The following is a 67,756-nucleotide window of genomic DNA, read 5'->3' as shown; positions in this document are numbered from 1 at the left end:
GTGATGTAATAGATGGTATAAAGATAAGGTGAAAGGCGGGTTGTAAGTACGTTCAGACGTGATAATGTGACGATTTGTGATGTATTAAATGGCACAAAGATAAAGTGAAGAGCGGGTTGTAATATAGGTTAAAGCGTGGTAATGTGACGATCTGTGGTGTAAATATTTGGCATAAAGATAATGTGAAGAGCGGGTTGTAATATAGGTCCGGAAGGGGTAATGTGACGATTTGTGACGTAATAGATGGTATAAAGATAAAGCGAAGAACGGGTTGTTATATAAGCCCAGACGGGATACTGTGACAATTTGTGGTGTAATGTTTGGTGTAAAGATAATGTGAAGGCGTGTTGTAATATAGGTCCGGGCTGGGTAATGTGATAAATGGTATAAGATAAGGTAATGTCATTTGTGATGTATTAACTGGTATAAAGTTAAGGTGAAGAGTGGGTTGTAATATATGTTAAAGAGTGTGACGATCTGTGGTGTAATACTTGGTATAAAGATAAGTTGAAGAGTGTGTTGTAATATAGGTCCAGACGATATTAATATGACAATTTGTGGTGTAATATTTGGTGTAAAGATAATGTGAAGAGCGGTTGTAATATAGGTCTAGAAGGGGTAATGTGATGATTGGTGATGTATTAAATGGTATTAAAGTTAAGGTGAAGAGCAGGTTGTAATATAGGTTAAAGGGTGGTAATGTGACGATCTGTGGTGTAATATTTGGTATAAAGATAAGGTGAAGAGCGGGTCGTAATATAGGTCCAGGCGGGGTGATGTGACGATTTGTGATCTGATTATGGCATAAAGATAAGTGAAAAGCGGGTTGTAAAATAGGTCCGGGCGGGGTAATGTGGCGACTGGTGGTGTGATATAAGGTTTCAAGATAATGTGAAGAGCGGGTTGTAATAGGGACCTAGGCGTGGTAATTTGCAGTATTATCGTGGCTGTTCTCATTATTTTCATTTGAGTGGTTATCATATCAGTGCAATATGTTTCAAAACTCTTTAAGAGAAATATATCCATACATATTTAAACTCTTTTAATGAAATGCACATTTCGTATAACGCACAAAACAAGATAACTTTGATAAGGCTTGGTCTATTACATTCTTTTAAGCCATACAGGTATATACGCTGAATTATAGCTGTAGACAACAATACTTCTGTAGACAACAAGTATGCATTTAATCTACTGATATGCTAATTGTACGACCATTATGAAATGAGAAATGAAATTGAGATATCATAAAGCCAAATTCACAAGTTCCCGTGACCACTCAGGCAGGGAATTTCAGCACAACCTACAAAGTCTTTCGATGGTGAATTTGGATATCCTGGGATAAAAAAGAATCGTCTTACAGCAGCGTAAGCGCGCTTCATTTTTTTTCTCTCTATTGGTCCTGGAGGGACTGCTACAATGTGGACAGACAGTTCCATCAGAAACCGCAATACAAAGTAAGTCATCGCTTATCACTAAGTCGTTATTGGTCAAAAACATATTTTCCTTCCGTATATATATATGTCAGTAACTAGGTCGTTCCTGAAAAAGAAGGCTATATCTACAGTTTTGTCTGTGTCTTATAATAAATATCCAAGTCATCGAATCTTTGTTACATACATAATTAGTTAAGTATGTATTATTGGCCATGTCCATGGATCGAATGGCAATGTAATTAAATTGTGTCGTTTTTTATGATCGCATCATGAAAACTACGGATATCCCATTTTCACAACATGTAAATCACAAGAAACCCGATGAATGTTACCAAGCTGAGTCAATACCTTGTCTGGAGACACGAATCGATTTCTAGAAAACAATTCCCAGAAAAGCACCGAACAGGATGTGAATCTACCCAGAGAACAGTTCACAAATGGTCAGTAAGTCTAGATGAATTAATAGCTGTGTCGGCTCATGAAACTGGTCCCTACACGTTTGAGTATGACCTTGCCCGGAGGATGTCTTTATCACTCATACACCGGTAGGTAATACGTATAATTATACACAACTACATGCAATGTTTCATTTAGCAAAATAGATATTTGGTGATACTGTGAATGTTAAAAGCACTTGTACAAATTACTGAAGCCCGTAACATACGCTCACTTATGTACACAAACTTTCCAGGGAAATCTCCAAGTGCTCATCTGGAATTCACTGGCTACATCCGGTTGAATCAATGTCCACTTGAGGCTGTGTCATGGTGTACGTTCGACTGCTTTCCGTGGGGTTAAATGCCTTAGGGGACGACCGAGGGGACCTGAACTTGCTGACTTTGGACATGGAAATATATTCTGTGGAGAACTGTGCGGAAAGCATGGCGTGTCGTGTGGCCTCCTCCGATCTGCGCAAGCCGATCAGTCGGCTGAACTTCCGCCGGAAGTTCTCACTGAATACGCAATAAATGATGGGATTTGCTGCCGAGTTGATGTAAGCCAGTGTGGTGACGAATACCAGAAAGCTCCATGTCTCGTGGAATGGAGCAGGGGCAAACGTATTGTAGAGTAGCATGACCTGCAGGGGTGAGTAGCTGAGAAAGTAGACGAGGACGCAAGCGATGAGCATCTTGACAACCCCCTTCCGGGCCCGAATAGCCCGCGAACTCTTCTCCTCTACCTCGCCTTCGTCCCGCTTTAGCAGTTTGTTTCCGTGAAGCTTCTCAACGCCGACAAAAAGTCGCCGCCCAATCACCACGTAACACGATATCTGAATCACCATCGGGAAAAGATAGAAAAACAGGAGCTCCAGGTATTTGAATACGAGAAAGTAACGTATATGGTCGTCAGGGAAGATGATTGTACAGAAGACGACGGCGTTCTGCTTCTGGTGAGTGTTGATCTGGATGTATACAGCTGTTGGCAAGCCACAGAGACCGGCTAAAATCCATATCAACACGATACTTTGGAGAACCCGACGTTTTGTGCATAGTATGTGGGCTTTGATGGGGTACACGATGGCTATATACCTATAACAGTAGAAATAACATGTCGTTAACATGAAAAAATGCATTAAAACAAACATGAAAGGTATTATCTGATTTCAAATTAGATACTACTACAGCAAACTTACCATAAGTGAAGCCTAACCCGAAAACAAAAGACAGGACAACCAGTGTGGCGAAAACCACAATCAATGGCTAATTCCAGGCTCTGTGCAACACGCTACATGCAAATAAACGATGGGGCTTTACGTCGTACTGAACAATTTTTCGGTCATATGACGACGAGAGCTCATTACGTGCGTGTACATATATTGTGTCCTCTTGTGACAGAGCGAAGTATCATGCCGAAGACACCAGACATGACACCCTACCCATTCACATTATACTGACAATGGGCCAACCAGTCCTTTTTCCTTCTTCTAACCTCAGTGCTAAGCGCCAAGCAAAGAAGCAACAAGTGCCATTTTTAAAGTTTTTGGTATTCTTCCGACTTCGATTCTGGCGATCATTAACCATTAAGCCACCGAAGCGGTCTAGTGGGAGTAGGTAAACAGATCGAATTAAATTGCCAGCCTGTTTATGTAGTAATCAGTAGTTAATGCGCTATTCATGTCGCCTAATGTCTTCACATTTAGCATAAAAATCAATTATCTGGTGGAATACAATTTCTTGTCTCGCACATCGGATTATTGGGGTTTATATGCTTAAAACCTGTTCATCGCTTTATTCTTCTGCTACATTGCTTTACCTATTCATTTTTATCTTCTTACCAAGCGTACAACACCGAGAACAACTATTAAAGGTTGATCTGGAAATAATATGTTTTATTCTCACGAAAATGTTTGTGTTGGTGGGATCGATGACTCGATATTCACTGAATGACAAATCAACGATGACGCTAATGTACGTTGACACCAATAATACACCTGTAAGAGTTGATCATTTTGGCCAATAACTCATTTAGTGTCAGACTGATTTCAATACAATGATACTATTATAATGCAAGTAGTGGGGTTATCACTTTTTGGCACATCGCACGAGCCGGCTTTGGGCAACAGAAATGAGCTATTCTTGGTAGGGTTTTGTATTTTTTGCTGCAGGTTGCAGTAGCTGTGTAGCTGCAAAAATATTTCTTCTGTGAATACAGAGTATGTCAGTCAGTGTGATTTGATGAGAGTTTTGCGAAACAATTGGATATCGTCATCATTTCAGTATTTCTCAGTGTTACAGTTCAGATTTTACAAATCCCTCACGAGTCCAGACTTCGTGAGTTTGGATGCATCCTTAAATCAGGGGATTTATCTGGTATCTGGTGACAAGGGCGGGGGAGGGGAGTTTTAATGATTTATGGCTGGTTTTCTCTGCCTATAATCCTGTTTGCTGTCATAATAAACCCTTGAACCGTTTACAACCCATGAGATATTTGTAGATAAAACGATTCTAGAAATGTGTATGATTAAGGAATAGACACGTGTCATGATAATCGTCATAACATACCGATATCGTGGAGGCGTTTTGCCAGACGAACCCGCCAACCTGGGCCACACTTCCATTCCAACTATGTCACTAATTGTTCATGCACAAGACGATAACATGTACATTACTTCCTTCATCAGGTGCCCTAGTGTTGGCGATAAAGTGCTTGTCTTATTAAAGATATTAAACAGGAATGGTTGTATCGTATACAGATACAGGTATGCGAAATATTTTGTCTGCGATGTTCGACACCAATTAAAGCAGTACAAGTGATCATACATGTGTTCATACATTTGAACATACATTTGGTCACACCTTTGATCTTTTTTTTCGAATTGTAACTCTCGTGACTGCTCTATTCGAATTGGAGTTACGGGTTTGCAACTGATAATGATATGATAATATCAACATGATAATCCAGGACTGAGGATAATGGAGTGATATTAGTATGGGTACAGCGCTGTCCTTAAGAGGGACGGGCTGGTATCCAGTTGTATGCATGATAATACAGGACTGAAGATAATGGAGTGATATTAGTATGGGTACAGCGCTGTCGTTAAGAGGGACGGGCTGGTATCCATTTGTATGCATGATAATCCGGGACTGAGGATAATGGAGTGATATCAGTATGGGTACAGCGCTGTCGTTAAGAGGGACGGGCTGGTATCCATTTGTATGCATGATAATCCAGGACTGAGGATAATGGAGTGATATCAGTATGAGTACAGCGCTGTCGTTAAGAGGGACGGGCTGGTATCCAGTTGTATGCATGATAATCCAGTACTTAGGATAATGGAGTGATATTAGTATGAGTACAGCGCTGTCCTTAAGAGGGACGGGCTGGTATCCATTTGTATGCATGATAATCCAGGACTGAGGATAATGGAGTGATATCAGTATGGGTACAGCGCTGTCGTTAAGAGGGACGGGCTGGTATCCAGTTGTATGCATGATAATCCAGGACTGAGGATAATGGAGTGATATCAGTATGGGTACAGCGCTGTCGTTAAGAGGGACGGGCTGGTATCCAGTTGTATGCATGATCATCCAGGACTGAAGATAATGGAGTGATATTAATATGGGTACAGCGCTGTCGTTAAGAGGGACGGGCTGGTATCCAGTTGTATGTATGATCATCCAGGACTGAAGATAATGGAGTGATATTAGTATGAGTACAGCGCTGTCGTTAAGAGGGACGGGCTGGTATCCATTTGTATGCATGATAATCCAGGACTGAAGATAATGGAGTGATATTAGTATGAGTACAGCGCTGTCGTTAAGAGGGACGGGCTGGTATCCATTTGTATGCATGATCATCCAGGACTGAAGATAATGGAGTGATATTAGTATGGGTACAGCGCTGTCGTTAAGAGGGACGGGCTGGTATCCAGTTGTATGCATGATCATCCAGGACTGAAGATAATGGAGTGATATTAGTATGGGTACAGCGCTGTCGTTAAGAGGGACGGGCTGGTATCCAGTTGTATGCATGATCATCCAGGACTGAAGATAATGGAGTGATATTAGTATGGGTACAGCGCTGTCGTTAAGAGGGACGGGCTGGTATCCAGTTGTATGCATGATCATCCAGGACTGAAGATAATGGAGTGATATTAGTATGGGTACAGCGCTGTCGTTAAGAGGGACGGGCTGGTATCCAGTTGTATGCATGATCATCCAGGACTGAAGATAATGGAGTGATATTAGTATGGGTACAGCGCTGTCGTTAAGAGGGACGGGCTGGTATCCAGTTGTATGCATGATAATCCAGGACTGGAGATAATGGAGGAAGTTTAACTTTAGGATATTGAGGAATTGAAATTGGGTACACCTAACAAGTGTGAAGTTAAGTCTGCCACAACTTGGGAGTCGAAAATTGCTTCCTGGATTCGACCCCCAGATCTGTAATGAATACAGCCATAGATGAAATACTTTAATGCATGGATTGGTACATTTATACAGTATAATTTTCAACTCTTTTGTTCCTCATTTTTTTTATTATAACTATAGTTAAAAGATTGAGGCTGTGATTTGCAGGGAGATGATGTACCGGTAAGTTAAGTAAATCCCTAAGACGTGGATTAGGTTTTGGAGATGGCACCGATATTGCGGATTGGCTTATGACATGGAGATCATTATAACACCGTTATCCACAGGTTATAGCGACCCACCTCTCACCCCCAAGCTGTCGCTAAAGATAAGTTCTGGCTTTCACTTTCCACGACTGTCTTACATCTTCAACTGCCTTCACGTTGTTGCTGCCACTCAAGCCCCCCTGGATTCAACTCTTGAAACCAAAGCCCGAGGCGTGTGATGTTATTATCTAACTATTGGAGAGTCGTGTAATTCTGTGACAAAGCTTTACAAACAGCGCAGCAGCAATTGTCTCAGTGGAAATCAATCACACTCCGGCTGTGTACGTTGTAACTACTGGGCTGTGCGAACCCGTTCATACGGAGCACTATTGAAGGGTTTCGCCTGTAAGCCCTAAGGCTCCTTCCTAATACGCTAGGGCTAATCACGATAGCTGTACTTGTATTAAAAATCAATCTAGACCATGAAGCCAGGGGTTAAGGAACATTTAGTGGTTGCAGTTTGGGCTATGGAGTTGTAAATTTTGACCGTCTGAGGAACCGATACGGGCCCCATACTGCGAGTTGGTCAGTTTTGTTTTCCGCCTCGGATGGCTGTTACGGGCTGTTAGTGACTGAGCGACTATTGGCTGTTGACAGAGTGGCCGTTACGAATGACAGCTCTGGACTGACCTCATTAGAGTTAACGTCACGCGCGATCCGCTTAAGGAGATGAAACCATTTCTGTGTCCCCCGTGGTGAACCATCATCATCCAACCAAGAAAATAATCCTAACAGTCATTTTCTTTTCAATAACATTTACACTGAGAAAGAAAAATACAACCCACTCCGGATAGCGCTTTTGCACGCTCCTAAACTGTATCTGTATCTATATATGACGTGTCAAAGATTGCTCTTACACCTGCCTTGGGCTAAACTTCAGGAAAATGCCTCTCCGTCTTCAGGAAACGCCATCAATTTCCAACAAATCTCCATTAGCATTCAATACCTGACTTTGTTTAGCTGTTTTCATCCCACTGAATCAATGCTTGCGCTTCCTACAGTTTAAGATCGTTTTCCCACATTTTAAGAGGTTCGGGAACACCTTTAGCGATGAGTTTCCGGATGTCATAGTATAAATTAGGCTGAAGAGCTGTTCGCATTTAATAAAGCTCTCCAATTTCACGGCATCATATCGACCACTGTGCGATATTTGATGCTAACCTAGAGAACAGCGCAAACATTCACTACATTGAATTTTGTTTCTCATCTCCTCCGTGGATGTACGCCGGTTGAGAAGTGGACAAGGTGGGAGCGCACGTGCAGCAGGATAATTCCACCACCTGACAAACAATCTGTCATTTGCACACCTCGAACAGGTCTTTTACACGCCATTAATAATCACCCTAGGAATTTGGGTCAACCCTTTCGAAATGAACACAGTATTATATGAGAGTGAGGTCTATGGGTATACGAGCGTTCCAGGAGGTATATGTCAGTAGGAAACCTTTAGGTGTTTGTAACACAGCCATATGCTTTCCGTCCCAGGCCTGACGACGGCATCCATCATGTGCTTAATGAGCTCGCAAAAGTCATAAGCAGAAAGGTTTGCCAAGGACAGCATAACGATAAGTTACCTAAGTCAGGGACAGCTTGGACAGTCCACACCGTCACTATACACACCGGGAGACAGCCGTGACATTTTACAAGGACGCCCGTTCCTCCGTCTTTTACAGCCTAGCACATCTCCGCCTAACCAGTTCATCGATTAGACCCAAGAGACTGTGAAAACACTGACTAGTTATATTTACATAAACTGAATTAATTGGTGATTGGTAGAAGGGCTGTGTCTCCGTGTGAGCGGCTTGTCTAGCTTGGTAAGACTGATCACTCTGATCACAATAACAAGCAGTCTAACTGGCAAGGTGACAAAACACCAGAGCTGACAAGGTTCCCTAACGCAGTCGTACGGTCACGAAGCTTTTGATGCCAGGAGCAGCGGGGAAATTTTCTTGAACCAGTCAGGAGAATAGTCTTAATTCAGTTCTAACTCAAAACACCATCAAATCCGATTTAGTCTCCAAACTTTCTCAGCAACTCCAGACTGTAACTATGTTATGACAGACACAAGGAACATGAAATTAGATAAGAAGTCGTTTATTGGGCAGATCGCAAGAGAGCAGGCGTGGAGTAAATAACACAGAAACTAATATATGGACGTTTTATATTCAATAACAAGATTGGTGAACCTTATTATCTATTTTTCTTTGAAGTACGGTTTTGACCTTGTACTTTTGTATTGAAGTGTATGTGAAGGCTACAAATCTTCTCAAATGTTTTACATTGTTCCAGTCTTATTTCGGTGTATGGCATAGTTGCCCGGCTTTGTGGTATGAAATTCTCACATACCTCCTACCGTCGGAGCTTAAAGTATTGAGGCATGCCAGCCGTCATTTAAAATTATATCTGAACAAATTGTCTGACATAGGTAAGATATAAAACTTAACTCGGGCGTTCAGTTGGTTATATGCGTCATCTGACAGGCGCATGCGTGATCTCCTATGTTAGTTCGTTAGAACAGCACGATACACGTTTTTATTTTATGGACTATTTTAATCCTTGAAATCAATCTTTCATTCGTTGATGGTTTGACAGTTTGAAGCCACACACGTTTACATATGACATTTCTATCTTCGTGCTTTGAGTATTATTCCTTTCCTTATAATATATCGATTCAATGCTGCAATGCGCAAGACGGAGCGGTTGAAAATTACGGCTTGAGTCCCTGAAATATGACAGACGCATCATCTTCAACATTATCGATGTTCCGATCTCCGAACCAAAACAGCCTGTCGGTAGCTCAGATTACGGGATGCTGTGATTACCGCCACCTTATCTGTGTGTGTGAGATCCAATTACCGATTTATCTGTCCTGGATGTGCTCTTTTACCCATAGATACAAATGAGACATCCCAATGATTGTGTTCGAGTACAACTGGACGATCTTGTTTTGTCTCTGCTAAGGTAAACCAGCCAGAATTGTCCTGGGCTCAAAACATCGTCAGTTAGTTGGCATGTCAAAATGGGAGTGGATTTTGGCTAGCGGTGTATTATCGTCTGGTTTGATACCGTTTGAGGTGTATTATTGGACAGAACACCTCTTGACTTGTACCTTATCCGGGTATGTCCGGATGTAAAAGAAATCATTCTCATAAGATCGACATAAGCGTTGATAACGACAGCGGCTTTATGTGACCCTTAAGCTAGACGAAAGAAAGACACTGTACCGAGATACAAAAATCAAAAAAACAAAAAAAAAAACACAAAACAAAACAAAAAAAAAACAAGTGAAAAAAAAAACAGTAAACGGAATATTTATGGGGAGAGTAGAGAGGTGTGAAATAAAGTTTATAATGTATCTGATAAGATTGTGTCGCCTTTTTTACCTTGATTACCATGGTTTTAAGCTATCAAACAGCTTAAGCAGTTAAACACACGACAGCTGTGAAAATTATTATTTCAATCACGAACCGGAAAGGAGATAACAGTTTGAATAATACAGTTTTTGCTAGGATCTGCTCACAAGATTTGGTCGCAGATATTGGGATTCCATGCACAGATATGAGCAAGAGCGATGTGCGGAAACCAACGTGGTACCATGTTGTTTAGCATTGTGTGAAAAAGAACATTTGCTTGGCTGAGTAATTTGCATTACATATGAATGGGAGTGGTATTATTGTGGTTTACATTACAAAAGGGTAACACAGGGATCTATGAGGGTTAGCACGACGTGGGTGGTTTACATTGCGTTAGGGTGACATAGGGGTCTTACTGGAGGCTAGCATAACGTGGGTTGTTTACTTTACATTAGAGTGACATAAGGGTCTTAATGGAGGTTAGCATAACGTGGGTGGTTTACTTTACATTAGGGTGACATAAGGGTCTTAATGGAGGTTAGCATAACGTGGGTGGTTTACATTAGATTAGGGTGACATAGGGGTCTGAATGGAGATTAGCATAACGTGGGTGGTTTACATTACATTAGAGTGACATAAGGGTCTTGATGGAGGTTAGCATAACGTGGGTGGTTTACATTACATTAGAGTGACATAGGGGTCTGAATGGAGATTAGCATAACGTGGGTGGTTTACATTACATTAGAGTGACATAAGGGTCTTGATGGAGGTTAGCATAACGTGGGTGGTTTACATTACATTAGAGTGACATAGGGGTCTGAATGGAGATTAGCATAACGTGGGTGGTTTACATTACATTAGAGTGACATAGGGGTCTGAATGGAGATGAGCATAACGTGGGTGGTTTACATTAGATTAAGGTGACATAAGGGTCTGAATGGAGATGAGCATAACGTGGGTGGTTTACATTACATCAGAGTGACATAAGGGTCTTGATGGAGGTTAGCATAACGTGGGTGGTTTACATTACATTAGAGTGACATAGGGGTCTGAATGGAGATTAGCATAACGTGGGTGGTTTACATTAGATTAGGCTGACATAAGGGTCTTGATGGAGGTTAGCATAACGTGGGTGATTTACATTACATTACAGTGACATAGGGGTATTGATGGAGGTTAGCATAACGTGGGTGGTTTACATTAGATTAGGGTGACATAAGGGTCTTGATGGAGGTTAGCATAACGTGGGTGGTTTACATTGCGTTAGGGTGACATAGGGGTCTTACTGGAGATTAGCATAACGTGGGTGGTTTACATTAGATTAGGGTGACATAAGGGTCTTGATGGAGGTTAGCATAACGTGGGTGGTTTACATTACATTAGAGTGACATAGGGGTCTTACTGGAGGTTAGCCTAACGTGGGTGGTTTACATTAGATTAGGGTGACATAAGGGTCTTGATGGAGGTTAGCATAACGTGGGTGGTTTGCATTACATTAGAGTGACATAGGGGTCTTGATGGAGATTAGCATAACATGGTTGGTTTATATTAGATTAGGGTGACATAAGGGTCTTGATGGAGGTTAGCATAACGTGGGTGGTTTACATTACATTAGAGTGACATAGGGGTCTTACTGGAGGTTAGCATAACGTGGGTGGTTTACATTACATTAGGGTGACATAGGGGTCTGAATGGAGATTAGCATAGCGTGGGTGGTTTACGTTGCATTAGAGTGACATAAGGGTCTTGATGGAGATTAGCAGAACGTGGTTGGTTTACATTAGCTTAGGGTGACATAAGGGTCTTGATGGAGGTTGGCATAACGTGGGTGGTTTACATTACATTAGAGTGACATAGGGGTCTTGATGGAGATTAGCATAACGTGGGTGGTTTACATTAGATTAGGGTGACATAAGGGTCTTGATGGAGGTTAGCATAACGTGGGTGGTTTACATTACATTAGAGTGACATAAGGGTCTTGATGGAGATTAGCATAACGTGGTTGGTTTACATTAGATTAGGGTGACATAAGGGTCTTGATGGAGGTTAGCATAACGTGGGTGGTTTACATTACATTAGAGTGACATAGGGCTCTGAATGGAGATTAGCATAACGTGGGTGGTTTAAATTAGATTAGGGTGACATAAGGGTCTTGATGGAGGTTAGCATAACGTGGGTGATTTACATTACATTACAGTGACATAGGGGTCTTGATGGAGGTTAGCATAACGTGGGTGGTTTACATTAGATTAGGGTGACATAAGGGTCTTGATGGAGGTTAGCATAACGTGGGTGGTTTACATTACATTAAAGTGACATAGGGGTCTGAATGGAGATTAGCATAACGTGGGTGGTTTACATTAGATTAGGGTGACATAAGGGTCTTGATGGAGGTTAGCATAACGTGGTTGATTTACATTACATTACAGTGACATAGGGGTTTTGATGGAGGTTAGCATAACGTGGGTGGTTTACATTAGATTAGGGTGACATAAGGGTCTTGATGGAGGTTAGCATAACGTGGGTGGTTTACATTGCGTTAGGGTGACATAGGGGTCTGAATGGAGATTAGCATAACGTGGGTGGTTTACATGAGATTAGGGTGACATAAGGGTCTTGATGGAGGTTAGCATAACGTGGGTGGTTTACATTACATTATAGTGACATAGGGGTCTTACTGGAGGTTAGCATAACGTGGGTGGTTTACATTACATCAGAGTGACATAAGGGTCTTGATGGAGGTTAGCATAACGTGGGTGGTTTACATTACATTAGAGTGACATAGGGGTCTTACTGGAGGTTAGGATAACGTGAGTGGTTTACATTACATTAGAGTGACATAGTGGTTTGAATGGAGATTAGCATAACGTGGGTGGTTTACATTACATTAGAGTGACATAGGGGTCTGAATGGAGATTAGCATAGCGTGGGTGGTTTACGTTACATTAGAGTGACATAGGGGTCTGAATGGAGATTAGCATAGCGTGGGTGGTTTACATGAGATTAGGGTGACATAGGGGTCTGAATGGAGATTAGCATAACGTGGGTGGTTTACATTAGATTAGGGTGACATAAGGGTCTTGATGGAGGTTAGCATAACGTGGGTGGTTTACATTACATTAGAGTGACATAGGGGTCTTGATGGAGATTAACATAACGTGGTTGGTTTACATTAGATTAGGGTGACATAAGGGTCTTAATGGAGATTTGCATGACTTGAGGTGGTTTACATTAGATTAGGGTGACATAAGGGTCTGGATGGAGATTAGCATAACGTCGGTGGTGTACATTACATCAGGGTGACATAAGGGTCTTGATGGAGGTTAGCATAACGTGGGGGGGTTACATAACATTATGGTGATATACGGGTCTGGATGGGGTTAGCATAATGTGGGTGGTCTACATTACAGGAGGGTGATATAGGGGTTTTGATGGCGTTAGGATAACGTGGGTCGTTTGCATTACATTAGAGTGACATAGGGGTTTTAATGGGGTTAGCATAACGTGGGTGGTTTACATTACATGAGGGTAGCTTTATGGTGAGGTGGGTGAATGTGGGTGATCTGCTTTACATGGAAGGGACATTAAGGCTCTAATTGAAACTAACATAACCTATGCTAAATAATTTCGTAATATATCAATATTTATTTATTTCACTGGTTTTTCACGTCGTACGGAAGAATGTTTCACTTGTACGACTGGGGCCAGCATTACGGTGTGAGATAACTAGGCAGAGCTCGGTGGAAATTCACAATCATCCGCAAGTTTCTACATTACCTTCCCACGTACGACCAGAGAGGAAGCTAGCATGCACTATGTCAATATGTCTACAAAATCTGCGGCCTATGCCTATCGCAACATACTTCGAGGAATACCATAGCGTGAATACTGAAAAGGCCTGGCTGATACGGGCAATCTGATGGCCAATACACGTACATTCATGTTTGCACCCATTCTGATGTTATGTGAGTCGGGTCTCGTGAACAGATTACAACCAAGTGGAGTTACCGGTGATGGGGTGGGAAGGGGGCGGATTTGGGCCAATTTTTAATTCTAGCACAGCATGAAAATGCAATTTGTGCATGTAAACTCTGCTCAAAACTCTCACAACCGTCATTCAACCCCAGAGAGAACTGAGCTCAAGTACTGAACAGAACATCAGAAATGAATAGACTGCAATTTTGTCCAGGGGCCATGATTGTCTTGAGGTATTGAAGTGGCATTCATCTGGAGTACAGACCTGGGGAATGGAGAAAGCCAAGGCTACTCGGTTTTCTAATGTCCCTCACGCTGGATAGCCGCCGTCCTCCGACAAGTACCCCCTCCCTCCCTCCCATCCCACTTCGTCGTGGTTGTTTATCACTCAACAATCACTTATAATTCATTATTATCGCCTGTATCTCCCCAAGGTCGGGCAAACATTGTTCTGTGAATCCAATCCCTCCATGGCGCCCTTACTGAAAAACACGTACGCGTAATGTAATAAAGAGCTAAATGGTGTAATAGAGAACAATGACGACGTAAACAAGGACAATAAAAATATAATAAAGAACCAAAGTGGTTTACCCTGCCAAAAACTATATATTCTATAAAACGGGAATCGAAATATCTTAATTGTAGCCTTGAGCCTAGAGACTGTTTGAACTGCAACTAACCAATGTGAAATGCAACCGTTATGGTGACTGCTACTAGTTTGCCGGTTTTAACAGTCACAGAGGTTAATGCATTCATGTGAATGTCATTCCGAGGTGCCTTTGCTTTATCGGTTGTATAATATGACCAGATGGATGTACGAACTTCAGGGGGGCCTCCGTGGCTGAGGTGGTTACCGTACCAACGCGTCCCAATCACCAAGAGCCTCTCACCAACGCCATCGCTTTGAGTTCAAGTCCAATTCATGCTGGTTTCATCTTCAGACGTTCGTGGGAAAGTTTGCAGCAACCTGCGGGTGGTCATTTGTTTAACCCTCCAACCAAAATTCTGACGGGCATTGTATAAGTGAAATACTCTTGAGTATGGCGTAGAACACCGAACAAATATTTATTTATTTATTTATTTGATTGGTGTTTTACACCGTACTCAAGAATATTTCCCTTATACGACGGCGGCCAGCATTATGGTGGGTGGAAACCGGTCAGAGCCCGGGGGAAACCCACGATCTTCCGCAGGTTGCTGTCAGACCTTCCCACGTACGGCCGGAGTGGAAGCCAGGATGAGCTGGACTTGAACTCACAGCGGCCGCATTGGTGAGAGACTCCTGGGTCATTGCGCTGCGCTAGCGTTAACCAACTGAGCCACGGAGGCCCCTCCGATGAAATAAAACCTCATAAATTCTCTAACAGATTTCCGCGTATTGAGCATGAGGACAAATCGCATCCGCTTCCGCACCAGATCGGGTTTTCGCACAAGAGGTTGGTACAAACTACAAAAGAATGGTGCCGCACTTAGAGTTCTTCCAAAAAAAACGGGAAACAGTTATTATGTTCTGTATACTGGCCAATTAGTGAAGTACTCAGTGCGAAACCAATATACAATAGATGATGACGATGGAATTTGATTTGCCGTACGTCGCGTGTGATTTGGTTTTGGCCGCCAATCTTCTGCCTTGAGATCATCATCAGAGTTAAGATGTCGGCAGATATGACAGCTGGTCTGATTTGGTTAAGGTTTGTTGAAGTCTACACTGGCTCACCCAGGACTATTCCAGGGAACACAAAACCCGTACAGAATGTTAATAACTCACACTCCAGTGAGGCAGCGTTTTTTTTTTTTTGTCACGGGACCGATCTGACATTAGCGTTCCTCCCCTGTATGTGCCAAGACTGAGCGTTACCCAGGATAGGAACGTCTGTAATTTGTTGAGCGTATTCGTGGGTGAGTGAATAGCTGAGATTGTGACAGCTGTTGGCTGAATACAAAATATTGACGGACAGTGACGGGAGCATTGCTGGCACACTTCCTGATGTCTGACCAGCATAGCTGTTTTAAGGTGAATCACTTTACTTTTGATTTGATCGATGTATTACATAGTGCTCATGTGTGTCTCATTTGCAGGCCTAGTAGTATGACCAGAACTAGACTGTATTACGCAAGAGAGTCTATATTTCAGGAGTCCCACGAAACTGTGTCTCTTCAGCAAATAGATGGCTCATTTCATCAAATGTTCCACTTGAATTAAAAGAATAAGACAAGAAATACAGACAACAGTACATGTAAACCACGGATTTGCTATAAGTAAAATTTCTTTATCGTCGAGATTGGTAATACACAATATGTGTCTCGTGACGGGGAGAAGTATCGCATCTGGTGTCGCTAGCGTAATTCTGCACAATCGTGGCTGGGAGGAGTGTCCCGTTTGGTGTCCTTGATATAACATTATACAGCTTTTCAAAACGCTGAGTTGGTAACGATATTATCAAATTGTAACTAAACAGTTATCCCAGTTTTCCGCGTGATGCTGTCTCTGACGGCTCGTATATACAGTCAACACATTTCCTCAGGGACGTCATTATAGCCATGTTTCAGTTGTATCATTATTGTAGCCCAATCATGCGCTATACATGCAGTTAACCTATTCCATGATTTCCATTGTACCACTCATACTACATTATATATATCTAGTATCGCTCATACGTACATTACACCTTTTGATTGCACTCATAGATACATTACACCATTTTTGAGTACTATACTACATTATATCTATTTAGTATCACTCATACCTATATTGCACCTTTTAATTTAGTACCACTCATACCTACATTACACCTATTCAGTACCACTCATATCTACATTACACCTTTTCAGTACCACTCACACATACATTACACCTTTTCAGTACCACTCACACATACATTACACCTTTTCAGTACCACTCACACATACATTACACCTTTTCAGTACCACTCACACATACATTACACCTTTTCAGTACCACTCACACATACATTACACCTTTTCAGTACCACTCACACTTACATTTTACGTTTTTGATTCTGACTTCCACCCATACAGTACCTTGATTGCACAATTTGTGCCCGATTTATTCTTCAGTAAAGAGATTTATCGTACTACTTGTAAATGTCCACACCCCAATTACCGTTGTATCATTAACACACTACACCTTTAATCCCACTCGAAAGGACATCCCTGTTAAAAACATTCATTTTACGTCTACATTACATATTCTAGCACGGTATCCCATTCTCATGGTACCACTATTGCCTAAGTTGTATCTCACAGGGTTATATCTAATCTATCTACTTAAAAGATGCCTTAAAATTGCTGGTTTAAGTTATTTATCTCCCACTATTCCACTATAAGATGCCTTAAAATTGGGCGTTTAAGTTACTTATCTCCCATGATATCATTATAGATGCCTTCGCATGCATTTTTAAGTTATTTATCTTAGATGTTACCTCTATATGATGCCGTTGCATTGCGTCTTTGAGTTATTTATCTCACATGTTACCTCTATAAGATCGTTATTCCCATTACACCATTAACATGCCCTAACCTTGCGTGGTTTTTACCCTCCATAATTCCAATAAGATAGCTTCTCATTCTTGTTTAAGGTCCTTATATCTCCGATTTTGCAACAAAGATTCCCTCACATCGCAATATTCAGTTCCGTACCCCCATTACTCTACCAAGATGCCCTAGCAATGCGTGTTTCACTTTCGTACCCCCATTATTCCACCAAGATGCCCCAGCATTGCGTGTTTCAATTCCGTACCCCCATTATTCCACCAAGGCGCCCCAGCACTGCGTGTTTCACTTCCGTACCCCCATTATTCCACCAAGACGCCCCAGAACTGCGTGTTTCAATTTCGTACCCCCATTTCTCCACCAAGATGCCCCAGCATTGCGTATTTCACTTCCGTACCCCAATTATTCCACCAAAATGCCCTCGCATTGCGTGTTTCACTTCCGTACATCATTACTCTACCAAGATGCCCTCGCATTGCGTGTTTCACTTCCGTACCCCCATGTATCCACCAAGATGCCCTAGCGTTGCGTGTTTCACTTCCGTACCCCCATTATTCCACCAAGACGCCCCAGCATTGCGTGTTTCACTTCCGTACCCCCATTATTCCACCAAGATGCCCCAACACTGCGTATTTCACTTCCGTATCCCCATTATTCCACCAAGATGCCCCAGCATTGCGTGTTTTACTTCCGTAACCCCATTATTCCACCAAGAAGCCCCAGCACTGCGTGTTTCAGTTCCGTACCCCAATTATTCCACCAAGACTCCCTCGCATTGCGTGTTTCACTTCCGTACACCATTACTCTACCAAGATGCCCTACCATTGCGTGTTTCACTTCTGTACCCTCATTATTCCACCAAGACGCCCCAGCACTGCGTGTTTCACTTCCGTACCCCCATTATTCCACCAAGATGCCCCAGCATTGTGTGTTTCAGTTCCATACCCCCATAATTCCACCAAGATGCCCTAGGGCTGCGAGTTTCAGTGCCTCATAACGGTGTTTACGCATCACCTTTTGTTTCCGTACATGTAACATAATCCGCTGAATGAAATACTCCGCATTATGTCACTAATACACATGATAACATCTTTTCGTAATGGATATCTTTATACCACACATCTGGTAGAATATCCATTACAATCGTTTACACTCCACATTAAGTCTCTTTCACAGCAAATTCGCCATATATTACATGTACTTGTGCGTAGTGTTACACATCCGTGGAACTCCTCTAGAGCATAGCGTGTTATGTCAGCTCAGTGTTTCAGCGCTTATTACCCACGTAATACTGTATAAACCGATTTGTTATAGACAATTGTCCTTCACATAACCCATAACGACTGGGATATTTATAACGAAATACATTGCCGGTAATGCACAACCGTTCGACAGGCGATGTGACTACCGGCGTTTATTGATGGAATTCTGCCTGAATTTTCATAATACAACTCATGGAGTATGGAGAGGGGTTTTTTTTATCTGTCTTGTATGCCCACTGTTCATCACTGAAATCCGGATTACCGCTGATAAATGATCTATGATTATACTACCAAAGTGTCACTACGCGTTATCACCATGAGTACAGTCTGTTGTGTGTACAGGTTGTCAGTCACGGAGCCGACCACCACCCTAGAGTCCGATATGCCCTTGGTCCCCACGGTAGCTCTCAGACTAAGGTTAATTCAGTTAATGTAGCCTTGATAATGGTGACAAAATGTTGGCGATGAAGCCACTGACCAGTACCAGATTATCGCCTAATTATCTCCCTTGTCAGTGGTAAGCGCGTGATGAACGGGTGTGATCAGCCGGATCAGTTAACACGAGCAGTAATCCTCTGATTTGTCACTCAGACTGTCATCCTCACACAAAACGCTACACTAGAAGATAAAGCAGAGACGGCAAATAGCACGCTGATGTAGGGCTGACTTTGGCGGGATTAAAAAACTAAGCCGTGGCTATTTTCTGGTCAGTGGCCAGTTGGGCTAAATTGTGTGGCCTATCTGATAGAGGTGTAATGCGTGTAAGTAGTTATTGAATGACTCGCACTATCTTAGACATCTGGAAAGTTATATGAGTCCTTCATCGATCATGGTTCAGAATTCGTCGGTACTTACTACACAATAAAAGCATCTCACCATAGAAGAAAATGATCAAGTAGTTTTAAAACCACGACGAAAAGATGTCATGAAAGAAAATGTTGTGGATGGTATTATTTGTTAGTTAAAATAATCAACTTTAGAAAGGGTTTTCAAAGACGGTGGAGATGATGAAGGTTTCCAAAATGCGTCTGAATTATCAAAGATTCCTGCATTATCTACCACAACACTTCTCATCATCTACATAAAGTAACTTGTTCACTACGAGTACATCTTCACACAATATGTTGAAGTTCATTTGAATTTGTCAAAATGATGTCCTAAAGGGTGATTTAAATTCAGTTAAATGTCTTACAGCAGGATTGTACAGAGTTTGGCAAATACACCATGTACGTGCTGTAACACAAGAAAGACATGACAATCAAATGTAAAGTGGAAAAATAACTATAATGAGATACACTTACCGTTCTATACACACTGCGACAAGAGTTAGGACTGAGCCATAGAGAGAGGTAACAAGCACAAAGCGGTCGAGCTTACACAGTCCGGCACCCAGCAGCCAGCCGCGGTCCAGCATAAACTGGACGATTTCCGGGATACCGAACAGCATAATGACACTATCAGACAGCGCCAGATTGATAATAAACAGGTTGGTGACAGAGGATCGCATCTTCTTGTCACTGAGCACGATGTAGATGACCAAGCCGTTACCCACCAGTCCTACCACGCCCACCACACAGAACAGGCTCGAGAAGCCCGCCACCTCTGCCAGGGACAGACTCTTCTCTCCCGCACTCGTCATGGCCGAAAAGTTTCCGGTGCCGTCGGTTTGGTTAGGAGCCATGACAGCCAGCTACACCTTGGTGCTGGGAGACAGCTCGGTTTATGATGCAGTAATTAGACAGGCAGAGGAGGGTGGGAGAGCTCCTACCAAACATCTGTTCTTCTCCTCGGGTCACGAATGATTTAGTCCCTCCCAATCATTAACCCACCCGCGGGCTCCACACCAATAATCTCATTTCCACAGTCACTTTGAGTTTTCTTCTGTACCAAACCTATTATTTTGTCTAGTTTAGAAGTAGGCGCTGTCCGATCGATCTTATAAGGTTGTCTGAACTATGTTTGTCACAATTTTGTCCATTGGCATTTTCTTCCTTAAGTGTTCAAAGTGAGTCGATTTGTCGTTCTGCTCAGTATGTCAGCACCGGTAGTGAAAAAGAGGCGTCATAATTACCAACATGCAGAGCAATTGCTTCGGTCGTGCTCGAAGCTGGCCAGCCAGGACGGTGGCTCGGCAGGACCCGAGTTTCATTAAATCAAACACTATACCTTGTTCTTTACTTCTCTAATTTCCCAGCAGTCCTGACAACACCAGGCTAACCTGGCACGGACTGAGGTAGGGCAGGCGTGACTCGTCCAGTGGCCGTGTTCCCGTCAGCTGACTTCCTGTCTATTGAGCTGGAGTCAGTTCAGAGACAAGCGAATTTGTATGCTCCTCGGATGCTGAGTTACATGCCCTTATTTACGATGTGTTAACCCAATCGGACTGCGACAAAACCCAGTCAATATTATTATGGATGATTCGTAGAGAATCCCTGCAGTGAAGTACAGGGCATTCACGCACAATGGCATCTTAGAATAAAGTGGATTTCTAAGACTGCATCCCACTAACTGCTGGTACGGACGGTTAGATAAGCAGATCTAAGGGACAGGGAGGCCCTGCCCAGCACAGAAAACTGTCATGAGCCTCGACCAGGTCGTGGCCGTCTTTATAAGCATCAAAGTATTAATAAACACTCTCCTATCAAATTCAAACCTGAAGTTCGTGTCCTAAAACCAAAATATCTTGTTTTTTTAAGCGGTTGATTCCAATTGGTGTGTTTTGTGTGAATTGACTGTATGGTCACAAAGTTTAATGCAATAGAGAATTCTGTGGACTGCAATGAAGAGGTGACAGGAGCTAGAACGGGTGGGACTGTGTCAGATGATGGGTGGGACTGTGACAGAAGAGGGGTGGGAGTGTGACAGAAGACAGGTGGCCGGACTGTAACAGAAGAGGGGTGGGACTATGACAGAGAACGGGGGGCTGACTTGCGACAGAGTAGTGGTGGGACTATGACAGAGAAGGTGTGGCCAGACTGTGACAGAGAAGGTGTGGCCAGACTGTGACAGAGAAGGTGTGGCCAGACTGTGACAGAGAAGGTGTGGCCAGACTGTGACAGAGAAGGTGTGGCCAGACTGTGACAGAGAAGGTGTGGCCAGACTGTGACAGAGAAGGTGTGGCCAGACTGTGACGGAGAAGGTGTGGCCAGACTGTGACGGAGAAGGTGTGGCCAGACTGTGACAGAGAAGGTGTGGCCAGACTGTGACAGAGAAGGCGTGGCCAGACTGTGACAGAGAAGGTGTGGCCAGACTGTGACAGAGAAGGTGTGGCCAGACTGTGACAACATATGGGTGGCACTGTGGCAAAGGATAGGTGGCCGCACTGTGACAGAAGAGGGGTGAGCTGTGGTTGTCACAGAAGAGGGGTGGGGCTGTGGTTGTGACAGAAGAGGGGTGGGGCTGTGGTTGTGACAGAAGAGGGGTGAGCTGTGGTTGTGACAGAAGAGGGGTAAGCTGTGGTTGTGACAGAAGAGGGGTGAGCTGTGGTTGTGACAGAAGAGGGGTGGGCTGTGGTTGTGACAGAAGAGGGGTGGGCTGTGGTTGTGACAGAAGAGGGGTGGGCTGTGGTTGTGACAGAAGAGGGGTGAGCTGTGGTTGTGACAGAAGAGGGGTGGGCTGTGGTTGTCACAGAAGAGGGGTGGGCTGTGGTTGTCACAGAAGAGGGGTGGGGCTGTGGTTGTGACAGAAGAAGGGTGGGCTGTGGTTGTGACAGAAGAGGGGTGGGCTGTGGTTGTGACAGAAGAGGGGTGGGCTGTGGTTGTGACAGAAGAGGGGTGAGCTGTGGTTGTGACAGAAGAGGGATGGGACTGTGGTTGTGACAGAGGAGGGGTGGGGCTGTGGTTGTGACAGAAGAGGGGTGGGCTGTGGTTGTGACAGAAGAGGGGTGAGCTGTGGTTGTGACAGAAGAGGGGTGGGCTGTGGTTGTGACAGAAGAGGGGTGGGCTGTGGTTGTGACAGAAGAGGGGTGAGCTGTGGTTGTGACAGAAGAGGGATGGGACTGTGGTTGTGACAGAAGAGGGGTGGGGCTGTGGTTGTGACAGAAGAGGGGTGGGCTGTGGTTGTGACAGAAGAGGGGTGAGCTGTGGTTGTGACAGAAGAGGGGTGAGCTGTGGTTGTGACAGAAGAGGGGTGGGGTTGTGGTTGTGACAGAAGAGGGGTGGGCTGTGGTTGTGACAGAAGAGGGGTGGGCTGTGGTTGTGACAGAAGAGGGGTGGGCTGTGGTTGTGACAGAAGAGGGGTGAGCTGTGGTTGTGACAGAAGAAGGGTGGGCTGTGGTTGTGACAGAAGAGGGGTGGGCTGTGGTTGTGACAGAAGAGGGGTGGGCTGTGGTTGTGACAGAAGAGGGGTGGGCTGTGGTTGTGACAGAAGAGGGGTGAGCTGTGGTTGTGACAGAAGAGGGGTGGGCTGTGGTTGTGACAGAAGAGGGGTGGGCTGTGGTTGTGACAGAAGAGGGGTGGGGCTGTGGTTGTGACAGAAGAGGGGTGGGCTGTGGTTGTGACAGAAGAGGGGTGGGCTGTGGTTGTGACAGAAGAGGGGTGGGCTGTGGTTGTGACAGAAGAAGGGTGAGCTGTGGTTGTGACAGAAGAGGGGTGGGCTGTGGTTGTGACAGAAGAGGGGTGAGCTGTGGTTGTGACAGAAGAGGGATGGGACTGTGGTTGTGACAGAACAGGGGTGTGACAGAGACGGTGTGGTCAGAAGGTGTGGACAGAGAAGACGTTGATAACATATGGGTGGCACTGTGACAGAGGAGAGCTGTCTGCAATGTATTCGAGTATGGCCACCAGCAGTTTAAAACTCACTGATATTAGCCTGTGGTCACCTGCAAATTTAATCTCACAATTATTCGGTTGAATTCACCACCATAGCTCATTGCAAAAGTCTGCGTATTTACCACTAACATTAGTCGTACGATTCATCAGAGACCTCTTCATATTATGATCACTAGTAAATCTCAGAAGATCTACCTAAATTAGAATATGAACGTCAAGAAATGAAAAATTTAATAAATCATGGAAGTATGAAAGAAATAGGCAATTATCAATTAACGATTTTGACAAGAAGCATTTGCGTAACACAATTTACTGACACACAGTAATTACAGCATTGCTCATACCGTTCGTAAGGTTTGAAAAATAGCATATTTGCTGGCTATCACAGCCGGAGTTTCTTATCAATGCCATCAGAACTGTATCAACCATCAAGGGAACCAGCTGAGCCAGCCCGAGGTTAGGACAAACAGCTGGTGCCCACCTGCAGAGGCGTTTATTTACAACAATGACTTTGCACAACCTTAATTATATCCCCCCCCCCCCATCTGTTGTCTGGGTGTTCACGGCCGTGATTACTCGCAATATGTATTCATATATCTCATATTAATTTTTGGTTATTTCCATAGATCAAATGACTGCTTAATAAAGTACATATATCATAGTAATTTCCAGTCAGCAAGCCGAAGATTTTTCTCGACTATACAATACAGCGTAATTTTCAACACTCTCACTAATATATTGTCAGAGCATTGGTAGGAAATCGGGTGTAAACTGAAATTGATCATCTGCGAAACATTGCTAAATATATCATGAAATAGTCCATTGCAAACAAACAACGTCTGCAAGAATTATTACTTCCAGGCTCTTGTAGAAGAGCTTGATACCATTACAACAACTGTAGCCACATCAACGTATTCTATAACGACAAATACCCTGGATGAACTATTTAAAAAATATCAGTCCTTTCTCAAACAGATGAGTATATCCGTACCTTCCGTCACACCAACATACCACAACTTTACTGGATTCTGAAAATGCATAAATCCCAGTACAAAGCTCGCTTTATTGAGGGATCGATAAACTGTATCACCAAAGTTGTATCTATTGTCTTAACGAAGGTATTACAAGAAGTACAGCCATTTGGGGGAAAGTACTGTTGCGCAAATGAAAAAAATTCTGGCGTTAACTATATGTGGATCCTTAAAAACTCAAAACTAGACGCTCATATATACGAACATTATAATAACATCTCTACTTGGGATTTCTCCACTCTCACAATTCTCAGAAATACGACAATTCCTCACACAGATTTAACTGATAGAATTTCATCGCTAATTGTACAGTTCTTTAATAAAACTGATTACCGCTACATTAACGTCAAGGGCAACAAACATTCTTCAATTCATTACATCCAAGGGTTACCATTCATTGGATGTTAAGTCGTTCATCGAGGTTCCTGAGTTTCCCATTAATAGCATTCATGTGAAATTCGGGGAAACCATGTATCAACACTGTATAGCCATTCCGATGAGTACCAATTGTGCCTCCCTTTTGGATGACTAAAACCTTTCTCGGTTGAATACGACTGTATGCAGAAACTATTAAGGAGAAATCCTCACTAGGCCCCATCATTCGCATTCACTAAACGGTATATTGGTGACCTACTAACTTTAAAGAATCTATATATAGCAAAGACAGTGAAAGATTTATACCTACCTTCGCTGGATTTGAAGGAAACCACAAACTCTCCAGATGGTACATCTTATCTGGACCTATATTTGTGCAAAACCCAAAACGGTTTCCTCTCTCGCAGAGTGTACGACAAGAGGCATAGTTTCAATTTTGACATTGTAAATTATCCTTACATACATATATTATGTATATTGTATGTATATTATATATTATCCAACGTGGCGCGTGAATTCAACACGATTAATATACATCCCCTAGCCCCTGATTAAGCGGATTTAGACACAGTCGTGAAGCAGAGCACCAGCGATTCTGGACGCTGTGTCCATATTTATCTGCAAGAGAATTGTGCTCATTGTAGAAATTAAGAAACTTACAGTGAAGGTGTTTGATGGAATAACTTTGATACACAAGGCAGCCATGCTCATTACATCTGCATGATGCCTTTATGAACAGTTGCAAAGCGCGACTGAGATACATTGATTAATTGTTATTTGACCAGGAACTCGAGGACTACGAATTTGAACTTTGATACGGAATTCATGCTTGGAATATCCACTGTCTGCCCGGCATCATTGATAACTGATGACTGCTTCTCTTTTGTGTTTTACCGGATTTATTTCCTATTTGTATAATTTCTTGCATACCTTTGTCTTTGGGAACTAGTGTTAGACGTTGTTTTGGAAATGGATCTTGCGATTATCGACTTGGAACGCCCTTTACGGACTACGAATGGTATATGAATGTTGGACATGACGCTTATATTCAAGGTAGTAACTTGTGACGTTGATTGAAATCGTCACATACCACACAGGATCTAGCAAATGCTACAAGGCGAGATGTGTACACGCCATATGCAGGACCCTTGGATATATTGCTGTCCGTAATGCATGGGCTCTGTATGACCCGCTCATGTATGCTATCTTGAAATAATATTAAGTAAACGGGTTATTTCCTTCGTAAAGTTTAGCTTCCCCATCTACCCGTACAGCACACTTTGTTCACTTGATTTTGTCAGCAGACGAGTGTGATATAATCGAAATGTATTGCAAGCGACTGTTGAATGTATCAAGGGTCACCAAGGGTCAAGAAAAAATTCCCGCCAGCACATATCATAAGCTAGTTTTTACATCTTTATTTCCTTTCATTTACAGACTTTATTTGCTACTTTGATAGCTGCAGTGTTAAATTGATATGTATCCAACAAGTTGCATTGTAAATTTTAGACTTCTATCGCAATCTATCGGAGAAATTCTGTCCAAACTGCACGTGAGCTTGGTATGTGAAATATAACGGCTGCTGCAGGTTGCTACTCACCCATACATTTGTGATAACATAGGGTAAACATCAGAAGGAATAAATGTGTGGCGCTTCGTGAGCGTACATGAATACATCTATTACGCTTATTACGCAGACATGAATAGGTGTATGATGTTCTATACATCTGCAAAATTATATTGTGTCATTTTGCATACTTTTGCAGAATTACGTGTGAGCGTTGCCTACATGTACGTGTGAAAAATTAGGTCTGGTGCTTGACTATCCCTGCAGAACTACGTGTGGGGCTTTGCCTAGGTCGGCAGAATTAGTTTTGGGGCCTTACCTACGTCTGTAGAAATGCGCGTGAGGCGTTGCATAGATAGAGCATACATCTGCTGAATTGCGTGTGTGGTGTTGCATACATAGAGCCTACTTCTGTTGAACTGCGTGTATAGTGTTGCATACATAGAGCCTACTTCTGTTGAACTGCGTGTGTGGTGTTGCATGCACAGAGCCTACTTCTGTTGAACTGCGTGTGTGGTGTTGCATACGTAGTGCCTAGGTCTGCTGAACTGTGTGTGTGGTGTTCCATGTACGTTTGCAAGAAGACTTTTGTTGTGGCACATATACACGTACGTCTACACAAATATAGATCTGCGGTGTTCACGTATACAGAAGAATAGATCTGTGGTGTTCGCGTGTACACAAGAATAGATATGTGGTGTTCACATATACAGAATAATAGATGTGTGGTGTTTGCGTACACACAAGAATAGATCTGTTGTGTTCGCGTGCATCTTTAGGCGATACTGTCAACAATCAACCGACTTGTTTAACAAACGTAATTCATGCATCATATCGTACAGGTATGGCGAGCTGATGTATCTGTGGCCTTTAGTCTGCAATTCTAAAGTGTTACTGATACGTGGTTTATCCTATCTGGGCCCTGGCTCCAACTAATGTTGATATTGTGTTAACGATCTCCATTATGCTAAATAAACCCCATCAATGTTGCTGATTGACTAATGCACTAACAATACCACACAATTTGTTTTTCAACTCATTTTTAATTGTCCTCACCGGGACTAAGTACCCATCGATAATACCTCTTTAAATGGAGTCCAGCGTGTCTATCAAAATTCCAAGGCGTTCTTAATGGCCTGTATTATTTTGATTGTTGCAGTTAAATCAGGTTAAACCAAGGAAACACCATCAACTGTCTCTCTTTAGGTAGGCCTACCTCCGCTTTCGGATGAAGGGTGGAGATGAAATTGGGTCGGTGCAGTATGTCAATCATTAATGCGTGCGCCCCAAGACAAAATCCCCTCCCCCTACCCCACGTCCACTCGTCATTCCCCCCGCCCACACACACACACTCGCCAAGTACAGAAGGACAAATTCAATCTTGCAATACAGGATAGTCTTTATTTGTTCTTTGCCAAACTCGCTAATTATTGAATGATGAAACGACATATAGTTTTTCCTTCAATCAATGGCCACACAATTAATTTTTCTGTTGTCTTCAGAACATAAATCCTTGAGCTTATAAGTATGTCAAACGTTAAGAGATGATTCTCAAAAAATACATATAGCTATACTAAACAGATAAGTACCACTGTACTGAAAACCAAAGCATGCATTTACTATTTAACCTGAGACTCCGGTTAGAGCCAACACTGACATTATGCGCGCTAGCAACATCACAAAGTTAGAAAAACGTTGGGAAATCAGGGATATACCAAAATACATAAACTCACGTCATGTTAACAAGTATTTCTTGACACAGCCTTGAACTGCAGCATGTCATCTTGTTCTGAAAATTTTGCAAATCATGTTACTCTGAAGTTCTACATAATTTTTAAGGCCATTAAGAACAACATGCGGAACGAGCAGCAGAAGTGCGGTGAAGAAAGAATCAGAAACGAGTAAGTTTTCATCTTTGCGAAATCTGTTGTCTCCAGGATAGGCTGTGTGTGTGGGGAGGGGGAGGGGGAGGGGGTGGTGACAGACAAGAAAAGCTGCGTGAAATTCCAGCAAATTTCGTTAATTTATTTTCTTATATCTTTCGGATATGACATTGTGTACAGAGCCCAGGCATGATTTTTACTTGGAGTCGTTGCCTTTCATACCATGTTATCAATGTTTGTAAAATCGGATTTTATATCCATTCCACCATACATTACGGTTGTCTTGAGACCTGGCTTATTCAAGCCAGTGGCTTATGATCTATAAAAAGCCCTTGCAATAAACTTGCAGTATTAACGCTTCACCGAAGCTGGACTTTTCCGTAAACAGCTTGAGCGAACCGGTCGGACGGCTGAAGAAGCTAGCCAGCCGTTATTACAGGGATGCGGCTGCTATTATATTACTACACTAAACTCGATCTGGTTCATGACACACTGGGAATGGCAATATTTCCACACAGTTGGTGTTATATAAACGCCGATGAGAAGATAAATGGCAGTATTATACAACCCAAGCCTTCCGCGGAGAAACAAAATGCGCATTAAACGTGTATCCGAGAGAGCAGTAAGGATTGGCGAGAGGGCATCGCTGGGGATTGACGAGGAGCTATGTTCCGGGATAGGATATTGAGAATTTATACTGTGGATTTGTTCGCCTGCCTGCTCGCCCATACAGACGTTCACTACTTCTACAATGTTCAGATACAACTCTATTTATGCGTATCCGCGGATGTTAGGTTACACAATTGTCCACTCAGGCATGTCACCTGGTTTTTCTGGCATCAACCGATTGTCCACTCAGGCATGTCACCTGGTTTTTCTGGCATCAACCGATCATAATATTCTAGCCATGAGACTTTTGTCAGATTTGGCAAACCAGAGAGAATGCTTATCGATGTACGTTATAAAACCCCTAGTCCCTGAGATTCCGATCATGTAAACTGAGTGCGGAGCAAAAGCAGCCAGCTATCCATCAGGCTTCCATCTCGCCTGTCCTTAAAGCCGATCAACCCCATCTCCCTCCTGCGTCCCACAAACTGGACGCAATCAGACTAGGGGTATAACTGTCTGAGGCTGGCTATACACAGTGCGGAATTCGTTGAAATGATCACCGATATCGCTGAGCCGTGCACCGCCTTCGATCCGAGCAGGCCGGCAATCGCAGTCCGCGACCACATCTCTCTCCTGTTGTTCGGATCTCTTTATTACATGAGCAAGAGGCTCTTTTGACAGCCTGTGGAGCTCAGATTGATCCCATGGCGAGCTGATATTGTACAATCAGGACAGACGAAGAAAATAGAAACTGGAAGTTTGGAGAGCTTGAGCGCACGGAATTTCTATTGAAGATACTGAAGCGAGGTCAATGGCGCCAATACTTGTACATGCCATCCTCTGATTGTGGTCGTTAATGTATTTGTTTTACAGATTTCTGTACTCTGCATATTGATTGACGTCCGACCGAGTTGTGGAGATCTGTCCGTGTACCGCTGGGCGCACCTTTGTCTCCATACTCACATCTGTTTTCTAATTGTTTTCACGCCTGCCAAGTCTCTGACGGGAGCGCCCTATCAGAGCAGAGCCTCCATTAAGCTACACTTATGCCACAAAGTAACGAATTGTCAGGCCTCACCCAGGTGTTTGACAGCTCAATAATTTCTTCATAGACATTTCCCGTTTACCTCTGTACAAAACAAATGGGTGGATGGATTCTATGACCTTGGAACCAATCCTAACAAGAAATCTGTCCACATTGGCAGGTTTGCACCTTCTCGCTAATAGACTTGACCTAACCGTTACTCCACACAATCCCACACAAACTAACTTCTCCGACCCCAAAAGTCATTCACCTCAGGTGAGATAAATGTATTTGACCTTTCCTGGTCTAGTTGGTTAAGACTTTAGGACCTGCTGCCACCTCAGTATTCACCAAGATCACTTTCTCTGAATCGTCCTTTTCTAACATTTTCAATACAAAAAGACATGGGAATTGATTTATATCAAAATATTGATCAGGTTGGGATTAATATCCGTATTTGGTTAGGCATTACCAGAGAAACAATGTCCAGATTTTCCACATTGCTGTCTTGAAAGTGACGGGAAAACGATGAAAGACAGATCAAGAATAAGTGTGGACGAGTTTAAGGACTGACAACCGATAAATAGAAGATAAATGGATGACAAGTACATATAGCTGGGTGATAAGTCGATATGCGGACAAAATGTAGATAGACATTGACAGAGGAATAGATGGATGGGCAATAAGCAGATAAACATGGGACCAGTGCATGGATGGGCAATAAGCAGATAAACATGAGACCAGTGAATGGATGGGCAATAAGCAGATAAACATGGGACCAGTGCATGGATGGGCAATAGGCAAAGGGCCATGGCACAAGCATATGGACATGTGACAAGTGGATGGATGGACTATAACAGAGACAAGAAGGTAAATGGACAATAAGCAGATGGACAGACAAGTGGCTGGATGGACATAAAGCAGATGGACATGGCACAAGTAGACGGGTGGAAGTAAATCGGTGGGCAATAACTAGATGTACAGGGCACAAGTAGTTGGTGGAAATAAGCAGATGGATAGCGCGGAAGTACACGGATGACAACTCATAGGAGCAATGGGCAAAAGGTTGGCCTGTCAAACTTGACTCTGCCCAGTTTTCTTCCATAGTCATGCTGGTTGCCTTTGAATAACTGAAATATTCTTGGTCACATCGTAACATTCAAATCAACTAAATAAATGAATAAAAGAAAAAAAAGAAGTCTCATCCTGCATAACTTCTGTGACTTTTACTCATACCTTATTGTATCGCAATAAATTGTCCAAATGTACATTGACAAAGCATGTTCTAGGAAGCCGCCATCTTCCTGCATGTACCTAAAGGTAGGAAATAAAAGTAGGATGTCGATTTCCATCTCTATAATAAAGAGCGCCATCAAGGAAATAAAAGATACAGGCAAGCAGAAAGTGAGCTGTGCAGAGTTTGGAATTACGTTATTGGAGTCAACTGTTCCCTGTCCAAGCTGTCGTAACAACTGCCTATGTGATAGGGGAATCCATGGATGGAGTTGTCCGTCAGAGTGTACGTAGTCCGGCTTGTTGATCCGTTACATCTCGCCTCATCGACTTACTGTATAATTTGTCGAGGTTTCGACAAATTGCAGACGGTACAACTTGTCAAAATTAAAGGACACTTTTGTCATTTTGTTGCCATTGCGCATGCACACTCATAACTATCCCTTGCTGACTGAATGATGACATACCTCTAAACTACAATACACATTCGTATTCAGTCAGTTATTAACTAAAGATTAATCTAAGGATGTAAGTCTTCTTCTTTAGTATTGCTGACTTACTCGATGTAGACAAGATCGATAGAACATTGCTTAGTACATCCACAGCTTGACTTGCAATGTAAGGGAAATAACTGTTAAAAGATATGCACTAACAACGGCCCTTCTGATGATGAACTAGCGTTCAAAAGGCTGTGTCTGGCGCCATTGCTCTCTGAAGATGTGTTGGATTGCTTCTTGTTGAATGTACGTAAAAACAACTTTTCGGAAAGACTTCAGTTTTGTTTTTCTACCTTTCTAACTTGTGGATTTTCAATTTTGCCAGCAGGTTCCTTCATTATATCAATTTTAAGATTAATAAAGGTTATTTTAAGAAACAAATAAGACGTGGTCATTTTTTAATGGCGTCTACAAAACGTAAAGTGCCTTAACATTTGGGCCCACGTGTGCGAAACCCTCATAACGTTACCAGCACGTAACTACCATGCCATGTTTTTTGCTACTTGATATTAGCCTGATAGTCTTTATTTCTACAAATATTAGAAATATATATTTCCCCCCCAAAATAACCCGACAAGTTACTACAAATCTTACAACCAAAATCCAAAAAAAATATAATAAATAAAAAAATAACATAATACCGGTAAAAATTAAAACTTCGTATAAAAACAACGAAAGTTGCGCTAATATGCATAACTGAATTACAAATTTGTTGTAAAAAAAAAACAACACAGGAAATACAAGATAAAAAAATAGCAAACGTCCGCTTTTGGTCTCGGTAGCTCTCTTTGTATGAGATCTCTCATATATGGAGGATCGTTGCTTACACGTGCGTTTTCCTGCTTTGTTGAGCATGGCTGGACTGCTGTAGGAATGGGTTCCAACAGGGTTACACGAACAACAAAACAAAACAACACATATCGATATACATTTTATTTATTTTTAACGCATAGACCATCATGCCCCTTAACTGAAAACCAGAGATGTGGAGCATTGCAGCTAAAGCACAATCATGTGTCACACAAGCAGGTTCGTAAATTGTACATTAGAGCCGAATGAAGGAAGTCAGTGGAATGGTCTGGCATACCCTTGCAGTTCTTCCATACAGTCCCGATATCTTTGTACAATATCTGGACTAGAAAACAAGCAGAAAGAATTTAACTAATACATTAGTTTCTTCGATTGGTAAAACAAACAAGAGAACTGTGTTTTTCTAACATTAGAACTCAACTGAGCCAAGGAGGCCCCTGTACAGACGTATAACAAGACATGTTTAATGTGCATAGCTCACACAAAAAGGAAAATGGGTGTTTAGAATAATAGCAATTACACGTAGCAGTGCTTTTAATTCCATATACATTTAATGTACTCAGTAAACAAATAATATATAAAATGATAACATAACACCTGAATTCTACGCTAAGTAATAAACTTGGCATTTCTAGAGGTATAATATGTGTCCATTGAGACACCAGTCTGTCAATGACAATACCTTGCAAAAGCCCAGTTTTCTGCGTGATTGAAATGAATACTAGTATTGATATCATAATAACACCTACAAATGTTTCTCTACTCTGGTGTGCACGCTTTCTTATACCAGTAAATCTCTTTGTGTACTGGTGTGCCTTAAAACGATCAGCGTCATCTATATAGAAAACATGCATGACTGACACAGGCTGGTAGAGGATACCTGAGTGAGAACTGAGGAAAGCTCAGAAGAGTCCTGGGACGTTTTTTACATGAGTACCCCATTTCAATGAGGTGAGCTCACCGCCCTCCTAAGGTGTGTGAACCGGTACTCTAACATATACATGTACATGCATTATAACCGCTGTAAATGGCATGAGTACCCCCATTGCACTGAGGTGAGCTGACCGCCCTCCTAAGGTGTGTGAACCGGTACTCTAACATACATGTACATGCATTATAACCGCTGTAAATGGCATGAGTACCCCATTGCACTGAGGTGAGCTGACCGCCCTCCTAGGGTGTGTGAACTGGTACTCTAGCATATACATGTACATGCATTATAACCGCTGTAAATGGCATGAGTACCCCATTGCACTGAGGTGAGCTGACCGCCCTCCTAGGGTGTGTGAACCGGTACTCTAACATATACATGTACATGCATTATAACCGCTGTAAATGGCATGAGTACCCCATTGCACTGAGGTGAGCTGACCGCCCTCCTAGGGTGTGTGAACTGGTACTCTAACATATACATGTACATGCATTATAACCGCTGTAAATGGCATGAGCACCCCATTGCACTGAGGTGAGCTGACCGCCCTCCTAGGGTGTGTGACCTGATACTGGAACACATACACGTACAAGTATTGTAACCACTGCAAAGGATATAAGTTTCATGCACAGAAACGTGCTGAAAATTCTGGCTGCAAAGGGTCAATCTCTCGGAAATTGTCTGTATGTGGATTTCAAACCCTCTCGATACAATCCTTCCTGCACTTAATTATAGCTAAGGGTAGGGCCGGAACTAAAGGTTTTAACTGTCATGATGTCAGTCATGAGGCTGCCTGCGCCTTCCAGTTTTCGGCACGTGTCGAGATCGGCTAGTTTTGATTGGTTGAGCCTGGATGTCATAACCTGGACGTCTTCACGGGATCCCGGCGGTGACCTCGGAAACGCTCTGTAAAGTAAAATAACTGGTTGGAAGGGGTTTAGTTTCCCAGAGAAATACCTGGCTTTACAGGCACGATAGAGTATTGAGGTTCGGCATGGTCGAGTACTAGCCAGAATATGCAGTTTTACACATGAATATCACTAGCAATGACAGTGTTTCTGACATGAAGGGCTCGATCGGTCTTGTTTCCCGCCTCCGTGAATGATCATCATGTATAGGTCCTTCCCGTGAGTCTAAAGCCGCTTCAGGCTTCTCAGTGTGACGGGATCCTGCCATCCTGAAACGAAAGACGGGGGACTGAGGATAGATCTGACACCAGCGGGAGAGGCGGCAATAGCACGGCACATGCGGGCGAGGACAGTGGTTGGCGGGGGCAGGAGCGTGGTGGATGGGGGCGATGAACGTGGAGGATTGGAAAGAGCGCATGTGGATGCAGGAGAAGAGCGTGGCCGGTGGAGCCAAGAGCGTGGTGGATGGGGGCGAGGAACATGGAGGATTGGAGAGAGCGCATGTGGATGCAGGAGAAGAGCGTGGCCGGTGGAGCCAAGGGCGTGGTGGATGGGGGCGAGGAACATGGAGGATTGGTGAGAGCGCATGTGGATGCAGGTGAAGAGCGTGGCCGGTAGGGCATTGTGGAAAGTAGAAGGCGAGGGGGTGCAAGACGCGCTACAGATGAGGTGTAAGATGTGTGGAGGATGAGGTGCAAGACGCGCAGCAGATGAGGTGTAAAACGTGAGGTAATTCAGGTGCGAGATGCGTGGGGATGAGAAGCAAAAAGCTTGAGGGATGGGAAGCAAAGAGCAAGAAGGAGGGAAAGTCAGGAGCATGGCAGATGGGAAGCAAAGAGCAAGAAGGAGGGAAAGTCAGGAGCATGGCAGATGGGAAGCAAAGAGCAAGAAGGAGGGAAAGTCAGGAGCATGGCAGATGGGAAGCAAAGAGCAAGAAGGAGGGAAAGTCAGGAGCATGGCAGATGGGAAGCAAAGAGCAAGAAGGAGGGAAAGTCAGGAGCATGGCAGATGGGAAGCAAAGAGCAAGGAGGAGGGAAAGTCAGGAGCATGGCAGATGGGAAGCAAAGAGCAAGAAGGAGGGAAAGTCAGGAGCATGGCAGATGGGAAGCAAAGAGCAAGAAGGAGGGAAAGTCAGGAGCATGGCAGATGGGAAGCAAAGAGCAAGAAGGAGGGAAAGTCAGGAGCATGGCAGATGGGAAGCAAAGAGCAAGAAGGAGGGAAAGTCAGGAGCATGGCAGATGGGAAGCAAAGAGCAAGAAGGAGGGAAAGTCAGGAGCATGGCAGATGGGAAGCAAAGAGCAAGGAGGAGGGAAAGTCAGGAGCATGGCAGATGGGAAGCAAAGAGCAAGGAGGAGGGAAAGTCAGGAGCATGGCAGATGGGAAGCAAAGATAAAACAGGATGAATGATAAGTAGTAGTAAGACTGGGTTTAGGGTCTTAAGTAAAATTGCGACCGGGATGGTCACCGTCATTTATCTTCATTCCATGTCTAACGTAGATAGGAAAACCCCCCAAGGCGTTCTCAGTAACAACAGGCATTTATTATACCTAACATGGGAGTCACCAGATTCTGAAGTCCTTACAGGTCAACTCCCTCACCTGCCTTTCTCTTTTTGAGAAACAACCATATTTATCCATACAATAGTATGTTTACCTAACTATTGGTAACAGTTACTGGTTTCAGGTATAAACCTGTTCTTTAGTAACAAACACTGACTGATAAGTCATATGTACATGTGGAAAGTTAATCTACTTAACTCTGTACACTTAATCTACTTAACTGTGCATGTTAATGTACATGAATTACTAGGCTTTGTACAAAAAGAGAAAAGAAATGCACCATGCTAGTATTGGCTAACAGATTCTGGCATAGAGAGATTGTAGCTAGAGGGCGCAAATAGGTTACAGAAGGCTCAATTATTGTTCAGAGTTTACAAGTAAAACATTCACAGTTATACAGAAACATTCACAGCTGTACCTTCTACGTTTACAGTATTGAAAAAAAGATCACACAGGTGGAAATTAGCTTCATTACAGAATAACATTTATTAAGCTTCACGGGCCGACCGCTGGGCAAACTGGTGCAGATCGTCTTTCAAGATGATTTCCTTACCTTCAGAGAAACCCTTATTGTCCAAGCCCTCCAGAGCCGCTCCGTTATCAACGGTGGAGATCGTGCTGAGCCTATTCATGGACTTGCCCTGTTCCACGTCGTCCACAGGATCATTCTCATCCTCATCTTCCGGTGGCCAGTGGGCTTGGATGAAGATGTTGTACACAAAACAGGCGACAGTGGCGCCAACTAGGGGACCCACGATCGGCACCCAGAACCAGTTATAATTCCGGTAACTGCAATTAAGTGGGGAAAATTCATTATATTCATCATCAGAAACACTTGCACTTGTTACATTGTTTTTAACAAAAAAAAATTTTGGTATAGATGTGCAAGAGTCGCATAACATCAGTTTATTTTGGCATTATTTCCTGTTAACAATAGCTATAATACTCGTTGCTGAGAAATTCATATGTTACCCATGCCTACGCACTGACTATCCCCAATCTAATACATTGAGTATAGGTTGCCTCATAGCATATGACCGGACTCTAATGACCATCGACTTCGACTACCTTACTTACCTGATTGGTTCTATCCCCCATCCCGCCACGACCGTGAAGAGGCGAGGTCCGAAATCCCGGGCTGGGTTGATGGCGTAACCACAGTTGAGTGCGAAAGATGTGCCAATCGCAAAGACGATCAGGCCCAAAGCAATGGGTAACAGACCTTTTGAAGGAAACATATGTCGCTTGTCTGTCATCGCCAGGATACACCCAGCCAAAATGAATGTTCCAAATACCTGTGGAAAAGGGGACGTCTAGTAAGTGGTTCTCAGTGAGAACTTTTTCGTACATTTTGTGGAAGATTATTGGTCTCGTTTCGCACACTTATACATGTAGTAGCACCATGTGCACTTCACTACAACATATTGTGTAAAGTATGTATTTTATTTATTTATTTACTTGATTGATGTTTTATGCCGTACCCTAGAGTGTTTCACTTATACGGCGACGGCCAGCACTATGGTGAGAAGAAACCGGACGTAGCGAGGGGGAGACAGTAAGACCACATTTACGTAACTAGCTCAATAAAACGGCGCCTACAGTAGGGCAACATTTATGTAACTACCGTAATAAAACGGTGTCTACAATAAGGCCATATTTACTTAACTATCGTAATAAAACAGTGTCTACAGTAGGCCCATGTATACGTAACTACTGTAATAAGGCAGTATTCACAGCAGTGCCACATTTACGTAACTAACGGTACAGTAATAAGACGGTGTCTACAGTTGGGCCACATTTACGTAACTACCGGTACCGTAATAAGACGGTGTTTACAGTAGGCCCATATTTACGTAACTACCGGTACCGTAATAAGACGGTGTCTACAGTAGGGCCACACTTACGTGACTACCGTAATAAGACGGTGTGTACAGTAGGGCCACATTTACGTGACTACCGTAATAAGGCGGTGTATATAGTAAGGCTGAGTAACTACGTAACTACCGGTACCGTAACAAACGCATTGGGCCACATTAATGTAGATACCGTAATAAGACAGTGTCACTTACAAGTAACTATCAGGGCAACAGTATTTACAATCTTTAAAAATGATTTAAAAACCGTCTGTTCTCATAAACCGCCATGGCAGACGGCAGCGTCTGACGGCGTTACCTGGTCAAAGAAGCAGTTTGTGGTGGAGACGTAATCCTGGGGGAATGTGGAGAAGATTCCGGCCGTGGCCTGGGGTCCGTACGTCTGCCGAACACCGCCGTCATAGTGGTTGATGGCATCTGCGAGTTCAAACAGTGTAGTAAAAACACGGAGGTATTTATTTATTTGATTGGTGTTTTATGCCGTACTCAAGAATATTTCACTTGTACGACGGCAGCCAGCATTATGGTGGGGGGAAACAGGGCAGAACCCGGGGAAAACCCACGACCATCCGCAGGTTGCTGGCAGACCTTCCCACATAGAGCCGGAGTGGAAAACATGGAGGTAAGGTTTGTAGATATTGATACCTAACGCAGTGTTGAAGTCACAACGCATCATAAAGACTGTCTAAAACCATATTCTAATAAATTCTGAAAGCCACGAAGACAGAACTTGAGGCGAGGAGGATAATTATGTAACATAAGGTGGGCAACATCTATATATGTCAGGAAAATAATGTCTAGAAAAAGATTTCGCAGCGTTTATTAAACAACTGTTCCCGTAAAAGTCTAGCCATATCCCCTGAATAGTGTATTGTCTATATGAACAGATAACTGATAACACGTCCTTTCGGATTTATAACGCACCTTAACAGGTAACATTCATCACAAAAGTCGGTCGCAGTCCTTCTGTTTGGCGTTTGTTATCCTTTATTTCCATAAAATGAGACTGTTCAAGAGTGTGAGCACAAACAGCAAAGACACTACATAATTACACTAAACACCTGTACAGTTTCAGATTTATTTATCTTCAACCTACCATAGATCAGTTAACCTGGAAAAAAACCCTAAGAACTCGATCAGAAAAGTGTGAGTGTAGCCCGGACATCAGAACGTAGAACGGTTGGTACGTTACACTGGTGTATGAGTATACTTACCATGGTAAACCCCGAACTGTATGGCAGCGGCGACAAAGGCTGCGCAGACCTGAGTTATGGCGTAGAACGGGTATTTCCACCAGGGTATTCTCCCCTCTATGCAGAAAGCTAACGTGACGGACGGATTCAGCACGGCGCCTACAGCATCAAAGGAGACATCATAAGATATTAACTTCATTAAGCATACATGTGGATAAAATATCATTGTGAAGGTAGTAAAATTCAGAAAAGAGTTAACAACGGCTGCCATCTTGGGCGCTGATGATGCACAAAGTGACCATTGGATGACTGCCGTAATGTAAGTAAGTAAATATTTGTTTTGCTCGCAAGTGTAATCTTTGATTCATATAGCCTTGTAGCATGATAACATCCCCCGCAAAATGTTTAAAGAATGGGTCAGAATAACGTGTTACACATTTGTAAAGAAACCTTCTGATGTGTTTAATCACCCCAGGGTTAGGTTGCGTAACGATAAAATATTTTTTGTAAACTGCGCAAATTAGCCCTATTGCTGTTGTACACTTCACCTGTGCTCCTTTCCATTACTTTGTAAACATCGCATCTGTTGTCCATTTCACCTGTGCGCCTTTTCATTACTCTGTGAAAATCGTATCTGTTGAAGCCTTCATTTAAAGCTCATCACATTCATACAGGCCATGTTCTTATTTCGGCCTGTTCAATGCTCAGCACCAACTACAACATCAATTCTTAACCTCAAGGTCAACACAGTTGCGGAGATAGTTCTTGTACACACTCATGTGACATATCCATACGGCTGTTCAGGAATGAATACTGTCTAAGTCCATGTATGTAGCCTTTCACATATATTTGTTGAAAGTTCTACTTTGTCTGCAATTAGTCGAGAAATGTGTACATGTTCACCGTGTACTTGAGGTCAGAAGGACAAATTCACAGCGAATGCGAGTCATGCTCACTACGTACCCCAGGGTCCAAATGACCAGTATACGACGAATGTGAACTTTGCTCTGAAAGTACCTAAGGTCCGAATGATAACGGCGAATTTTATTCATGCTCTGTACACACCTGGGAGTTCGAATGATCGTGATTACCGTTCAAGCTCACGAGGGTTCGAATGACAAATTCACAGCGAACGCGAGTCATTCTCACTTCGTACCTGAGGGTCCAAATAACCAATACAGGGCGAATGTAAATCAAGCTCACTGGGTACCTGAGGATCCGAATGATCAGTACACGACAAATGTGTGTCAGGCTCACTGCGAACACGAGGCAGCACGTGAGTCATGCTCTGTATGTGTCTGAGGGTCCAAGTGACAGCGAATGTGAGTCAGGCTCTGAACTTACCTCAGGATCCGAATGACAAATCCATGGCGAATGTGAGTCATGCTCTGAACTCACCTCAGGATCCGAATGACAAGAGCATGGTGAATATGAGTCATGCCCTGTACATACCTAAGGGTCCGAATAACAAGTTCAGCGAATGGATACCTGAAGGTCCAAATGACCAGTACACGCCAAATCTAAATGGCCAGTACACGGTGGATGTGAGTCACGCTCTAAACGTACCTGAGGGTCCGAATGACAACTACACCGCCAATGTGAGTCATGCTCTGTACGTGCGCCAGGGTCAGCATGACAAGTACATGGCGAATGTGAGTCCTGCTCTGCACGTACCTGATGGCCCACATGACCAGTACACGGCGAACGTGAGTCCTACGCCTCCGGCCAAATTCACCGTCAGAAAACTGCTCAACTCCTGCCTGCTCAACACATACTGGGCACCAGAGGCTACCGCAAACGTCTGCGAGGAAATAACATAGAAATGAGTGCATGTACGTACACTAGTCATGTCAATCAGAACACCCAAAACAAAGCCTTCGTGATAACACGTGAATATCTCTGTTGTAGGTAAATGCAGAGAGACTGTATAAGATTCAGAAAGTTTTCTCTAGTTTCTAATCTATAATGTTATCAGGTATGGGTGGTTGTATAACCATCGATCTAGGTGTCATCACAATATAATTATTTGAATTATTTGACTTTTTTTCCTTTTTTCATTGTGATGACACTTGCATTATAATTTATTACACTTTAGGGAAATCAGTACGTTTTATGAAAATTGTATTTGTTTTTCCCCCAGCTCTCATTATAATCTGTTGTGACAGAGATGGTGATGATGGAATGGCAGGATTAAGGCTTTTCAGGTAAACACGGGTCTAGTTTGAGGCATTTTGTATTGGGACGATGGCAGGACAAAATGGTTGACGACAGAACACTGACTTTCCTTTGCATGCATCTTGTTCATAGTTGATAGTGGGACATGGGTACTACGTTTAGAGCATTTTCCGGATAAACACGTCAACACTGTGTCATTTTGTAGATGATCGATAATAGTACACAAATGACAGTACTCTGTCATTTGTCATCTCACAGATGTCAGCTCTGAATTATCTTGTAGATGATCGACAATAGTACACAATAGTCAACACTGGATTATCTTGTGGATGACTGACGATGGTACACAAATGTCAACACTGCATTATCTTGTGGATGATTGACGATGGTACACAAATTTCAGCTCTGGATTATCTTGTGGATGATTAACGATGGTACACAAATTAAAGCACTGGATTATCTTGCGGATGATTGACGGTGGTACACAAATGTCACCACTGAATTATCTTATGGATGATTGACGGTGGTACACCAATATCAGGTTTAAAGCATTTTGTGGATGGTTATCAATGTTACTCAGATGTCAATACTGATACATCTTGCAGATGGTTGACAATGGTACAGAAATTAAAGCAACAGAACACAAAGGTCACCAAGTAAAGGGGCTGTTTTCTTTGCACCGTGTTAAAAACACACGATTATAGATGGACTCAGCAGGTCAGTGGGCATCTTAGGCCTGTATAAAAACACTCCATCTGTTTTATCTATGGTTGCACACCCAGGTCACTCACACATTGCACCAATTATACCTGTCATATATTTGCTAATAAATACGCCCGATAAATTTCTTACTCAAACAAAGGTTGAGATTAGCTGTTCTTGCGCTGACCACGTGGCGGACTGAGGTTCCCAGCTGAGACGTCCGCGTTCGCGGACAGGACCTAAATAATGACCTTCTCAGACGTCAGTAGTTTAGTACAAGTATGTTATGATTAATGACTTTATCCCAAAATACAAATATACCTGCATTAACTTTTAACCACGATAAACTATAAGATACCTTTGCTTTGTTTGAGAGTCTCGCGAAATGTGTCCACAGTACACACAGTACTGGATGGTAGGGCAAGCGTATATAAGCTTACGTATGTAGCATGACAATTCATTATTTAACTTTTAATGAAGCATTTCAAGCTTGTAACAGAGCAGTAATTAAACTTTCAGTGTAGCCATCTGCCCTTTTTCAACTTTTTTTTCAACTTTCCCAGAATGCGATTTGTCGTATGAACTGGTCGAATGCGACAGGGGTATTGAAACTAGGACAATTCTATCTCGTAAGCTGCATTCAAACCATGTGATTTGTCGAATTCTACATGAACTAACGCATGAACTAACACTACTTTCATTCGACGAGTGGTGTGAGCGCAGCTTGACAAGAGGTCTACTGTTTGATCTGCAGAGGCCGCCAACCCAGACTGAAATACATTCACATGGAGAATGCAGCGTCTGTAATGCAGCAGAAGTTTTCGTATGTGATGTGCAGCAAGGCCATTGTCAGTTTAGACTGACCGTCCAAATTCTACAAACACAATCTTCATGGTTGAAAAACAAGAGCCTTACAGACTTCAAACACAACCTTTACCATCGAAGAACAAGGGCATGAAACTTCAAACACACGCCTTAACGGTCTGAGAAAAAGAGCCTTAGAGACTGTAAACACGTTTCACGGCACGAGAAAGAGATTGTAGGTATAAACTTCACTGCCCGAGAACAAGCACCTTAGACGCTGTAAAGACAATCTTCACGGTCGGAGAACAAGAGCCTTACAAGCTGTAAACACAAATTTCACTGCCCGAGAACAAGAGCCTTAGAGGCTATAAACACAAACTTCACAACCAGAGAAGAAGAGACGTAGACACTTCAAACAAATTCTTCACGGCCCGAGAACAAGAGCCTTAGAGGCTGTAAACACAACCTTCACGACTCGATAACAAGGGCCTTACAGGCTGTAAGCTTAAACTTCACGGCCCGAGAACAAGAGCCTCAGAGGCTGTAAACACAAACTTCACGACCCGAGAACAGGAGACTTAGACACTTCAAACAAAATCTTCACGGCCCAAGAACAAGAGCCTTAGAGGCTGTAAACACAACCATCACGACTCGATAACAAGAGCCTTACAGGCTGTAAGCTTAAACTTAACGGCCCGAGAACAAGAGCCTCAGAGGCTGTAAACACAGACTTCACGGCCCGAGACAAAAGCCTTCAAACACAGTCTTCATAGTTGTTCTCGGGCCGTGAAGATTGTAAAGCTGTAAACACAACCTTCACGGCCCTAGACAAAGAGCCTCAGAGATTTCAAACACAATCTTCACGGTTGACAAAAAAGAACCTTAGAGGTTGTAAACACAGCCTTCACGGCCGGAGAACAAGAGCCTCAGAGGCTGTAAACACAGCCTTCACGGCCGGAGAACAAGAGCCTCAGAGGCTGTAAACACAGACTTCACGGCCGGAGAACAAGAGCTTCAGAGGCTGTAAACACAACCTTCACGGCCGGAGAACAAGAGCCGCAGAGGCTGTAAACACAGACTTCACGGCCGGAGGACAAGAGCCTCAGAGGCTGTAAACACAGACTTCACGGCCGGAGAACAAGAGCCTCACAGGCTGTAAGCTTAAACTTAACGGCCCGAGACAAAAGCTTTAGATGCTTTAAACACAATCTTCGCGGTTGACAAAAAAGAGCCTTAGAAACTTTAAACACATTTTATGTCCCTAGAACAAGAGTTAGAGATTATAAGTATAAACTTCACGGCCCGAGACAAAGAGCCTCAGAGATTTCAAACACAATCTTCACGGTTGACAAAAAAGAGCCTTAGAAGTTGTAAACACAGCCTTCACGACCGGAGAACGGGGACATTAGAGATTTCAAACACAATCTTCACGGCCCGAGAACAAGAACCTTACAGGCTGTAAACACAACCTTCACGACCGGAGAACAAGAACCGTAGAGATTGTAAGAATAAACTCCACGGCCCGAGAACAAGGGCCTTAGAGGCCGTAAACACAATCTTCACGGACCGAGAACAAGAGCCTTAAAGACTGTAAGCATAAACTTCACGGACCGAGAACAAGAGTCTTAGAGGCTGTAAATAGAGCCTTTACGGCCCGAGAACAACAGCCTTAGAGGCTGTAAACACAACATTCACGGCCCGAGCACAAGAGCCTTAGAGGCTGTAGACACAACCTTCATTGCCGGAGAACAAGAGCCTTAACTCTGTAAGCACAACCTTCATAGCCGGAGAACAAGACCCTTAGAGACTGTAAGAATAAACTTCACGGACCGAGAACAACAGCCTCAGAGGCTGTAAACACAACATTCACAACCCAAGAACAAGAGCCTTAGAGGTTGTAAACACAATCTTCACGGCCCGAGAACAAGAATCTTAGACGCTGCAAACACAACCTTCACGGCCCGAGAACAAGAGCCTTAGAGGCTGTAAACATAACCTTGACGGCCCGAGAACAAGAATCTTATAGGCCGTTAACACAACCTTCACGACCCGAGAACAAGAGCCTTAGAGGCTGTAAACACAACCTTCACGACCCGGAAACTACAGCCTTAGAGATTTTCAGCACAATTTTATGCCCCGAGAAAAAGATTTATTTATTTATTTATTTATTTGACTGGTGTTTTACGCTGTACTCAAGAATATTTCACTTATACGTCGAAGGCCAGCATTATGGTGGGAGGAAACCGAAACCATCCGCAGGTTGCTGTCAGACCTTCCCGCCCCCAAGAAAAAAGAGCCTTAGAGATTTATAACACAACTTTCAAGGTGAGTAGATGATATACATATATATGACAGCATGTCTCAGCATGTGTATACCCAGCATTTCTTGTACTTGTCCAAGATACTACGTGTATAAATGTGTACGACTGTATCCATGTAAAAACACATCGTCACTAAATGTTTACCACACATTCTTTGTTTCAAGTTTTTCCTATCTTATCTGATATGGGCGTGGGGATCAGATGTGACGGTATAATGTCAATGTCCCACCACACAGCGATAAGAGAAATACCACTGTCAGAAGAGTGGGGGAATAGTGGACCGCATGCTATCAGTAAGGTAGAGGGCGTTGTAAAGATACCCTCACATCTTCTCGCATAACAAACTGTAAACAGTGACCTTCCGATACTGTTTAAACTTAACAATCGATTGATTACTGGCTGAGAAGCTGGTTGTATAGGATGTCATTAAGCGTACATGTATCTTGAGTACGCGATCAAAGCTGAGCGGATGGGACGATAAACAACCTCTGCACAGAAGTGTTGGTTTTTGTGTGGAAGAGAAATCGTTACCTAGCAACGGGGGTACGCCGTGATATATAATATTCTTTTTTAACACATGTTGCATAATAGGCGATACAAACAGAGTCTTAATGGTGTAGGTACACATTTATATAAACCACTATGCTTCACGCTGCATTGACCCTAACTTGCCCCAAAATGCTGGTATATACGGTACACAGAATGGAAAATAATGTTTACAGCCTATACCAAGTTCAAATAGTACACACATATAATTGCAGTAGGTACCACTTCCAGTGAAGTCAAACTTGAGATTCTCTCTTTTCAGATTCTCATAATCCATATTGTTTCATATATTTTACATGCAAAGAAAATCAGTCCATCTAGAAGCAGTTTCATGTGTTTGAAGAGTTGTGCGAGACAGAGGACTAAAGTTTATTGTTTGTATGCTAATCAATAGTAGGCATGCGTACTTGTAACATAGACGTTAGATTAAAAATCCAGTGAAACAGACTCAGGTATGATGTACTTAAATAAGAGCAAATGGCATAATAATTACTTAAAATCTGTATACAATGTTTGGAAAAAATTTATTCATTTTATTTGATTGGTGTTTTACGCCGTACTCAAGAATGTTTCACTTATACGACGGCGGCCAGCATTATGGCGGGAGGAAACCGGGCAGAGCCCGGGGGAAACCCACGACCATCCGCAGGTTTTGGAACAAACGGAATAATTACACAGCAGCGCCGCCATTTTCGTGTAATTGTATACCAAGGCAAAATTCTAATCAGGACCAAGTAATGGCTTTTCAAACGCATCAGTGCATGTTTGGTAATTAAGAAGTATAGTTCTTTTTTGTCCAATAAATATATTAATATGGTAATTATATACAAAGACGTTTTAATTGTATAGTTACATCAATACCGGCAGTGTGATAAAGCGATGGGTCAGGACTGCGAACCAAATTAACACTTAGAGTATGGAGGAGTGAACAACGACAGGACCGGCCCTCAAGGCATATACAGAAATAGAGTTAGCCTTCATGTACCTCTATCTTAAGAATTCTAATCGTTTCGTTAAGAGAGGCCAAATGTAACAATACATTGTCTACAGGTACGGTGGTCAGAAGTAGAACAAAGAACGAATGGCTGGTAGAGACAAAAGTTCAGTAAGGATTAACCAGTACGGTAAATTGCGTCATCACGTGACGCTTGAGAGATTGAAGTTGAAAAAAAAAACGTAGGACAACTCTTCATTATATAGTCCGAGGGATCTGACAATGCGACATGAGGTCTCCACGTGCTTGTTTTAAATACAGCGCAAACCTTGAGTTCAAAGAAGAGTTCTCTCAGGGTGGGATTAATTAGATCACCGTATTCAGCGGTCACAATACGCCCCGGCCTGACATGATTATAACGCTCAAAATAAAAAAGCTAGGTGAATAAATATTACCATTGTGTCTGGCGCAGAAATAGCTGTTTTGTCTCCCGACCACCTAGAGATTTACAGAAAATATCCATGAATAGATTGCAGCAATGCATTCACCCTTTCTCCACCACTTATAGATTCCTTGGTGAACTTGCTCAATAATGTAAACCACAGCCCTGTATTCATCGCACTACACTGTACACCTAGGCTGAAATCACATGTTTCCGGAGAAGTCTGAATCTCACGAGCAATACAGTGACATTTTTTTTTACAGATTTTTAGGAATGGAGTAGTACTCAAATATCTCCCGACCTAATATCTCTCGTCAGCTTCTAGAAAAATGCCATTGTGATATTGCTGTGCATACAGGGCCACTTTAACAAAAATTCGTAAGTCATGTTTCTCAAACATTTTTCGTTAAAGACGTTGTCTAGGCTATTGCGCCATAAGGTGATGTGATTTGCGAAAAAGTTACGAGAACTTGATTTAGGAAGCTTTGTGCTTACTTGTCTAGTGATAGAGCCAGACTTGGGTTAAGCACGGAGGTGTGAAGGTCTCGTGTCCGTTGTGTTGATCCTTGTCGTTTAAGCTTATTGGAAACACGCTTAATCTCCTGTAACAGGTTTAAGCCATAGTAAGTAGACGGTTCACAGCAGATTGTCACGTAATAACACGGCGTTCTCACTGTATCGCTTATTCACTTCACACTATCCACTAACCACATCAAGTGTGTGTATAACAACTGTCAATATTTGGATGCTATTCCGCCTGTTACGGGCAGATGTTTGTCTTCATCTTCTGATCACGGTCAGTGCCTCAAACAAAACTGAATGCTCACCTCATTTGGTCTATTACAAGACAACTTTTCAACCAGCCCAGTCATTAAAGACCGCAACTTCCACTATCACTTTCTATTAAGTACCCTCTTAATACCAGAATGTTATTTCCGGTGTTGCTTTTTTTCTCGAATAAGCATTAGTAAACATTCGTCTCGTAGAGATTGTCTGATAAGCATGTTGGATTCAACTTTAGGTTGCCGTCATACCACAGCTGTATATTCGCTCAAACAAAACAGACACACACGCACACACACAGACACACACACACACACACACACACACACACGCACACACACAGAGGATTGGTGACACCTTTGCAACACAGCGAGGTGTAAAATTTTGAATCATAATTAAGACAGCCCATTTTCTGCACCAATAGTCCAAGTAAATGGTATGATATAAGGGTATAAAGTGGAAAACAGCAATAGTTACATCTGTGTGTGAATTGACTCCTATAGACATAATGCTTACAACGCAGATGAGAAACAAACTGTACCAAATCATGTTGAAAATGTGAACATGCTATCTTGAAGCATGCACTTATCTAAATCTTTGTGCAATAATTTCAGTGTACTTTATTACACTAAAATTAAATTTTAGTGAAATTCTGAACTTCTTCCGTTAATATTAGTAGCGTTAATAGCACCATAAAACTTAATGTGAAATAATTAACTTTTCACTAATTGAAATGACGGGATTCCCACCGTATTTACCGGTTGCCAGCATTCCAGTGATAGGAGAAAACGTACCCATTCGTCATGTAGCTCAAACTGTGCCTTATAAAATGCAAGAGTTTGTTGACCACTTCGACTTGAAGAGAAAAATATATCAATTTACATGGTAGTATGTCTATGATAAATAAGAAATTCCTGATATAGAATCAAGCCAGAGGAATCATATACCCTGCATGATTGCTTTCTTGGCTTTCCTCAACAATATTCTGTCACGTCACTTTCTAGTGGAATTGGATTGATTTTCGTGTAACATGCAGACCAGTATAAAATAATGAGAGTGCGACATAAATCCGTAAAAGTACTTCTATCACTTTCCTTCAAAATGGATAAATCCATCGCATATAGCGCCTCCTACGTCACCAACAGGCCTGTAAAGATGTTTGAGCGCAGAAATAGTTCACAACTATAAGTTTTCTGGTTTATACTGATAGCCTACATATGTTAAACTGCCGCAGACGAGTGAGCCCTCAAGTACTGGAAGGCCCAATTAAACAGCGTTAAGTAATTAAAGTAGCGCTTCTATAAAACCACCACTCAACACTCAGGCAAACAATGCCTATTACCACAGTGTATGATATAAGAGGATCATAGGCTGGGTGAGCGTCTGTCTGATACTGCTTATACGTTGATGAACAGAACCCAAAAGTGTACAAATTCATATAAAATAGGGATGTTCAATGTCCCTGACACAACACACCATGGTCAACCGGATGGAATAAAATGGAGACAGATGAAAGCGAAACGTACAGTCCCTAAAGGAACTGCCTAAAACTACCACCTTTATCCAAATCCGATTTTCTTTGACCCGAGGAAGCATCGAAAACTGACTGTCCAACCTTTCAGTTTATTGTCAAAACGGATTGTCCTTTTTCTAAGAAAGTACTGACATGCAACCAATCAAACCTTTATCTGATCAATAAACCCATAATCTTTCATCCAGCGAAGTATCGAGAACTAACTGGCCAAACCTTCAACATATTATCAAACACTATAGTTGTCCAGGAACTGTGGATGGAAGTGTACAGAATCCTGACGTGTAGTTTGATTAAAGCGTGCATGGTGGTCTTCTCAAAGTAGAACATTAACTAATACACACAGGCAAGGAAACCTTTCTAGTGTGTAAATTTTAGCTTCGGCATTGTCATGTTCTTACATTAGAACACATTTGTTGTTATTACGTCCGCCATAGATATCCTTTTACATTAATCATTGTATAAGCATTAAGATTCAACTTAAAACGGTCAAATGTCCATAAGCCACAATGCAAGTCAGATCCCGAAACCAACTCTGACTAAAAGTCATCGTTTGTTCATACACTGGGAACAAGAAACAAATAAATGAATTATTTTTTAAGTTATTAAAATACCTTTGAATATTATTTTCAAAATACTTCTATTCCAAGAGATGTTTCTATCACAACGTTTCTGTCGAAAGTCGGCTCAAAGTTAGCTAGGTACCATACTTACCACCAAGAAGAAGGTGCCGATGAATTCGGACAGGATTTCTCGCCCAAGTGGACTACGCACGCGGATTTTGGACAGTAAGTATGCCCGGAATCGGACGTACTTTGAGTCCGGCGCTGTCATGGCCGACGAAGCTCACAGTTTCCAAACTTCGGGTAATATTTAAATCTCAGGTTAAAACTCTTGTTGGTATGATAGGATACACTCAGTTAGACTATTTTGTGTGAGCACCTTGGAGGGCTCCGCGAAATGGTTCTGGTGACAAGGCCAGATAAGCTAGAGAGACCTTCCTTATTACGCTCACTCCCACTGTCTGAATAAGATTGGCACTCGGATACTACAAATAAATCCCAACATACCGCAAGCCGGGCGATCTTATTGGCCCACTTGGGTCGCTATCCAGAGCTCTGTACCTACTATATAGATAAACTGTCCCCAATCAGTAGGTTACAGTGGGGATAAAGGATTGCTGAGATGACCGGGACTGGCCTGACCAGCAAATTGCCCGTCCCTTTACCGAAAGTAATAATAGATCACTGACAGGCCAAATCAGCTAGCCTCTGCGATGTTAACATGTTATGCATATCATTAAAATAACTTGCATATGTGTATAACACGACACAGGCGTGCCTCAATCAGTGCAGGTGTCCTCCGCCTATATTCACATATTCATACATATTGTGTTATATGTAATTCATACAATGCATTACATACAGTGTATTTGTCATTTGAGACTGGTACGGGTAACTTCACAGAGATGTCAACTGAGAAAATTGTAGCTAACTTCACGCAGATTTCAACTGAGAATGACATAAACGGTATAAATAACTGCATAGACGCGTGCATAGGCCTCGCTTGAGAACTGTGTAAGTCACTACACAGAGGACCTCGCTTGAGAACAACACGGATATCTAAATAAAAACGACGCTTTAAAACACATTTTGTACCTACACAGTATCATCGCTTGAGAACTGTGTAGTTAACTGTACAGAGACGTCGACAGAGAAATACATAAATAGCTTCAGAAATGTCGCTTGAGAACTGCTCTAGATAACTACACAGAGCCATATACTGAGAACGGCATATGTAGGTTCACATAAACGTCGAACAGTGTACTGTAATAAACACGTCGCTTATTAACTAAACATATCATTTCTGAACACCAAAACAGCACCTGTTTATTAAGTGTAACATAAATGTGATTAGCTTTAGTATGTGTATTTAGGTAACTACATCGAGGTGTCGGTTGAGGATAGGGAAAATAACAGATTACACTATGTAGAGGTGTCGGTTGAGGATGGGGAAAATAACAGATTACACTATATAGAGGTGTCGGTTGAGGATGGGGAAATAAAAGATTACACTATACAGAGGTATCGGTTGAGGATGGGGAAAATAACAGATTACACTATATAGAGGTATCGGTTGAGGATGGGGAAAATAACAGATTACACTATACAGTGGTGTCGGTTGAGGATGGGGAAAATAACAGATTGCACTATAGAGGTATAGCTTGAGGATGGGGAAAATAACAGATTACACTATATAGAGGTATCGCTTGAGGATGGGGAAAATAACAGATTACACTATATAGAGGTGTCACTTGAGGATGGGGAAAATAACAGATTACACTATATAGAGGTGTCGGTTGAGGATGGGGAAAATAACAGATTACACTATATAGAGGTGTCGCTTGAGGATGGGGAAAATAACAGATTACACTATATAGAGGTGTCGGTTGAGGATGGGGAAAATAACAGATTACACTATATAGAGGTGTCGGTTGAGGATGGGGAAAATAAAAGATTACACTATACAGAGGTATCGGTTGAGGATGGGGAAAATAACAGATTACACTATATAGAGGTGTCGGTTGAGGATGGGGAAAATAACAGATTACACTATATAGAGGTGTCGGTTGAGGATGGGGAAAATAAAAGATTACACTATACAGAGGTATTGGTTGAGGATGGGGAAAATAACAGATTACACTATATAGAGGTATCGGTTGAGGATGGGGAAAATAACAGATTACACTATACAGAGGTGTCGGTTGAGGATGGGGAAAATAACAGATTGCACTATAGAGGTATAGCTTGAGGATGGGGAAAATAACAGATTACACTATATAGAGGTATCGCTTGAGGATGGGGAAAATAACAGATTACACTATATAGAGGTGTCACTTGAGGATGTTGAAAATAACAGATCACACTATATAGAGGTATCGCCTGAGGATGGGGAAAATAACAGATTACACTATATAGAGGTGTCGCTTGAGGATGGGGAAAATAACAAATTACACTATATAGAGGTGTCGGTTGAGGATGGGGAAAATAACAGATTACACTATATAGAGGTGTCGCTTGAGGATGGGGAAAATAACAGATTACACTATATAGAGGTGTCGCTTGAAAACATTGGAGGTAATCAAATGGAGACGTTGTTTCGGTAGGGTAAAGGTTAAGGGTGAATTGAGAATGACAAACATGTAGAATCATACTGGTAACTACATGGAGACGTCGCCTGAAAATCATATCGGTAACTACACGGAGACGTCGCCTGAAAATCATATTGGTAACTACATGGAGACGTCGCCTGAAAATCATATTGGTAACTACACGGAGAATCATATCGGTATAACTATGTAGAGACGTCGTTTTAGAACACTGAATGTAATTAAACAGAGACGTCGTAATAAAATGGACATGGGGTCGTCGCTTGAAAACCATGTAAGTAACGTCGCTTGAGAGCTGTGGACGTAACTAAACATACATGTCCCATGAGAACGACGTGGGTAACTACACATAAACTTCTGTTTAGAACAGTATAGATCGGTGTATGTGGCTACCAAAAAGCGTACCCTGTTACAATTAATGAGTTAACCTTGCATTTCGGCTTACCATAGTGACTGTTGATCCAAAAGTCTTGGGTATTGACTTTTATTGCAGTTTCTAGTTATTCTAGAGATAAGAAAGTTTTATGCATAAAGCACATGTACTTTATTTCGTGGATGCTTTCAACACTTCAATGCACCTGTAAATCATTTATCACTAACCGTTCAGGTGACACTATTACAAGTTCGAACCCATTCATTGTATATTGCAAAAAAAAAAAATGTTTTACATATATTCTGGTATAAGAAACATATATTGTTGTCTGGCTTGGAAAGGTTTACATCATCTCATACATTGCTTTAAGTGCTGTGATGTGGCCAATACACGTACCTCACTGATGTCTATCAGGTTTTATTTGTATACCGAACCCTATAATGGTGGCACCTTACAAAAGACCTGTATGATGGTTGGACTGTCTGGTGAACGACACAACAGGATGTTTGGCAGCTTTCAAGCAATTCTTCAACAGTACTTGAATTTTTTTGCCTCAATAATTAATTCACCCGTTGAATTACAAGTTGTCCTCAGTTTTGCCAGGTGCAGGTGGGATATAGACCTACAAAAACCTGGGGCATTCCGAAGGTCGCGTACAGACCTAAAGCTGTATTGTTGAGTTACAGTTTAGGAACTTGGGCGTGGGGTAATCTTACAAACAGCACACAATCCTTACTCACGGCTGATGGTAGAGAAAGGTGTTATCAAGTGGATTTATTCCATGGGAATCATGGATGTTGGTTGGACATTGAACGATAAGTGGCAGAGAAGAGTACAGAGCTACAATACACAACACTGGTACAGACGTAGTTAAAAGCTTGCATAAAGGGTTAATTAAACGTTCTATTGAGCAAGAATCTGTTACCTCATAGTAGAGTGTTTACCATTCTACAACGCCAAACGCTCTGACAGAGCCGATGCTCCGCACATACGGGATGTGGGCCTTTGTCAGGGTGGTGTATGGATGATCTCAGGGTCAGTCCCATCTCTCTTATTGACATAATAACCTTAGCTTTTTGTACTTGTATCATGACTGCACCATTTCAGATAAAATTGCTCAAAAATGAGTTAAAATGCCGAAGGCGATGTGATCCTCAGCGTGCACAGTTGATGTGATCCTATACGTGAGCAGTAGATGTGATCTTCACTGCGCACCTAGTGGATGTGATCCTCATCGTGTTCATTGGATGTGATCCTCAGGATGTGCAGTGGATGTGATCCTCAGCGTGCACAGTTGATGTGATCCTATACGTGAGCAGTAGATGTGATCTTCACTGCGCACCTAGTGGATGTGATTATCATCGTGTTCATTGGATGTGATCCTCAGGATGCGTGCAAAGTGAATCTGATCCTCCGTGTGTCCAGCGAATGTGATCCTCAGGACGCGCAGTAAATGCGAACATGTGCGTGAGCAGTAAATGTGATCATCACTACGCACCTAGTGGACATGATCCTCCGCTTGCACAATGGATGTTATCCTCAGCATGCATAGTGGATGTGATCCTCATCGTGCCCACTGGATGTGATCCTCGGCGTGCACAGCGGATATGATACACAACGTATATAGTGGACGTTATCCTCATGGGGGTCAGTGGATGTGATCCTCAGGGCGCGCAGTGGATGCGACCCTCGGCGTGCACAGTGAATGCGATCCTCATTGTGCATAGTGGATGCAGGGTGTACTATGTGTAAAATATATGCATCTTCTACATTGTATGTCAAACATTTTCTCTGTTCGTTAACTACTTGCTGTAACAAACGTTTAGAGATGTCTCTCCCTTGTACAAAGCACTAGATACGGTAAACAAATCCCTGTATTCTCAAAATGTTAATGAACTAGAAGCGTGGTATTGTTTCGAGTATGAGACCGAGTTCCTAATGTGATATGAACTGTTTACAAGCCATTAATAAGGTTAAAGGAAAAGACAATTAGGGTTTCGTGTCATATGTTTTAAAAAAACAAAAAACACACACATACATACATTGCCTGCTGGTTGTCAAGAAGGAGGTTATTGCATGAACGGTAATAAAGCAAAAATCAGTTTTTTGACATGGTAAATCTATGTAAAATAAAGAGCTTCGTGTCTTATTTTTGGACAATCAGAATGTAAGACTTTAATCTTACAGACGATACCTGTTTCCTGTTTTCGAATCTGAGTTCAACTCAGTCGATTTACCTGGAGCATTTGAGTGCCCAGGCACATCTGAGCTAATCCACTGACACGATGGCGCTCCCACAACTTTCCAAAACGCATCATTTGATAGTGTTTGTGATCTCTTGTGATATTCGTGTGTTTAAGATTACAAAACTCATCATCATTGCATTGCATAAATATTTTCGAGTCTGGTTGCTGTTATTGTTTTCTTTTCCTTTTCCTAGACATTCTGCAATTTGTGTTCTGGATTGTTCCCCGTATAGCACAATTAATGCATCATCTCTTGTTAGGTTCATTTGTTTATTTGGTTGAAAACAGAAGATAAAACTAGTGAAATGTAGGCCTAGTTATATTTCAGTTATCAATTATACAACATCTGGGTAATTTGTTGACAAAAGCGCAATAATTGATTTACCTTGTTAGCAAGAGCATGATTTGCACTGGTAACAATATCGGTTGACGCCTGCGCTTATACAGACATTGCCTCAGGGTTTTAGGAGAGTTCATGAAACCACGTCAAACACGAAGAGCGTGTGATCCGGGTAGTGGACAAGGCCGTAGCTGGGGATAATGTCAGTTATGCCGGGGTCACAACTAACCATCCAGGGTCAATTTGATTCTGTTTGTCTCTTATAATTCTCACCCCAGTAACATTTGGTAAATCTGCGGTGAGCCTGGTATTGAGCGTACGGCTGTGCAATGTACAGGCGACATCATACATCATGATCATTACAGCCTAGCACGCATGCCACACATCAAGGCACCACATGTCACACAGTCTCTCTCTCCTGACAGACATCCACACGTCCCCCAGGCTGGCCCTGTCTCCCACTGAAGGTCCCTCCGTGACGGACTATGAACACCTTCACCAATACCTGTACATCTCTATGAAGAGGTGTACAAAAATAATCTGGCTATCAAGTGACAAAATAACGAAATTTCAAGATCATACTCTGTTAATCCAAATCCGCATAATCCTCCTGAGAAGCGTGTTATCATCACATCTATGTCGTCCCTCTCATGTTTTCATCTCCGTCATCGCTGTATAAATACGAGTAAAAGACCCAATGATTCCGTGTAAAAGCCTCAGTGCAAATCACCCCCCACCCCATCCCACCTCCACCCATGAGTCCGAGTACTGCCGAAAGATACCGAAACATTCATAAGATTAAGATTTCTCTTATATAAACAGGAGAGGACAAGTATACCTTATAGTCGTTCTTTTGTGTATCACTTTCCACTGTCCTGCTGATAAACTGACAATGAATTTCTGTAATGTTAGTAACTAAATAAACACCAAATCATGATCCTAAGATCATGTAAATTTAATAACTCCAGTGATATTTTGGCAGTGGTGTGGTGATGTGCGTTTTCATATGTTTTATATTAAAGTTACAGGACATTTGTCTCGACAAGCCTCGCAGAATTTCCTGGAATTGTCACTGTGTATCACAGCACAAAGAAACTATTTTGAATTAATCTGATGTTGTCCTCACAATAACACTGCTTGTTCATGCAAAACGACCATAACCATCTGTTGAAACACTGATGTGCTTTATGAAGGTGACAACATTTCAGGCTGACAGACGGGCGGATAGACGAACGCACGAACGGACAAACGGACGGAGGGGTCTGCATATACCAAGTTAATCCTGAAAGAGGGAAGATGTGAAGCATGAAGAACTCGTTTAGTTTAGAGTGAGTCATATCTTGGGGGATGTTGGATGATGCCAGCAGTAGTTGTGTGACTGAGGAGAGTAGTGCACGAATCCCCTGACGCCGTTTCAGTGTTTATCTTTACCTATGCGGTATTGACGAACTAAATGCAGAACATTGAGCTAATGGAAGGAAACGAAGGTCCATCAAGCCGTGTGTGTAGTGCGTGCGCACTGCGTGTGTGGTTGGAGTCACTCCGGTAACCGAGATATTCTGATGGAGACACACTGATGTTTGAGCAAACAATTATACTTTTACCGAACAGGTCGTGTTTTTCCCTCAAGTTATGTATAAATACATAAGTGACCCAAATAAGGGTACTAGTCTCTTTAAAATGTAAAGCTTTCTTGTGGTAGTGATATTGTCAGATAGTTCGTATTCACGTGGTACCGTTTGTTTGCTTCCACTTATGAAAGTCAAAAGGACTTGGTCAGAATGATGGACCATATTTGAATTGCCCAAAGCATGTCATGTTAGTAATAGCCTTAAGTAATCACAGGTGAGTTCTGACACTAACCCCCTAACGGATCACCTAAGTCCCTGGGTATAATTTGTATCACAAAGGCTACTTGTCCTTTGGCGGTTGTGTGGTGTTGCAAACAAACTTCTGCAGAATTAGTATGTATTATTGTAACTGAAAGATTTGTCTTGAAAACTCCAAATATGAGACAGATGGGATCCTAGAAACGGGGTGAGGAAAGGTTACATTCTGTCTAACGTATCATATTCCTCCAGTCTGTAAAAACGTTCAAGTATTTCGTCCAGAGGCTTATGTGGTGACATATTTTGATAAACTCTAGTTGAATAGTACCACGGCATTGCTTGACATCATGCAGTTGAACTTTTACGTGCTAAGTTTAGGAAATAGTTAAGAGACACATCTGATCAAGGTTATATGAGTGAATGATAGAACGTGTTCTTTTACCAAGTGAATTATCGTGAATCAAGTGGATATGGTGTGTGTCTGGATATTTTGCAAAAAAATAAAACTTCATGTGCTAATATTTGGACACACAAGGAATCCCGTTTTACCTGACGGCATCACATAAATCCGTTCTAAGAGATCAGATGGGATGAGTGGATATAGGGGTACAGTATGGCATTAGATCAGCATACACATTGTTAGTGCACTAGTTTCTTTGTTGTCCGAGGATATATTTATCTCATTGATGGTTAATATCACTTATAACTCAATAATATTTCACTTATATGACAGTCTTTAGGTTTAAGGCTGGAGGAAAGTGGGCACAGCCCTGGGGGAACACACCTCCTCAGTTAAAAGAAAAACCATTCATGTGAAATCTTCATCATGAACAATTCTATACAAATCCTAGACAACCTTTGCAATTTAGAAGCACTTCTCCTCATGAAGGAATTTATTGTTTTTGAATATCTGATTTCTTGATAAATACACACCATGTCTAGGTGGCCTAAAAACTCTAATATGAATATATAAACACCCGACAAAGTTTCCCCATAATTCTTCAAATCCACGATAATTCACACAAAAGCCATATGAGTATTTATAAATAGCAATTTAATATAGTTTTCATTTCTTGAAAAAAATGTCATAAATATGTATGCGTTTTCGGAATAGGATTTTTACGACATTAGGAGTACACTGCTCTTTGCACGATTTAATTTTCATGTATTTTTATGAGCATGTTTAACTAAGTATGTATTCCATCCTGTACATTGCACATTGCAGAGGAGGATTCGCTAATAGCGTCACATTGCGACCCATGTATGCTGCCGATGGTTTTAGCTTATGTACCAACTAAGTATGAATTAAAACAGCCCACCGTTTCGTTCCGTTTCAGTAACTCTGGTGTTGCTCATTTGCTGATGTTTATTTATGATGAAACTGATCAGCTCGGGTCATAGGGTCATGCATCGAGTTGCAGAATAACCAAACAAGAGTTGTGAATACATTATTCACCAGCGGGTTTGAGCAGTAATCATGTTGGTGTGTACATATGACAAATCAACCTACATGGCGGATGGGGAAGTAAGTAACTCTCCTCCACCCCTGCCGTCACCCGGACACGGCATGGGTGTCCCGTGGATAGCACTGTACGCCCGGGGAATCCCCAGACTGTCAATTAACGTGGCACTCCGTAAATAACCAGAGGTGACCAGAAACAAACTACTGGCCGAGCTTTGAATAGTCACCTATTGCATACGGATGTAGAATTAATTTGTTTTCTTCGTAAATATTGTAAATTGTTCGCGTGTTTACTACGAAAAATACCATAGAAAAAGGAAAGAATAAATGTATGAGAAAACAACTGAAAGGCTATAGTCTTGTACTTCTAGTACTGGTCTATAAGTAACACAAAGGGGACGATCAACACGGGGATACTCTTCTGTGCTGATGTGAGTGTTGAGGGGATATAGTTCATGTGATGCGAATTCACGCTACTCAACGTGAATTCATTTCAAAATGATAGGACTGAAAGGTGACCACGAAGCTATCCTATAACCTGCACTGATACACCAGTGTAAACGAGTCGCCAGCTATCTACAGCAAAATCGTAAGAACACACGCGGGTTCAAAACCGGGCATGGGCAAGACATTTGTAGACTCCTCCCTTCTCATTGCTTGTGGGGAGAGGGCGGTGAGATACCTGCAAGGTTTTATTTGATTCATTTGATTGAAGGTACCACAAATTATATTTACAGTCGATTGTAAAGTCAGTTGTCGTTTTATAAGTTATTTCAATAGCATATTTATATAGGCTTCTAAGTTTAAGGTATGGAATATATTCAGTTGTTTTAACCCTTTTCACAAGGTGTAGTTAAAGGAAACAAAAATCCTGTATAAGCTTGTCAGCTGCTGACGTCACTTTATATAGGCTTTTCTTCAGATCCATTTGACATGGTGAGTCTTAAAATACTACTTGTTGCCGTCACCAAATCTGATATAGATGCTTGGCTAGTCCTAAACCACAGCTTTTTGCCTCACCTAATCTAATATAAATACGTGGCTGAACCTCTTCTTTTTACCCTCACCCAATCTGATGTAGGTGCGTGGCTATTCCTATACCAGTGCTTGTTGCCCTCACCCAATCTGATTTAGACACGTGGTTAGTCCTAAACCGGTGCTTGTTGTCCTCACTTAATCTGTTGTAGGCACGTGGCTAGTCCTGAACCAGTGCTTGTTGCCCTCACCTAATCTGATGTAGATACGTGGCTAGTTCTGAACCAGTGCTTGTTGCCGTCACCCGATCTGATGTAGATACGTGGTTAGTCCTAAACCTGTGCTTGTTGCCGTCACCCGATCTGATGTAGATACGTGCCTAGTTCTGAACCAGTGCTTGTTGCCGTCACCCGATCTGATGTAGATACGTGGCTAGTTCTGAACCAGTGCTTGTTGCCCTCACCCAATGTTATGTAGATACGTGCCTAGTTCTGAACCAGTGCTTGTTGCCGTCACCCGATCTGATGTAGATACGTGGCTAGTTCTGAACCAGTGCTTTTGTTGCCGTCACCTGATTTGATGTAAATACGTGGCTAAATATTTTAACAGTGTCAAATGACAGCATGGAGGAGAGTGGACAACTTAAAGACAACCTGGGGAATACCGGGGCCTATATAACTGTGAAATGCTGCTATAAGCCTATAAGTATTTGAGTATAGGTATATCAACATATATAGGTTTAACGGAGAAGCTGTTTTCTTTCCAGAGGAAGCAATGTAGTGAACTATCTGATCTACCTATGTATATGTTGTAGTATTTATATATATTTCAGCCTCAAAGTGCGCTGAGCAGAAGGCTTAAAACCGGAGACATTTCTCAGCAGTATTAATGTAGAACTTTCCAAGTTACTGAATGGGAAACAGAGTGGCAGTGGACAGCGGACTCACCTGGATGACGTCACAAAGAATAAGCAATGAGATAATAGTGTTAATTTTTAACATGCGATCCATTCCATATAGTTGACACTAAAAGGATCCATTTTTGACATAATTATGTCCCTATTTCGTGGAGAAATTGCAGGTGTTAACTCTGAGTATACATGGCGTGTACATGACGGCGGTCCGGTTTGGGTGTGTCCAGAGTGAACCACCGCCGTATTCACATGGACGAAGCAACCGTGCATGCAGGACTGGGGTCGAACCCAGTTTTCAAATTACGTGGAATTAACGTCGCTGTCGCACTGTATGGGCTCACCTTTATTTTCGCCATTATGTAGAAATCACGTTCAGGAGTGCGCATGGGTGTCGCGATCTCAAGACTAATCACCGTAAGCTGGTGAAGCAGCTGATGTTACTTTTACGGGAACGATTTACATTAAATACCCATAAATATGTAAATTGTTGTCACCAGAAAAGTTCACGACACACCTTTCAGATGCATCATTTTCTAGTTTGTGGCTATGTATAAATTATGAGGTATTTGCCACGTGTCGTCTTAAACTGACTTTTTCAAGATTCCGGTATTAACAATTCTTTGTTTCAATCGCTCAGGTCAAATAAGTTTTGATTTCTTAAACTGTTGTCCCCTTGATGTAAAAAAAATCAGCGCACAATACGATTACTAAGCTCTTGGGTTTTCTTGTTTCGTGAGAAGACTACTTAGATGTGAGGCGTCTTTATACTCATCTGTGGGTGGAGAGGACCGTCATGAAATGGGACTGGTTAAATAAAACAAATAAGAAAGAAACATATTTGTCTGTTGATTTGAGTTTGACAAGAAGAAGCGGAACAGATACAGGATTTCTCATCTACTGGGTCACGAGGCTGTGAGGCATGTATACATGACCTGCTTGTCCACTTTCATGTTTTTTTTTAATAACGTCAAATAATAAAGATAAACACGAGTGTGAGTTTTTCAAATGCTCGAACACATGTAGAGACGACAAATAGACTGAACAAAACTTAAAAAGGTTAATCCAGGGTCAAGCTACACGCCAGGTTGTGTGCGTACTGATATCATCGACGGAAATATGCAAACAAATTCTGAAAAGTACAAAACTGAATCAGATAGCTAGAGGTCAACTTGCGTTAGCCATGATCTTGGATCTAATCAATCCGCTGTTCCATTCGCTGAGAGTGGAAATACTAATGTCCCAATGTATAATGTATCTCTTTGGTCAGGGAAACAAACGGTTCAAGCATGTAACAAAGGGCGAATCATGCAGTGTAGTATCTTATTCATGTGAGCAAATGACTTTTTTGACGAAGTGATTCTAACACCAAGTCTGACATCAACTTCAGCATCTCATGGTGAGAAGTAGATGAATGTTTGATTTCGCCTAGGGAATCAAAACATATTGGAGAGCGGATCGTGGCCGAGTAGTTAATGGCGCTTTTCTTTCGATGGCACGGAAACACAAGGTACTGGTTCAATGCCCGTCTTGGGCAGGGGATTTCCATATCCCCCTCCCCCTCACTGTTTGAAGGGACTTGCTGACAATAACTAAACGATTAGTGACGCTTGCTTGACCGTTTGCACATTCAAACGTTCCTTGAAGACCACTTGTCTGTGTGCTGTGCATATCCATGCGTCATACACGGTCATATATGGAAACGTTTATCAATAACCTTCAATAGGTCCGTTGTCTCAGCCATGTAAAACCTTTAAAACTGACCGCCAACGCATATAAAGTGAAAACTTCTGGCGTTAAACAACAATCAAATGAAATAAATAAATATATCATTCTCCTTTGAAATGGTTAAAGATTGTCATCCTACATGGATGTTCAATGCAGGTTCAAGTCCGGATGTTCACTGCAAGGTTAAAAACCTATAGAAACCATGTATGATCACTGCAAGGTTCAAGTCTGGGCCTACACAAACCATGTATGATCACAGCAAGGTTCAAGTCTAGTCCTACACAAACCATGTATGATCACTGCAAGGTTCAAGTCTGGGCCTACACAAACCATGTATGTGATTCAAGCCTGGTCCTACAGAAACCATGTATGATCACAGCAAGGTTCAAGTCTGGTCCTACAGAAACCATGTATGATCACTGCAAGGTTCAAGTCATGTATGATCACTGCAAGGTTCAATCATGTAGGCCTATATTCATCGCATAATTCAAGCCTGAACTTACAGAGACAATGCATATATCAAGACAAACTGTAGAAGTCCTTCGTAGGCGCTAATAAGAATTTATTTATTTATTTTTTTGATTGGTGTTTTTACGCCGTGCTCAAGAATATTTCACTTATACGACGGCGGCCAGCATTATGGTGGGGGGAAACCAGGCAGACCCCGGGGGAAACCCACGACCATCCGCAGGCTACTCCAGACTTTCCCACTTGAGGCCGGAGAGGAAACCAGCATGAGCTGGACTTGAACTCACAGCGATTGCATTGGTGCGCTAATAAGAATTGGTTCCTGGCCAAACTGCACAGATCGGTGTTACGAAAAGGGTACCGTGTTAGAAGATACCGTGGCCACCTCTCACATGGTGACATGATCTCTCTGGTAAACCAGACAAAAATACCGGTCACTTCTTCCCTCTGTCTGCCTCAACACAATCTTGGCCGCACAGGAATGCTCACCACAGCCGAGAAATGACAAAACACACACTGACTTTTTCATATTAAAGGTAAGAAAACTTCAAATAAATTTGCTCAACTTTTGATATTTATCGCTGTTGTGTGATGATAAATGACAGCTAAAGATCCACGTCTGTTATCCACGCACCTATAAAACGTTATATAGTCGAACGGTTGAGACTAGGCCGGTCTTCACGCTGATATATAGGGTATATACAAGTCAGGAGAAAAACCGAAACCTGCATAGAGCTTATGTAAATACACAAGCGTGTCCAATTTGGAGAATAGGAACGCTATAAACATTAGATTACCTTCTGCTTCTGAAGGCTGGATTGCATTGAGGGATATAATCATAGCTTTACTGATCTGTGGTTCAGTCTTCAAAGGCGTCATCCCGCTTAAAAACACTCGCTCTTAATAAATGAAGACAGTTGATCTCATCCGCTGGTTTTACAACGGTTTTTCCTCAGCAGAGATTCCTGGCACATGTCAAAAATGTTCAAACCACAAACCTCTGTCAGCAACCTGCGGATGGTCGTGGGTTTCCCCCGGGCTCTGCCTGGTTTCCTCTCACCATGATGCTGGCCGCCGTCGTATAAGTGAAATATTCTTGAGTACGGTGTAAAATACACCAATCAATCAATCAAATAAATCTAACGACTCCTTCGTCGTTATATGACTTACTTAAATTGTTAAGTACGATGTTAAAGCCCAAGCACTCATTCACTCAGTGAAAGTGAAGTGTTTCCACTACCTTAAATGAAATCGCTTCAAATGACACTTACACTTTTGATTGTTAGGATGAAGAGAGACCGAGGGAATTATTAAACTATGGCCGTCGCGTTTTTCATTTGGACAGAGGATGTCCTCTAATGCCACATTACAGAGATATCTAAAGATGGCTATATAAAAGAGGCGCTTTATATTATGTGTCACAAGACTTTATGCTACCATAGGCTCTTTTAAAGGATTTGGATTAATCATGCATGTATATTCAATACCTATAAAACGTCAGATTTTATTTAATTGGCAGATGATTTTGAAGGTTTTAACTCTAATGTCACTTACTAACTTGCTAACTTCTGCAGTGGACAGGATGTAGTCAGAGACGAATAAGGTACATTTTTGGTGTTGCAGGAAGTTGGTTGATTAATCTGAACAAAACGTATGATTTCATTTTCTATCAGATTTTATCTTTGACGGGCTTTTTTTACAACTGATTTTGCACAAACTTTAGAAGCTCAAACAAATGTGAAAAGATGTTCTTAAACCCGCATCAGGCAATATATATCTCCTTTCGTCTTTCTTCTTTCCGTTTGTCGTAACAAGAATCAAAAAATGATATCATGTACTTATTCACGCAACTATTAATGGCCTTAAGTTTTAGGAAGTTTTTAGATCTGAATGTAAGCATGCGTTAAATGTATGTGTCAAAAACGTGCTTACATAACTTTGGATGCTTTATGTTGGCGTATCTCGGGAGAGCAAACAGTCCGTCGATATTCGTGAAGGCAAGTGTGATGTCTTACCGCTGAATACAGGGAATACATCAAAACACACGTAAACCTTGTCGAGAGCGCTTGGCAAATTTACTGTGTAATTAAAGTTATCGATTTGTCATACAATCCACAAGTCGCTGGCACAAGTTGGCAAACTCTCTCCAGTGTCTGTAGGTCTACTAGGTCGATTTGGTCGGCCAGGAAAGCTTTAAGCAAAAAGCAAAAATTCTGCCAGAATTGTTTACGACTGAGAGCCTTGGTAACGATAATAGATCTAAGACCGTGTTGCCGTGGATACGCATATCATGAAATATCGTGAAAAAGACTAACAACTTCGTGAAACATCGTCAGGTGCTGATAAGGTTTACATGTTGACGCTGAATTTGTCATTACATCGAATGGCTGAACAATGGCATGAATTGGCTGCACACGACATGAGATCCTTCATTTGATCACTGGAACATCCGCCTATTATAAGTTGAATTCAGATCATGGTAGGCGCGGCCTACCATGCTTTATAATTTGATCAAATTGATTGACCGGCCTGCGCGTACAAACTTCTAGCTGACATGCATGTTGCGTTGAAAAAATTTCAACAACAATATCTTCCTAATTCGGCTATCTAAATGATCGCCCCTTTTCTTAAACATCTGACGTCTAACTTGTTGGTCGACATTCAACGACTTTATCTGGCCACAGACCCCCATCAATTTTTTAATAAGCGACGATGTTAACGTTTAGCGTTGTAGCTAAGTAAACTTTGGTGCATACCTGGCCCAGCAAGTGAAATAAAAGCCATAAAAATCTTGACATAGGTTGACCATCAAAAGCTGGACTTTTCTACGCCGGCAGCTAGGAGGGGTGCCTAGCAACGCGAAGGGGACGTCACCCGCAGCGCCACCTGTCTCCTTGTGTCCTCTCATCCAGAATTTCAAACTTTCATCAGTAAAGCTCGAACCTGCCCAAAGCTTAGACAATTTCCATCATTTTGATACCAAGCATGCACCTGTACACCAAAAACGGCAGGCTGGCAGCGAAAAGACTTTACACCCTTAAATACACAGAATGACATTAGTAATTCGGAAAAACGGAAGTTCTAATGGGGGTCTGTGTCCATCTCCAGTCCTTTTACGTGCTTTGTACGATACTCATTAAAGAGCATGTGGCGCTCTATGCGTTCGCTTTACATCACTGCCACCATCAGCATATTCTGTACAGAAATCTTGAACAACGCTCAGGTCACCGAGGTCACGGTGATAGCCACAGGCCTCCATTAGTTTTCCATAAGCGACAATGTTAACGTTTAGCGCTGTACCTCAGTCCCAAACATTCCGAGGCCAATAAGCTTTGGTGCATACCTGGCCCAGCCTGTGAGAAAGAAGCCATAAAAATCTTGACATAGGTTGACCGTCAAAAGCTGGACCTTTCCATGCCGGCAGCTGGGAGGGGTGCCTAGCAACGCCAAAGGGACGTCACTCACAGCCTCATCACCACCTGTCTCCTTGTGTCCTCTCGCCCAGAATTTCAAACTTTCATCATTAAAACTCATACCTGCCCAAAGCTTAGACAATTTCCATCATTTTGATACCAAGCATGCACCTGTACACCAAAAACGGCAGGCTGGCAGCAAAAAGAAGACTTTACACTCTAAAATACATAGAACTACAATCGTCCCTACTGAAAAACGGAAGTTGTAATGGGGGTCTGTGTCCTATCACACCAGCCAACTTTCTTCAAAATCAATAATTTTTGCACCACATAATTCTTACTACCTCTAAACCTCACACATAAAGTTAGGGCTTGATACATGCAAAAACTTTTGAGTAGGAGGAATTCAACTTGGAGTACCCCTATCTTGGAAATGTGTCTGTTTGTCCGTCCTCAAGCACGAAGTTCAAAGCTCTGTAGTGCACATACCGTTCAAAATATCTCAACCAGGTCAAATGTTTTGGAAAGCTGGCATGTATATCAGCAAGAAAAATGAAAAAATTCCAATGACAAAGTATTTTACATGTTCCAATGACAAACATTTAGAAAATTATGGATTTTCAAGTACATTTTCTTGTTTACAGCAGTGTTAAGAAAATACTTAAAAGCCAAAAGTGTCAAAATATATATCAAAAGATAGGTAATTTATCTGAATATTCACTTACAAAATATAGGACATGCCTTTTAGTAACTTTGTGCAAAATTTTACTTAAAGTGATACAGGTGGGTAGCAAAGCGGATTTTCAAAATTCCAGAAAAGTACATTTTGATCACCATCAAAATAAACATATGCATCCAAATTGATATAGAAATGCTCATAGGCACAGTTTCCATGGATAGGGCTAAAGAAGAGACTAATATCCCTTTTACATAGTGATTCACAAGATAAAACCCTTTAAAAGAACACTCACTACCCCACCCCCCTCCTTCCCCGCCTCCCCCATGGCTGCCATTTGTTGGCTGGCTTACCTCAACTCAGTGCAAAAGAATCCCACCGCCTGTGTATTTGCCTCAGACTGAATTAGTACTTTCCACATAGCAAACACCAAAGTGTGACACTGGCATCTACAAGAGATAAGTAGAGGGGAGAAATACGAATTTGCCACTTACAAAAATAAAGCCACACAGTACATGCACATTTGTCATTCAGACAGTCAGCAAGGCAACCCTCCCAAGACATGTTGAAGGGACCCAAGAAGAGGGGAAAAGCTATACTTTTTAACCTGTAACAACACAGAAATCCTCAAATAATCAGTGAGAAATTAAATCCGTAATCAGGCTCCACACTGGGTGTGCAGAAGTTTTTGTAGTGATTAACAGTTACAACCTGCCACTTTGTGATGACAAGTGAAGTGTGATCATTATTGGTGAATGTCAGTGAAATCTATTATTCTTTAAGGAGGCCCAGCTGGCTATTGTCCGAACACTCTGGAAAATCACTGCTGCAGTGGATTAGCTCCATGTTGAGATCCGAGGTATGAATGCCATAAATAGCGGATATAATCTGACCTCCTGTGGTTCCTGCCATGAATGGTTTCTTTGACAAATTACCGGGCTTACTTGACCATTATCTTTGCAGGGAAATGATGTTGTGTTTTCATTTCGTGTTGCCAAAATATTGCCTGTA

The 67,756-nt window shown here is 42.2% G+C and overlaps 3 protein-coding genes across 3 annotated transcripts; all 3 read right to left on the bottom strand.

The window, feature by feature from the left end:
- Nucleotides 1–2,154: 2,154 nt before the first annotated feature.
- LOC135461876 (neuropeptide receptor 15-like) lies at nucleotides 2,155–20,294 on the bottom strand. The gene is made up of 2 exons (XM_064739146.1): nucleotides 19,957–20,294; nucleotides 2,155–2,965 (listed from the first exon to the last, which is right to left on the bottom strand). The coding sequence occupies exons 1-2, from the start codon at nucleotides 20,292–20,294 to the stop codon at nucleotides 2,155–2,157; spliced, it is 1,149 nt and encodes a 382-aa protein (XP_064595216.1).
- Nucleotides 20,295–21,558: 1,264 nt separating this feature from the next.
- LOC135461873 (uncharacterized) lies at nucleotides 21,559–21,942 on the bottom strand. Its single transcript, XM_064739141.1, has one exon. It carries the CDS (start codon nucleotides 21,940–21,942, stop codon nucleotides 21,559–21,561), a length of 384 nt encoding a protein of 127 aa, XP_064595211.1.
- Nucleotides 21,943–32,576: 10,634 nt separating this feature from the next.
- LOC135461867 (aquaporin-10-like) lies at nucleotides 32,577–49,990 on the bottom strand. The gene is made up of 7 exons (XM_064739136.1): nucleotides 49,871–49,990; nucleotides 40,593–40,719; nucleotides 38,940–39,077; nucleotides 38,024–38,142; nucleotides 36,929–37,146; nucleotides 36,405–36,640; nucleotides 32,577–34,290 (listed from the first exon to the last, which is right to left on the bottom strand). Exons 1-7 carry the CDS (start codon nucleotides 49,988–49,990, stop codon nucleotides 34,241–34,243), a joined length of 1,008 nt encoding a protein of 335 aa, XP_064595206.1. The 3' UTR covers nucleotides 32,577–34,240.
- Nucleotides 49,991–67,756: the final 17,766 nt, after the last annotated feature.

This window comes from Liolophura sinensis, chromosome 1 (assembly GCF_032854445.1).
Source record: "Liolophura sinensis isolate JHLJ2023 chromosome 1, CUHK_Ljap_v2, whole genome shotgun sequence".
Taxonomy (NCBI): Eukaryota; Metazoa; Mollusca; class Polyplacophora; order Chitonida; family Chitonidae; genus Liolophura; species Liolophura sinensis.
Note: the sequence above shows the minus strand (reverse complement) of the source record. Positions and strands in the feature narration are given on the sequence as shown.

Bases quoted from the DNA above. Each gene is read 5' to 3' on its own strand.
- LOC135461876 (XM_064739146.1), bottom strand. From the start codon at position 20,294: ATGACGAGTGCGGGAGAGAAGAGTCTGTCCCTGGCAGAGGTGGCGGGC. The intron at 2,966-19,956 runs GTAAGTGTATCT...CTACTGTTATAG, and splicing joins GTCGCAGTGTGTATAGAACG to GTATATAGCCATCGTGTACC.
- LOC135461873 (XM_064739141.1), bottom strand. From the start codon at position 21,942: ATGTTGTCACAGTCTGGCCACACCTTCTCTGTCACAGTCTGGCCACAC.
- LOC135461867 (XM_064739136.1), bottom strand. From the start codon at position 49,990: ATGACAGCGCCGGACTCAAAGTACGTCCGATTCCGGGCATACTTACTG. The intron at 40,720-49,870 runs GTAAGTATGGTA...ATTTCCTCGCAG, and splicing joins TCGGCACCTTCTTCTTGGTG to ACGTTTGCGGTAGCCTCTGG. The intron at 38,143-38,939 runs GTAAGTATACTC...TTGAACTCGCAG, and splicing joins ACAGTTCGGGGTTTACCATG to ATGCCATCAACCACTATGAC.